Source organism: Canis aureus, chromosome 26, assembly GCF_053574225.1.
Source record: "Canis aureus isolate CA01 chromosome 26, VMU_Caureus_v.1.0, whole genome shotgun sequence".
Classification (NCBI taxonomy): Eukaryota; Metazoa; Chordata; class Mammalia; order Carnivora; family Canidae; genus Canis; species Canis aureus.
Window position 1 is genome coordinate 4,811,342 of NC_135636.1, and position 72,089 is coordinate 4,883,430.

The 72,089-nt window shown below is 42.5% G+C and overlaps 1 long non-coding RNA gene and 1 pseudogene across 1 annotated transcript; one reads left to right on the plus strand and one right to left on the minus strand.

The window, feature by feature from the left end:
• Positions 1–29,195: 29,195 nt before the first annotated feature.
• On the plus strand, positions 29,196–33,625 carry LOC144298897 (mitochondrial pyruvate carrier 1 pseudogene; annotated as a pseudogene).
• A 1,390-nt stretch (positions 33,626–35,015) lies between these two features.
• LOC144297802 (uncharacterized) lies at positions 35,016–40,638 on the minus strand. Its single transcript, XR_013364661.1, has 2 exons — positions 40,002–40,638; positions 35,016–35,872 (listed from the first exon to the last, which is right to left on the minus strand). It is a non-coding gene; the product is annotated as an uncharacterized LOC144297802 (long non-coding RNA).
• Between the last annotated feature and the right edge of the window lie 31,451 nt (positions 40,639–72,089).

Here is a 72,089-nt window from a genome sequence, read left to right on the forward strand (position 1 = left end):
CAGGTGAGGTCCATGTTGGAAAGAGAGTCACGAGGTCCAGGAGAGGTCCAGGTGGGGTCCAGAATCACCAGATCCAGGTGAAGTCCAGGTGGGGACCAGAGTCACCAGATCCAGGTGAAGCCCAGGTGGGGACCAGAGTCACTAGGTCCAGATGAGGCCCAGGTGAGGACCAGAGTTACCAGGTACGCGTGAGGCCCCGGTGGGAATCAGAGGCAACAGGTCCATGTGAGGCTGGCTTTGGGACCATGGTCAACAGGTCTACTTGAGGCCCAGGTTTGGAACACAGTAAGCAGTTCCAGGTCAGTCCCCATTGGTGACAGGAGTCACCACGTCCAGGTGTGACCCAGGTCTGACCAGGATCACCAGGTCCAGGGAAGGCCCTTGAAAGAACCAGAGTCAACAGTTCGAGGTCAGGCGCAGGTGGCAACCAGGGTCAGCAGTTCCAAGTCAGGCCAAAGTGGATTTCACTGTAACTAGGGCACGGTGAGACCCAGAGTGGGACCAGAGTCACCTGGCCCAGGTGAGGTCCAGTTGTGTAACACAGTCACCGGGTCCCAATTTTGCACAGTTGAGGACCATGGTCAACAGGGCCAGGTGAGGCCCAGATGGGGACCGGAGTCCACAAATCCAGGTTAAGCCCAGGTGGGGACCACAGTCACCAGATCCAGGGTAGTCTCAGGTGCAGACCAGAATCACCAGGTCCATGTGAGGTGCAGGTGGCAACCACACTCACCCGGTCCCGGTGAGGCCCCGGCGGGGACCAGAGACACGAGGTACATGAGAAGCTAGAAACACTGCAGCCACCAGGTCCACATGATGTCCATGTGGGAACGAAAATCACCAGTTACAGGTGAGGACCAGGTGGGGATCCGACTCACCATGTCCAGGTGAGACCCAGGTGGGAACCAGTGTCACCATGTCCAGGTGTGCCCCAGGTGAAGACCAGAGTTACTAGGTCCGGCTGGATGAGTGTTAGTGAACAGTGTAACCATATCCTGATGCTACCCAGGTGGGTACCAGAGACACCAGGTCCTGGTGAGGCCCAAGTGTAATCGGAGACATGAGGTCCAGGTGAGGTCCCGATGGGAACCACAGTCACCAGGTCAGGTGAGGCCATGCTTAGGATCAGAGTCACCAGGTACAGGTGAGGCCCAGGTGGAGCCAGAATCACCTGGTACAGAAGAGGCCACAGTCAGGACCAGAGTTACCATAATCGGGACAGACCCAGTGGGGAATAGAGTAACCATGTCCCGATAATGCCCAGGTAGAACCAGAGTGACCAGGTCCAGATGAGGCGCAGGTGGGGAGCATGTTCACTAGGTCCCGGTGAGGCCCAGTTGAGGACCAGAGTCACCAGGTCTAGTTGAGGCCTAGAGGCGTACCAGTTTCACCTGGTCTACGTGACATCCAGATGGGGACCAGAGTCACCATGTCAGGCTAAGGCCCAGAGGGGATCCAGAGTCATCATGTCCAGGTGAGGCTCAGGTGTGGAACAGAGTATCCAGGTCATAATGGTCCACAGGTGAGGACCAGAGTCACCAGATCTGGGTGAGCCCCAGTTAGGAACAGAGTCACTAGTTCCAGGTGAGGGCCAAGAAGGAGTACACAGCAATCAGGTCCAGGTCGGAACAAAGTCACCTGGACTGGATGAGGCCCAATGGGGACCAGAATCACAACCTCCAGGTGATTCCCAGGTAATGACCAGAGTTACCAGTTCCGGGTGAGGACAAGGGAAGGACCAGATTCACCAGGTCCACGTGAGGCCCACGTTGGGACCTGTGTCACCAGGCATGGGTGAGTCTCAGGTGACAACCCCACTCACTAGGTCCAAGTGAGGCCAACCTACATGCCATGCCGAGGAACCATGTCCCGATGATGCCCAGGTGGGGTCTAGAGTTATCAGGTCCAGGTGAGGCACACCTGCAGGCCATGCAGTGGAACCATGTCCCGGTAATGCCGAGGTAGGGATCAGAATCACCATGTCCAAATGAGGCCCAGATGGAGCATATTCACTAGGTCTAGGTGAGGCCCAGTTGAGGACCAGAGTCACCAGATCTGGTTCAGCCCTATAAGGGTACCAGAATCACCTGGTCCACGTGACATCCAGATGGGGACCAGAGTCACCAGGTCAGGGTGAGGCCCAGAGGGGTTCCAGAGTCATCATGTCCAAGTGAGGCTCAGGTGTGGAACAGAGTCACCAGGTACCAATGATGCCCAGTTGAGGACCAGATTCACCAGGTCTGGGTGACGCGCAGATAGGATCAGAGTCTCCAGTTCCAGGTGAGGCCAAGAAGGAGTCCACAGCAATCAGGTCCAGGTGGGGAACAAAGTCACCAGGACTGGGTGAGGCCCAGATGGGGACCAGAATCACCAGGTCCAGGTGAGGCCCAGGTGGTGACCAGACTCCCCGGGTCTAGGAGACGACCAGGTAAGGACCAGATCACCAGGTAGAAGAGGCCCACGTGGGGACCTGACTCACCATTATGGGTGAGGCCCAGGTGGCAACCCCACTCACCAGGTCCAGGTGAGGCCAACCTGCAGGCCAGAGTCACCAGATCCAAGTGAGGCCCTAGTGGGTACCGGAGTCACCAGGAAAATGTGAGTCTACAAGAACACCACAGTCACCAGGTGCAGGTGTGGTTCATCTGGGAACGAGAGTCACCAGGTCCAGGTGAGACCCAGGTGGGGACCACAGTCACCAGGTCCAGATTGAGGCCTAGGTGGGGGGACGAGAGTCATCAGGACCAGTTGAGGCCAAAGTGTGGAGCAAAGTTATCACGTCCAGGTGAGGCCCGGGCGGGGAACAGAGTAACCATGTCCCATTGATGCCAGGTGGGAAAAGAGTCACAAGGTCCAGACGAGGCCTAAGTGAGGAGTAGATTCACCAGGTCCTGTTGAGTCCCAGCTGAGGACTAGTGTCCCCAGCTCCGGGTGATCCCAGAGGGGGACCAGAGTCACCCGGTTCTGGTGATATCCAGGTGGGGACCAGAATCACCACGTCAGGGTGAGGCCCAGAGGGGGACGAGAATCACTAGGTCCAGGTGAGGCCCCGATGTGGAACTGAGAAAACAGGTCCCATGATGCACATATGAGGACCTGAGTCACCAGGCCCAGGTGACGTCCCTGTGGGAACCAATCACCTCCTCCAGGTGAGCCCCAGGTGGGACCAGTCACCAGGTCCAGGTGAGGCCCAGGTATATAAGAGTGTATCCAGGTCCCAATGATGCCCAGGTAAGGACCAGAGTCAACAGGTCCATGAAAGGCCCAAATATGGATCAGAGTCATTGTGTTCCAGTTGAGGGCAGATGGAGACCACAGGAACCAGGTCCAGGAGAGCCCCATATGGGAACCAGAGCCACCAGATCCAGGTGAGGTCCAGGTGGGACCACAGTCACAAAGTCCAGGTGAGGCGCAGGTGGCACAGGATTCACCAAATCCAGGTGAGCCCCAGGTGGCACCCAGTCACCAGATCCAGGTGCGGACCAGCTAAGGACCAGATTCACCAGGCTCAAGTGAAGCCTAAGGGGTGACCAGAGTCAGACGGTAAGGGTGAGTCCCAGAGGGGGAACCAGAGTAACCAGTTTAGTTTGATGCCCAGAATGGGATCAGAGGTCCCTTGTCAGTGTGAGGCCCCGGTGTGGAATAGGCATCCCAATGATGAGGCCCCGGTGTGGAATAGGCATCCCAATGATGAGGCCCCGGTGTGGAATAGGCATCCCAATGATGCCTGGGTGTGGACCAGAGTCACAAGCGCCATGCAGGCCCAGATGGGGAACAGAATCACTAGGTCCTGGTGAGGCATCGAATAAGACCACAGTCCCCAGTATCTGGTGAGCCCCTTGTGGGAACCAGAGCCACTCTATGCAGCTGACCCAGGTCCATGTGAGGCCCACGTGAGGACCAGATTCATCAGGTCGAATTGAGGCATAGCTGGGGACAAGAGCCACCAGGTCTGGGTGCGGCCTAGGTGGGGCAAGATTCAGCAGTTCTGAGTTAGGTCAAAGTGCGGACGAGAGACACCAGGTCCAGGTGAGGCCAAACTGAGGCGCAGAGTCACCAGATCCAGGTGAGGTCCATGTTGGAAAGAGAGTCACCAGATCCAGGACAGGCCCAGGTGGGGACCAGAGTCACCAGATCCAGGTGAAGTCCAGGTGGGGACCAGAGTCACCAGATCCAGGTGAAGCCCAGGTGGGGACCAGAGTCACTAGGTCCAGATGAGGCCTAGGTGAGGGCCTGAGTTACCAGGTACACGTGAGGCCCCGGTGGGGATCAGAGGCAACAGGTCCATGTGAGGCCGGCTTGGGGACCATGGTCAACAGGTCTACATGAGGCCCAGGTGTGGAACACAGTAAGCAGGTCCAGGTGAGACCCCGGTGGTGACAAGAGTCACCAAGTCCAGATGTAGCCCAGGTGGGGACCTGTGTCACCAGGTATGGGTGAGGCCCAGGTGGCAACCCCACTCACCAGGTCCAGGTGAGGCCAACCTGTAGGCAAAGTAGAGGAACCGTGTTCCCATGTTGCCCAGGTAGGGACCAGAGTTACCAGGTCCAGGTCAGGCCAACCTGCAGGCCATGCAGAGGAACCATGTCCCGATGATGCCCACGTAGGGACTAGAGTTACCAGGTCCAGGTGAGGCCAACCTGCAGGCCATGCAGTGGAACCATGTCCTGATGATGCTTAGGAAGGGACAATATTTACCAGGTCCAGGTGAGGCCAACCTGCAAGTCATGCAGTGGAACCATGTCCCGATGATGCCCAGGTAGGGACCAGAGTCACCTGGTCCTAATGAGGCCAGATGGAGCATATTCACTAGGTCCAGGTGAGGCGCAGTTGAGGACCAGAGTCACCAGATCTTGTTGAGTCCTAGAGGGGTACCAGAATCACCTGGTCCAGGTGACATCCAGATGGGGACCAGAGTCACCAGGTCAGGATGAGGCCCAGAGAGGTTCCAGAGTCATCATGTCCAGGTGAGGCTCAGGTGTGGAACAGAGTCACCAGGTACCAAAGATGCCCAGGTGAGGACCAGAGTCACAATGTCTGGGTATTGCGCAGATAGGATCAGAGTCACCAGTTCCAGGTGAGGCCAAGAAAGGGTCCACAGAAATCAGATCCAGGTGGGGAACAAAGTCACCAGGACTGGGTGAGGCCCAGATGGGGACCAGATTCACCAGGTCCAGGTGAGGCCCAGGTGGTGATCAGAGACCCCGGGGCTGGTAGACGACCAGGTAAGGACCAGATTAACCAGGTCCAAGAGACCCAATCGGGGACCTGTGTCCCCAGGTACGGGTGAGGCACAGGTGGCAACCACACTCACCAGGTCCAGGAGAAGCCATCCTTCGCGCCATGCAGAGGAACCGTGTCCCGATGATGTACATGTAGGAACCAGAGTAACCAGGTCCAGGTGATGCCAACCTGCAGGCCATGCAGTGGAACCATGTCCTGATGATGCCCGATTTGATCGATTATTTTTGATTCGATTTAATTCGATTATTTTCAATACGATTCGTTTTGATTCGATTAAATTATTTTCGATTCGATTCGATTTTTTTCGATTTGATTTGATTCGATTCAATTATTTTTGATTCGATTCGATTCAATTCGATTATTTTTGAGTCGATTCGATTCGATTATTTTCGATTCGAATAGATGATTTTCGATTAGATTTGTTTCTTTTCGATTCGATTATTTTCAATTCAAATAGATTCGATTCTTTTCGATTTGATTCTTTTTGATTTGATTCGATTATTTTGATTAGATCGAGTCTTTTCGATTCGATTCGATTATTTTCGATTAGAATATTTTCTATTCTATTCTATTCGATTCAATTCTATTCCATTACTTTCTATTCAATTCGTTTTGACTCTTTTTGATTCGATTATATCCCATTCGATCATTTATTTTCGATTCAATTCGAGTCGATTCGATTATTTTCGTTTTGATTCGATTCGATCAATTATTTTCGTTTCAATTCGATTCGATTCGATTATTTTTGATTCGATTCGATTGGATTATATTTGATTATATTTGATTCGATTAGATTTGATTCGATTCGATTATTTTCAATTCAATTCGATTCGATTTGATGCAAATCGATTATTTTCGATTTGATTAGTTTCGATTCTATTCGATTAGATTATTTTCGACTCGATTTGCGATTCGATTATTTTCGATTCGATTCGATTCGATAATTTTCGATTCTATTCCGTTCGATTCATATATTTTCGATTCGATTCAATTCGATTCTATTATTTTTTATTCAAATCGAATCGTTTCTTTTCGATTCCATTATTTTCGATTCGATTCAATTATTTCCGATTTGATTCGATAATTCTGGATTTGATTCGATTTGATTATTTTCGATTTGAGTCGATTATTTTCGATTCGATTCGATTCATTTAAATTATTTTCTATTCGATTCGATTCGACTTGATTCTATTAGATTATTTTAAATTCGATTTGATTCGATTACTTTCGATTCAATTCATGTATTTTCGATTCGGTTAGATTTGATTCGATTATTTTCAATTCGATCGATTATTTTTGATTCCATTCGATTCGTTTCAATTCAATTCGTTTCGATTCGATTCGATTATTTTTAATTCGATTCCATTCGATGATTTTCGATTCGATTCAATTCGTTTCAATTATTTTCGATTAGATTCGATTTGATTCGATTATTTTCATTTCAATTCAATTCGATTATTTTCGATTCAATTTGATTCGATCCGATTCAATTATTTTCTATTTGATTTGATTCTTTTCGATTCAATTCGATCCTTTTCTATTTGAATCGATTCGCTTCTTTTCGATTCCATTAATTTCGATTCCATTCGTTTATTTCGATTCGATTCTATTCGATTCGTTTCGATTCTATTCAATTCCATTTGATTATTTTCGATTCCATTCTATTCAATTTGATTCGATTATTTTCGATTCAATTCGATTTGAATCTTTTCGATTCGATTCGATTCCATTCGATTCAATTCGATTCGATTAGATTCGATTATTTTCGATTCGATTCGATTTGATTTGATTCAATTCAATTATTTTCGAATCAATTCGATTCATTTCAATTATTTTGGATTCGATTTGATTCAATTCGATTTGATTATTTTCGATTCAATTCGATTCGATTATTTTCGATCGATTTGATTAGATTATTTTCGTTTCTATTTGATAATTTTAAATTCGATTCAGTTCAATTTGATTCAATTCGATTATTTTCAATTCGATTCGTTTTGATTCAATCTTTTCGACTCGATTCGATTCTTTTCGATTCGATTCGATTCTATTCGTTTCCATTATTTCGATTCGATTCGATGTGAATCGATTATTTTTGAATTGAATCATTTCAATTCGATTCCATTCGATTCGAATATTTTCGATTCGATTTGAGTTGAATAATTTTGATTCGATTTGATTATTTTCGATTCGATTCGATTCGATTATTTTCGATTGGATTGGATTGGATTGGATTCGATTATTTTCGATTTGATTCGTTTATTTTCGATTCGATTCGATTCTTTTCGATTTGTTTTGATTATTTTCCATTCAAATCGATTCAATTCTTTTCAATTCGATTATTTTAGATTCGATTCGATTATTTTCGATTCGATTCAATATTTTCGACTCAATTCGATTATTTTCGATTTGATTCGATTCGATGTGAATCGATTACTTTTTATTTGATTCGATTCGATTTATTTTTGCTTCAATTTGTTTCAATTCGATTATTTTCGATTCGATTCGATTTATTTCAATTCGTTTAGATTCGATTCGATTAATTTCAATCCGATTAATTTTGATTCGATTAAATTAGATTATTTTCGATTCGATTCATTTCGATTCGATTCAATTCGATTATTTTCAATTCAATTCGTTTCGATTCAATTATTTTTGTTTTGATTCGTTTCGATTTAATTCGATTATTTTCTATTCGATTCGAGTCGATTCGATTATTTTCAATTTGATTCATTTCGATTCGATTATTTTTGATTCAATTCGTTTCGATTCGATTCAATTATTATCGATTAGATTCGTTTCAATTCGATTATATTTGATTCAATTCGATTCAATTAATTTCGATTTGATTCTTTTTGATCCGATTATTTTCTATTTGATTCGTTTCAATTCTATTCGATTCAACTCGTTTCGATTCAGTTCGATTCATTTAATTTCGATTCGATTTGATTTGAATATTTGAGGTTGATTCGTTCCAATTCGATTCGATTCGATTATTTTCAATTCCATTCGTTTCTATTAGATTCAATTAGATTATTTTCTATTCGATTCGATTATTTTCTATTAGATTCGTTTTGATTCGATTCGATTAGATTATTTTCGATTCAATTCAATTCGATTCCTTTCGATTCGATTCTTTTCGATTCGATTCTTTTCAATACGTCGATTCGATTCTTTTCTATTTGATTCTTTTCGATTCGATTCTATTCTTTTCAATTCAATTCTTTTAGATTCAATTCGATTCTTTTTGATTCGATTCGATTCTTTCGATTCGATTCTTTTCGATTTGATTCTTTTCGATTCGATTCGATTCTTATCGATTGGATTCTTTTCGATTCGATTCGATTCGATTTTTTCAACTCAATTCGATTTTTTCGATTCGATTCAATTCTTTTCGATTCGATTCGATTCTTTTCTCTTCAATTCAATTCGATTCGATTCTTTTCGATTCGATTCGTTTTTTTCGATCGATTCGATTCTTTTCGATCAACCCCTTGATTCGATTAGATTCTTTTCTATTTGATTCGATTCGATTCTTTTTGATTCGATTTGTTTCGATTCTTTTCGATTCGATTTGATTTGATTCTTTTCGGTGGGATTCGATTCCATTCGGTTGGATTCAATTCAAATCGATTTGATTCTTTTCGATCTAGAAGATTCGATTATTTTTGTTTCTATTCGATTGGATTCTTTTCGATTCTCTTCATTTCTTTTCGATTCGATTATATTCGATTCTTTGTGATTCGACTTGATTCTATTCATTTCAATTCTTTTTTTTTTAAATTTTTATTTATTTATGATAGTCACACACAGAGAGAGAGAGAGGCAGAGACACAGGCAGAGGGAGAAGCAGGCTCCATGCACTGGGAGCCCAACGTGGGATTCGATCCCAGGTCTCCAGGATCGCGCCCTGGGCCAAAGGCAGGCGCTAAACCGCTGCGCCACCCAGGGATCCCCATTTCAATTCTTTTTGATTGGATTCTTTTCAATTCGATCCTTTCGATTCGATTCGTTTCGATTGGATTATTTCTGATTCGATTCAATTCGAATCTTTTCGATTCGATTAGATTCTTTTCTATTTGATTCGGTTCGATTCTTTTCGATTCGATTCTATTCTTATTGATTCATTTCTTTTCGATTCAATTGGATTCAATTTTTTCAATTCGATTCGATTCTTTTCGATTCGATTCTACTTGATTCAATTCGATTCTTTTCGATTCGATTCTTTTCTATTCCATTCAATTCTTTTCGATACGTTTCGATTCTTTTCGATTCAATTTGATTCAATTTGATACGATTCTTTTTGATTCGACTTGATTCTTTTCAATTCGATTCGATTCTTTTCAATTTGATTTGATTCAATTATTTTCTATTCAATTCGTTTTGATTCTATTATTTTCGATTCAATTCAATTCGAATCGATTTGATTCTTTCGATTCTCGTCGTTTTGAATCAATTCAAATCGATTAGTTTCTATTTGATTCGATTCGATTATTTTCTATTCGATTCATTTCGATTCGATTATTTTGGATTCTTTTCATTTCGATTCGATTCGATTCTTTTTGTTTCGATTCGAATCGATTTTTTTCTATTCAATTCATTTCGATTCGATTCGATTCGATTATTTTCGATTCGATTCGAATCGAATCGATTCGATTATTTCGATTCTCTTTGTTAAGAATCGATTCGAATCGATTCTTTTCTATTTGATTCGTTTCGATTATTTTTTTAAAAACATTTTATTTATTTATTCATGAGAGACACAGAATGAGAGAGAGAGAGAGAGAGGCAGAGACACAGGCAGAGGGAGAAACAGGCTCCATGGAGGGAGCCTGACAGGAGACTCGATCCTGGGTCTCCAGGATCAGGACATGGGCTGAAAGTGGCGCTAAACCGCTAGGCCACCCGGGCTGCCCAATTCGATTATTTTCTATTCGATTCGTTTCGATTTGATTATTTGAAATTCGATTCGTTTCGATTCGATTCGATTATTTTACCTTCGATTCGATTCGAATCGATTATTTTCGATTTGATTCATTTCCATTCGATTCGATTAGATTATTTTCTTTTTTTTTTTTAGTTTTTTAATTTTTTTAATTTATTTTCTTATTGGTGTTCAATTTACTAACATACAGAATAACACCCAGTGCCCGTCACCCATTCACTCCCACCCCCCGCCCTCCTCCCTTTCCAACACCCCTAGTTCGTTTCCCAGAGTTAGCAGTCTTTACGTTCTGTCTCCCTTTCTGATATTTCCCACACATTTCTTCTCCCTTCCCTTATTTTCCCTTTCACTATTATTTATATTCCCCAAATGAATGAGAACATATAATGTTTGTCCTTCTCCGACTGACTTACTTCACTCAGCATAATACCCTCCAGTTCCATCCACGTTGAAGCAAATGGTGGGTATTTGTCATTTCTAATGGCTGAGTAATATTCCATTGTATACATAAACCACATCTTCTTTATCCATTCATCTTTCGTTGGACACTGAGGCTCCTTCCACAGTTTGGCTATCGTGGCCATTGCTGCTATAAACATCGGGGCAGGTGTCCCGGCGTTTCATTGCATTTGTATCTTTGGGGTAAATCCCAACAGTGCAATTGCTGGGTCGTAGGGCAGGTATATTTTTAACTGTTTGAGGAACGTCCACACAGTTTTCCAGAGTGGCTGCACCAGTTCACAGTCCCACCAACAGTGTAAGAGGGTTCCCTTTTCTCCGCATCCTCTCCAACATTTGTTGTTTCCTGCCTTGTTAATTTTCCCCATTCTCACTGGTGTGAGGTGGTATCTCATTGTAGTTTTCATTTGTATTTCCCTGATGGCAAGTGATGCAGAGCATTTTCTCATATGCATGTTGGCCATGTCTATGTCTTCCTCTGTGAGATTTCTGTTCATGTCTTTTGCCCATTTCATGATTGGATTGTTTGTTTCTTTGGTGTTGAGTTTAATAAGTTCTTTATAGATCTTGGACACTAGCCCTTTATCCGATATGTCATTTGCAAATGTCTTCTCCCATTCTGTAGGTTGTTTTTTAGTTTTGTTGACTGTATCCTTTGCTGTGCAAAAGCTTCTTATCTTGATGAAGTCCCAATAGTTCATTTTTGCTTTTGTTTCTTTTGCCTTCGTGGATGTATCTTGCAAGAAGTTACTATGGCCGAGTTCAAAAAGGGTGTTGCCTGTGTTCTTCTCTAGGATTTTGATGGAATCTTGTCTCACATTTAAATCTTTCATCCATTTTGAGTTTATCTTTGTGTATGGTGAAAGAGAGTGGTCTAGTTTCATTCTTCTGCATGTGGATGTCCAATTTTCCCAGCACCATTTATTGAAAAGACTGTCTTTCTTCCAATGGATAGTCTTTCCTCCTTTATCGAATATTAGTTGACCATAAAGTTCAGGGTCCACTTCTGGATTCTCTATTCTGTTCCACTGATCTATGTGTCTGTTTTTGTGCCAGTACCACACTGTCTTGATGACCACAGCTTTGTAGTACAACCTGAAATCTGGCATTGTGATGCCCCCAGATATGGTTTTCTTTTTTAAAATTCCCCTGGCTATTCGGGGTCTTTCCTGATTCCACACAAATCTTAAAATAATTTGTTCTAACTCTCTGAAGAAAGTCCATGGTATTTTGATAGGGATTGCATTAAACGTGTATATTGCCCTGGGTAACATTGACATTTTCACAATATTAATTCTGCCAATCCATGAGCATGGAATATTTTTCCATCTCTTTGTGTCTTCCTCAATTTCTTTCAGAAGTGTTCTATAGTTTTGAGGGTATAGATCCTTTATATCTTTGGTGAGGTTTATTCCTAGGTATCTTATGCTTTTGGGTGCAATTGTAAATGGGATTGACTCCTTAATTTCTCTTTCTTCAGTCTCATTGTTAGTGTATAGAAATGCCACTGACTTCTGTGCATTGATTTTGTATCCTGCCACGCTACCGAATTGCTGTATGAGTTCTAGCAATCTTGGGGTGGAGACTTTTGGGTTTTCTACGTAGAGTATCATGTCATTGGCGAAGAGGGAGAGTTTGACTTCTTCTTTGCCAATTTGAATGCCTTTAATGTCTTTTTGTTGTCTGATTGCTGAGGCTAGGACTTCCAATACTATGTTGAACAGCAGTGGTGAGAGTGGACATCCCTGTCTTGTTCCTGATCTTAGGGGAAAGGCTCCTAGTGCTTCCCCATTGAGAATGATATTTGCTGTGGGCTTTTCATAGATGGCTTTTAAGATGTCGAGGAATGTTCCCTCTATCCCTACACTCTGAAGAGTTTTGATCAGGAATGGATGCTGTATTTTGTCAAATGCTTTCTCTGCATCCAATGAGAGGATCATATGGTTCTTGGTTTTTCTCTTGCTGATATGATGAATTACATTGATTGTTTTACGGGTGTTGAACCAGCCTTGTGTCCCAGGGATAAATCCTACTTGGTCATGGTGAATAATTTTCTTAATGTACTGTTGGATCCTATTGGCCGGTATCTTGTTGAGAATTTTTGCATCCATGTTCATTAGGGATATTGGTCTGTAATTCTCCTTTTTGGTGGGGTCTTTGTCTGGCTTTGGAATTAAGGTGATGCTGGCCTCATAGAACGAATTTGGAAGTACTCCATCTCTTTCTATCTTTCCAAACAGCTTTAAGAGAATAGGTATGGTTTCTTCTTTAAACGTTTGATAAAATTCCCCTGGGAAGCCATCTGGCCCTGGACTCTTGTGTCTTGGGAGGTTTTTGATGACTGCTTCAATTTCCTCCCTGGTTATTGGCCTGTTCAGGTTTTCTATTTCTTCCTGTTCCAGTTTTGGTAGTGTGGCTTTCCAGGAATGCGTCCATTTCTTCTAGATTGCCTAATTTATTGGCGTACAGCTGTTCATAATATGTTTTTAAAATCGTTTGTATTTCCTTGGTGTTGGTAGTGATCTCTCCTTTCTCATTCATGATTTTATTAATTTGAGTCTTCTCTCTCTTCTTTTTAATAAGGCTGGCTAATGGTTTATCTATCTTATTAATTCTTTCAAAGAACGAACTCCTGGTTCTGTTGATCTGTTCCACAGTTCTTCTGGTCTCGATTTCGTTGAGTTCTGCTCGAATCTTTATTAACTCCCTTCTTCTCTTGGGTGTAGGATCTATTTGCTGTTTTTTCTCTAGCTCCTTTATGTGTAAGGTTAGCTTTTGTATTTGAGTTCTTTCCAGTTTTTGAATGGATGCTTATATTGCGATGTATTTCCCCCTTAGGACTGCTTTTGCTGCATCCCAAAGATTTTGAACGGTTGTATCTTCATTCTCATTAGTTTCCATGAATCTTTTTAATTCTTCCTTAATTTCCTGGTTGACCCTTTTATCTTTTAGCAGGATGGTCCTTAACCTCCATGTGTTTGAGGTCCTTCCAAACTTCTTGTTGTGATTTAGTTCTAATTTCAAGGCATTATGGTCCGAGAATATGCAGGGGACCATCCCAATCTTTTGGTATCGGTTCAGACCCGATTTGTGACCCAATATGTGGTCTATTCTGGAGAAAGTTCCATGTGCGCTTGAGAAGAATGTGTATTCAGTTGAGTTTGGATGTAAAGTTCTGTAGATATCTGTGAAATCCATCTGGTCCAGTGTATCATTTAAAGCTCTCGTTTCTTTGGAGATGTTTTGCTTAGAAGACCTATCGAGTATAGAAAGAGCTAGATGGAAGTCACCAAGTATAAGTGTATTATTATCTAAGTATTTCTTCACTTTGGTTAATAATTGATTTATATATTTGGCAGCTCCCACATTCGGAGCATATATATTGAGGATTGTTAAGTCCTCTTGTTGAATAGATCCTTTAAGTATGATATAGTGTCCCTCTTCATCTCTCACTACAGTCTTTGGGGTAAATTTTAGTTTATCTGATATAAGGATGGCTACCCCTGCTTTCTTTTGAGGACCATTCGAATGGTAAATGGTTCTCCAACCTTTTATTTTCAGGCTGTAGGTGTCCTTCTGTCTAAAGTGAGTCTCTTGTAGACAGCAAATAGATGGGTCCTGCTTTTTTATCCAGTCTGAAACCCTGCGCCTTTTGATGGGGTCATTAAGCCCGTTCACATTCAGAGTTACTATTGAGAGATGAGTTTAGTGTCATCATGATATCTATTCAGTCTTTGTTTTTGTGGACTGTTCCACTGAACTTCTTCTTAAAGGGGAATTTTAAGAGTCCCCCTTAAAATTTCTTGCAGAGCTGGTTTGGAGGTCACATATTCTTTTAGTTGCTGCCTGTCTTGGAAGCTCTTTATCTCTCCTTCCATTTTGAATGAGAGCCTTGCTGGATAAAGTATTCTTGGTTGCATGTTCTTCTCATTTAGGACCCTGAATATATCCTGCCAGCCCTTTCTGGCCTGCCAGGTCTCTGTGGAGAGGTCTGCTGTTACCCTAATACTCCTCCCCATAAAAGTCAGGGATTTCTTGTCTCTTGCTGCTTTAAGGATCTTCTCCTTATCTTTGGAATTTGCAAGCTTCACAATTAAATGTCGAGGTGTTGAACGGTTTTTATTGATTTTAGGGGGGGGATCTCTCTATTTCCTGGATCTGAATGCCTGTTTCCCTTCCCAGATTAGGAAAGTTTTCAGCTAGAATTTGTTCAAATACATATTCTGGCCCTCTGTCCCTTTAGGCGCCCTCGGGAACCCCAATTAAACGTACGTTTTTCTTCCTCAGGCTGTCGTTTATTTCCCTTAATCTATCTTCATGGTCTTTTAATTGTTTGTCTCTTTTTTCCTCAGTTTCCCTCTTTGCTATCAACTTGTCTTCTATGTCACTCACTCGTTCTTCCACCTCGTTAACCCTCGTCGTTAGGACTTCTAGTTTGGATTGCATCTCATTCAATTGATTTTTAATTTCTGCCTGATTAGCTCTAAATTCTACTGTCATGAAGTCTCTTGAGTCCTTTATACTTTTTTCTAGAGCCACCAGTAGCTGTATAATAGTGCTTCTGAATTGGCTTTCTGACATTGAATTGTAATCCAGATTTTGTAACTCTGTGGGAGAGAGGACTGTTTCTGATTCTTTCTTTTGAGGTGAGGTTTTCCTTCTAGTCATTTTGCCCAGTGCAGAGTGGCCAAAAGCAAATTGTATTGGGAAAAAGAGAAAAAGAGAGGAGAGAAAGAAGGAAAGAAAAGAGAAAGAGAAAAAAAAAAGGGAAGAAAAAGAGAAAAAAAACGAAAAAAAAAAAGAAGAAAAAGAGAAAGAAAAAGAAAGGAGAAAAAAGGGGGTGGGGGAAGGAAACAAATCAAAAAGCAAAAAAAAAAAAAATAATAACCACAGGGGAGTATCTTCTGATTCTGTGTTCTTTAAGTCCTTCGGCTTCTCCTGGAAGTTGTCCGTCTAGCTGGTGTTCTGGGGGAGGGGCCTGTTGTGCTGGTTTTCAGGTGTTAGCAGTTGGGGGAGCTGCTGTGCCCCTGCCTGGTGCAGGGCTCAGTGGGGGTTGTTTACCCCGTGAGGCCGCAGGAGGAACAGCCCCAGTGGCGGGGCAGCTCTGGAAACCTGGATTCAGCTCCAGCAGGAACTCCGTCTGCAGGGCCTGGAGGCTCCGGGGCGGGGCCGCTGCTCTGCTCAGCTGGGGCAGGAGCGTCCTTGCAGTCCTGGGCCCTCCCGGCCTCTGCCTGTCCCGGGTGAGGCGGGATCCTGGGCTGTGTCCCGGCGCCCTGTGCTCCGGGGCCTGCGCTGTTGGATTTGCGCTCCCGGGCAGCGCAGCCCCCTCCGCGGAGCCGCCCCCGAGCCCCCCCCGAGCTGCTCCGGGTCCCGCCGTGCGCGCTGCAGCCCTTGGGGAGCTCGGCGCACTCTCCTGGGCGCGCAGTTGCTCTGTTACTGTCCCAGGGAGCCCGAGGGCATCCTCGCCCTCCTGGGTCCTGCTCCAACTCCCCGCGAGCCCCTTTCCGCCCGGGAAGGTCGGTGCAGCTCCTGCTCCTCCGGGACGGGGCTCTCCTGTCCTGGGGACACTCGCCCCGGCCTCAGCCCGGCTCCTCGCGGGGCCCCTCCCCCTTGGAGGCCTTTGTTTCTTTATTTCTTTTTCCCCGTCTTCCTACCTTGATAGATGCGCGAACTCTTCTCCGATTAGATTATTTTCGATACGATTTGGTTCGAATTGATTAGATTATTTCGATTCTCTTCGTTTCGAATTGATTCGATTCGATTTTTTCTATTTGATTCGATTCGATTATTTTCTATTCGATTCGTTTCGATTCGATTATTTTCGATCTGATTCGTTTTGATTCGATTTGATTCGTTTATTTTTGATTCGATTCATTTCGAATAATTTCCATTCGATTCGTTTCGATTCGATTCGATTCGATTAATTTCGATTTGATTCGATTTGACACTGAACCAGATGGATTTAACAGATATTTAGAGAACTTCCCATCCAAGTGCGCATGGTACTTTCTCCAGATTAGACAACATACTGGGTCACAAATCAGGTCTTAAAAGACACCCAAAGATTGGGATAGTCCCCTGCATATTTTCAGACCATAATGCTTTGAAATAAGAACTAAATCACAAGAAGAAGTTTAGAAGGATTTCAAACACATGGAGGTTATGGAACATCCTGCTAAAAGATGAAAGGGCCAAGTAGGAAATTAGAGAAGAATTATAAAGTTTCATGGGCACTAATGAGAATGAATATACAACCGTTCAAAATCCTTGGGATACAGCACAAGCAGTCCTGAGGGAGAAATACATTGCATTATGAGTATCCATCCAAATACTGGAAAGGACTCAAATACAAAAGCAAACCTTGCACCTAAAGGAGCTGGAGAAAAAACAGCAAATAGATCCTACACACAGAAGAAGAAGAGAGTTAATAAAGATTGGAGCAGAACTCAATATAATAGAGACCAGAAGAAGTGTGGAACAGATGAACAAAGCCAGGAGTTGGTTCTTTGAAAGAATTAATAAGATAGATAAATCATTAGTCAGCCTTTTAAAAAAGAAGACATAATAGACTCAAATTAATAAAATCATGAATGAGAAAGGAGAGATAACTACCAACAACAAGGAAATACAAATGATTTTAAAACATATTATGAACAGCTAAACACCAATAAATTAGGCAATCTAGAAGAAATTGACGCATTTCTACAAAGCCACAAACAATCAAAACTGGAACTGGAAGAAATACAAAACCTGAACAGGCCAATAACCAGAAAAGAAATTGAAGCAGTCATCAAAAACCTCCAAAGACACAAAAGTCCAGGGCCAGATGGCTTCCCAGGGGAATTCTATCAAACGTTTAAAGAAGAAACCATTCCTATTCTACTAAATCTGTTCAGAAAGATAGAAAGAGGTGGAGTAATTTCAAATCCGTTCTATGAGGCCAGCATCACCTTAATTCCAAAACCAGACAAAGACCCCACCAAAAAGGAGAATTATAGACCAATATCCCTGATGAACATGCATGCAAAAATTCTCCACAAGATATTAGCCAATAGGGTACTAAAATTCATTAAGAAGATTATTCACCATGAATAATCATGTAGGATTATTCAAGTAGGATAAATCAAGTAGGATTTATCCCCGGGATGCAAGGCTGGTTCAACACTCATAAAATAATCAATGTCATTCATCACATAAGCAATAGAAAAACGAGAACCATATGATCCTCTCAATAGATACAGAGAAAGCATTTGACAAAATGCAGCATCCATTCCTGATCAAAACTCTCCAGAGTGTAGGGATAGAGGGAACATTCCTCAACATCTTAAAAGCCCTCTACAAAAAGACCATAGCAAATATCATTCTCAATGGGGAAACACTGGAAGCCTTTCCCCTAAGATCAGGAACAAGACAGGGATGTCCACTCTCACCACAGCTATTCAACATCGTACCAGAAGTCCTAGCCTCAGCAGTCAGACAACAAAAATAAATAAATGTATTCAAATTGGCAAAGAAGAAATCAAACTCTCTCTCTTTGCCAATGACATGATACTCTGTAGAAAACCCAAAAGACTCCACCCCAAGATTGATAGAACTCATACAGCAATTTGGCCACATGGCAGGATACAAAATCAATGCCCAGAAGTCACTGGCATTTCTATACACTAACAATGAGACTGAGGAAAGGGAAATTAAGGAGTCAATCCATTTACCATTGCATCCAAAAGCATAAGATACCTAGGAATAAACCTAATCAACAAGGTAAAGGATCTATTCCCTAAAAACTACAGAAGACTTCTGAAGGAAATTGAGGAAGACACAGATGGAAAAATATTTCATGCTCATGGATTGGAAGAATTCATTTTGTGAACATATCAATGATACCCAGGGCAATTTACATGTTTAATGCAACACTGATCAAAATATGATGGACTTTCTTCAGAGACTTGGAACAGATTATTTTAAGATTTCTATAGGATCAGAAAAGACCCTGAATAGTCAGGGGAATTAAAAAAAAAAGAAAACCATAGCGGAGGGCATCACAATGCCAGATTTCAGGTTGTACTACAAAGCTATGGTCATCAAGACAGTGTGGTACTGGCACAAAAACAGACACATGGATCAATGGAACCGAATAGAGAATCCAGAAGTGGACCCTCAACTTTATGGTCAACGAATATTCGACAAAGGAGGAAAGACTATCCACTGGAAAAAGTCTCTCCAATAAATGATGCTGGAAAAATTGGACATCCAGATGCAGAAGAATGAGATTAGACCACTCTCCTGTACCATACACAAAGATACCTGAAAATGGATGAAAGATCTTAAGTGAGACAAGATTCCATCAAAGTCCTAGAGGAGAACACAAGCAACACCCTTTTTCAACCTGGCCACAGTATCGTCTTGCAAGATTCATACATGAAAGCAAGAGAAACCAAAGCAAGAATGAACTATTGTGTCTTCATCAAGATAAGAAGCTTTTGCACAGCAAAAGATTCTGTCAACAAAACCCAAGGACAACCTACAGAATGGGAGAAGATATTTGCAAATGACCTATCAGATAAAGGGCTAGTATCCAAGATCTATAAAGAACTTATTCAACTAAACAGCAAAGAAATAAACAATCCAATCATTAAATGGTGAAAAGACATGAACAGAAATCTCACAGAGGAAGACATAGACATGACCAACAAGCACATGAGGAAATGCTCAGCATCACTTGCCATCAGGGAAATACATATCAAAACCACAATGAGATACCACCTCAAACAAATGAGAATGGGGAAAATTAGCAAAGCAGGAAACCACAAATGTTGGAGAGGATGTGGAGAAAGGGGAACAATCCTACACTGCTGGTGGAATGTGAACTGGTGCAGCCACTGTGGATAACTGTGTGGAGGTTCCTCAAAGAGTTAAAAATAGATCTGCCCTATGACCCAGCAATTGCACTGCTTGGGTTTTACCCCAAATATACAGATGCAATGAAATGCTGAGACACCAACACCGATGTTTGTAGCAGCAAAGTCCACAACAGCCAAACAGTTGAAGGAGCCTCAGTGTCCATTGAAAGATGAATGGATAAAGAAGATGTGGTTTATGTATACAATAGAATATTACTCAGCCATTAGAAACAACAAATACCCACCATTTGCTTCGACATGGATTGGACTGTAGGGTATTATGCTGAGGGAAAAAAGTCAATCTGAGATGGGCAATCATTATATGGTCTCAATCATTTGGGGAGTATAAAAAACAGTGAATGGGAATAAAGGGAAAAGGAGAGAAAATGAGTGAAAATATAAGTTGAGGATGACAGAATCTGAGAGACTCCTAACTCTGGGAAAGGAACAATGGGCAGTGGGAAGGGAGGTGTTGGGTCATTGGGGTGACTGGATGACAGGCGCTGAGGGGGGCACGTGAAGGGATGAGACCTGGGTGATATGGTATATGTTGGCAAATTGAACTCTTCTCATTTAGGACCCTGAATATATCCTTCCAGCCCTTTCTGGTCTTCCAGGGCTCTGTGAAGAGATCTGCTGTTAACCTAATACTTCTCCCCATAAGTGTTATCACTTGTCTCTTAGTGTTTTGAGGATCTTCTCTTTATCTTTGGAATTTGCAAGTTTCACCATGAAATGTCGGGGTGTTGAACGGCTTCTATTGATTTTTGTGGGGGGGGGATCTCTCTATCTCGAGGATGTGGATGCCTGTTTCCTTCCCCAAGTTAGGGAAGTTCTCAGCTAAGATTTGTTCAAATACACTTTCTGGTCCTCTGTTCCTTTCAGCAGCCTCTGGAACCCCCTTTCAACGTAGATTTTTCCTTCTGAGGCTGTCATTTATTTCCCTTAACCTTTCTTCATGGTCTTTTTATTTCTCTTTTTTCCTCAGCATCCTTCCTTGCCATCAACATGTCTTCTATGTCACTCATCATTCTTCTACCTCATTAACCTCATCGTTAGGACCTCCAGTGTGGATTGCATCTCATTTAATTGATTTTAATTTTGGCTTGATTAGATCGAAATTCTGCAGTCATGAGTCTCTTGAATCTTTCATTCTTTTTTCCAGAGCCATCAGTAGCTTTATAATTGTGCTTCTGTATTGGCATTCTGACATCGAATTGTCACCCAAATTCTGTAACTCTGTGGGAGAGAGGACTGTTAGTGATTGTTTCTTTTGTGGTGACTTCTTCCTTCTAGTCATTTTGCTCAGTGCAGAGTGGCTAAAAACAAGTCGTACTGGAAAAAGGAAGGAAATAAAGAAAAAAGGGGGGAAACAAAAAACAAAAACAAACAAATCAACAAAAAAACAAGAAAATTTTCAAAGCTTAAAAAAATATAACAAGGAGGGGTCTCCTCTGATTCTATATACTGTAAGTCCCTCAACTTCCCCCTGGAGCTTTCCAGCGCTGCTTGGTTAAGAATTTGCTCTTCCCCTTTCCTTCCAGCTGGTCTTGTGAGGGAGGGTCCTGCTCTGCTGATAGTCAGGTGTGAGCACCAGGGGAGCTGCCCCACCCCCTGCTGGGGGCTCGGCTCCCTGGGAGCTGTTTATCCTGTGAGGCCCATGTTCCCTGGCCGTCCCACTCCGACCCAGGCGCAAGGTGACTTGGGAGGAACAACAACACTGGCAGCGGCCAGCTCTCCAATCCGAAAGTCAGCTCCCACATTAAGTCCTGCAGTTCCCAGTCCGCAAGAGCCTGGCAGCACTGGGTGTTGGTGGCACTGACCTGCACAGCTCAGGTGTGCCCGGTGGCAGGAGCGTCCTCGCTGTCCTGTGTCCTCCCGCCCCTGATTGCCCAAGGGGATCGCCAGATCCTGGGCTTTGTCACCCGGGGCCCTGGGCTCCCGGGCCTGCGCTGCTGAAATCACTCTCCCTTCCTGCGGGCCACGCATTCCCCTCCTTGCCGAGCTGCTGCCAGAGCCACCACCTGAGCTGCTCCCGGGATCCGATGGGTGTGCGCTCCAGACCTTTTCAGAGCTCCGCCCATGGTGTGTGGCGCTCTCTCCCCACTTCCTCTGTTAGTGACCCCGGGACCCTGGGGGCTCCACTGCCCCTCCTGGGATCCTGCCCGAGTTCCCTGTGAGCGCCTTTCCATCTGGAAATGGTAAAGTTCCTGATTCTCCCGGTCTGGGCTTTCCTGTCCTGGAGTGTCTACTGCCTGGCCTTAGCGCGGCTCTTCGTGGGGGTTCTCCCCTCCCACTCTGGAGCCTTGTTATTTATTTTTTCGTCTTCCTATCTTGATAGAAGCGCAAACTCTTCTCACTGTAACCTTCCAGCTGTTCTCTCTTTAAATCCCAGGCCGAATTCGTAGGTTTTCAGGATGATTTGAAAGTCATCTAAGTAAGTTGTTGGGGATAGGGGATTTCGGAATCCTACTCTTCTGCCATCTTGCTGACAGTCTTGGCTCTTATTATCTTGATTTCCTATTTTCCCATTCTATTTACACAAATATGTTATTTTATCTTATTTCTATTTTACTTGTTAAAAATTTGAATTCAATTTGCCAGCATATAATAAACCATTAGTTTCAGATGTAGCGATCCATAAATTATCATTTGTGTGTAACACCCAGTGCTCATCACACCAGTGCCCTCCTTGATGCCCCTTACCCAGGTCCTGATCCCCCATCCACTTCCCCTCTAGCGACCCTCAGTTTATTTCACAGAGTTAAGAATCTGTCATGGTTTTTCTCTCTCTCTGATGACTTCCCATTCAGTTTTCCCTCCCTTCCCCTATGATTCTATGCAATGTTTCTTATGTTTCACATATGAATCAAACCATATGATAATTGTCTTTCACTGACTGACTTATTTCACTCTCTGACTAATACCCTCCAGTTCCATCCATGTCGATAGAAGTGGTAAAGATTCGTCCTTTCTAAAGGCTCGGTAATATCCCATTGTAACTATAGCCCACATCTTCTTTATCCATTCATCTGGCGATGGATATGTGGACTCGTTCCACATTTTGACCATTGTGGACACTGCTGCTGTGAACATTGGGGTGCAGGTGACCCTTCTTTTCACTACCTCTGTATCTTTGTGGTAAATACGCGGTAGCACATTTGCTAGGTCATAGGGTAGCTCTGTTTTTAAGTTCTTGAGGATCCTGCTCCCTTTTCCAGAGTGGCTGCTCCACTTTGCATTCTCACCAACAGTGCAAGACGGTACCCTTTTCTCCACAACCTGGCCAAAGTTTGTTGTTTTTCTGTCTTGTTCATTTTAGCCTTTCTGCCAGATGTGAGGTGGTATCTCATTGTGAGTTTTGTTTTGTTTTGTAATTTCCTGATAATGAGTGATGTGGAGCATTTTTTTCATGTGTGTCTGTTGGCCACGTGTTGTCTTCTTTGGAGAAATGTCTGTTCATCTCTTCTGCCCATTTCTTCACTGGATTACTGGTTTTGGGTCTTGAGTTCCATAAGTGTTTTACAGATCTTGGATATTAGCCTTTTATCTCCTATGTCATTTGCAAATGCCTTCTCCCATTTTGTAGGTTGCTTCTTAGTTTTATGGACTGTTTCCTTTGCTTTTTATCTTGATGAAGTCCCAATAGTTCAGTTTTGCTTTTGTTTCCCTTGCCTTTACAGACATGTCTTGCATAAGTTGCTATGGCCAAGGTCAAAGAGGTTGTTGCCTGTGTTTTCCTCTAGGATTGTGATGGATTGCTATTTCACCTTTAGGTCTTTCATCCATTTTGAGTTTATCTTTGTGTGTGGTGTAAGAGAATGGTCCAGTTGCATTCTTCTGCATGTGGCTGTCCAATTTGTTGAAGAGACCATCCTTTTTCCAGCGGATATTCTTTTCTGCTTTGTCGAAGATTAGTTGACCATAGAGTTGAGGGTCCATTTCTGGGTTCCCTCTTCCATTCCTTGATCAATGTGTCTGTTTTTGTGCCAGTACAATAACATTTTGATGATGACAGCTTTGTCTATGACATGCAGAAAAAACCTTAGACAAAATACAGCCTGAAGTCCAGACATTGTGATATAAACTGCTTTTGATTTCTTTTTGAACATTCCTATGGCAAATTGGGGTCTCCTCTGGTTCCATGCAAAACTTAGAAATATTTGTTTCTGAACTGTGAAAAATGTCAAGGGTATTTTGATAGGGACTACTTCAAAAGTGTACATTGTCCTGGGTTGCATGGACATTTTCACAATATTGATACTTCAAATCCATGAATATGGAATGTTAATGAATCTCTTTGCTCTTCCACAATTTCTTTTTAGGTGTTCTATAGTTTTTAGTTACAGATCCTTTACCTCTTTCATTACGTTAATTCCTAGGTATTTTATGGTTTCCGGTGCAATTGTAAATAGGATCAGCCCTTAATTTCTCTTTCGTCTATATCATTTTTGTGTCTAGAAATAAAGCAGATTTCTCTACATTGATTTTTTTATCCTGCCACACTGCTGAAATACAATATGAGTCCTAGCAAAGTTGCAAACTCTTGTGTTTTCCAAATAAAGTATCATGTCATCTGAGGAAAGTGAGATGTTGACTTCTTCCTTGCCAGTTTGAATGCCTTTATAATTGTTCGCATTTATTTGGAGTTGGTTGTGATCTGCCAATTTCATTTATGATTTTATTTGTTGGGATTCTTTATCTTTTCTTTGAGAAGTCCTTTGAGAGCTTTCTCAATCTCATGAATTCTTCCTAAGTAGAGGCCAGCTTGCCCTAGTGCTGAGATATGCTGTGAGTCTAGGGGTCCAATGGCACATGGTGAGCCTGCTATCCAGGGGCCTGCTTGGCCTAGCCATGTCTGGGTTGTGTAACCACAAGTCCAAAATCACAAGGTGAGCCCACTTACCAGTGGCCTAAGTGAGTAAAGCTGAGCTGTGATGTTGGTCTCCAGGTCCAAGCAACATGCTGATCCCACTGTGCAGGTGCCTCATTTCCCCAATGATGAGCTGGGATGCAGGGCTCATTATTTGGAGGCATTCTGCAAACCCAGTGTTCCCTGGACCCCCTTGCCTTCTTCTGGGCTCAGCTGGAGACTGGTGGTATGAGGGTTCCTGGTCCCTTCAGTGTTTGGGTGACCCACATGCCCTGGGGCACCTGGGATCAGCAGGTTCCCAATCTGAGGGCTCCTGGTAGGTGCTCTGTTCTGGGGACTGCATTTCTCCATGCCCTGCTGTGTTCGAGGATTTGTCCTTTGCAGGCTCCTGGTCAGCCAGGGATCTGGACGATCCGTTTCTCCACTACTGAGCTGGGGCAGGCAGCTCGTGGTCTGAGGGCCCGTGTTCCAATGACCCCCACCGTGTCCAGTGATGTGGTGACTCCTTGTCCCAGGACTTACTTGTTTCATAATACCCCTCTCTGCCAGGTGCATGGAGGCACTTCAGACATTGTACACATGGGAGTGGACTGGAAGATTAGGGCATTCATGAGCCCTGTGCTGATCTGGGTGGGTTGGAGAGCTCAAGAGAAGCAGTTAGTGCCCTGGGCTCCTCAGGACATAGACTCACAGCTTTCCGGTGCTGATCCCGGTGTTGTCCCCAGAGGTGTGGGAGGGGCTTTTCTCATCTGCCTGAGTATCCATGGTACCGATTCCCAGTGTCCCACTCCCACAGGCCACATGGGAATATGTCCGTGAGCAGCCAGGACAAACTCACAGTGGGAAAAGGGAACAGGAGTGGCCTGCAGTGGGTTCGAGGACTCTCAGGACCACAGAGGGGGATGAAGGGAGGTGCAAACATGCAGGTGGAACCCAAAGTTTTGACAAGAGGCCTGGGGCAGGTGATGGGACAGGGGGCTTGCCATGGGCAGGGCCAGAAAACAGGGAAGCAAACTAGAGGGAGAGCAGGGAGATCTGTGGATGAAGTACCATCTCTGTCATCATGGGGGCCTGTGTGATTGCCATGCTTTTATATCAGCCCAGGTGCATCAGAGTGCCCTTCTGTATGTCACCACCATGCCGCAGCCAATCAGGCAGGCTCTCAGTGTGTCCTGATTTAGGTGGCCAATCACCATGCAGCTTAGGTGGCCAATGTCAGATGGCTTTCTCAGTGACTCTCCTGATATCGTTGCCTAGAAACCACGTTAAAACGGAAAACAGAGGAGGTGGGGGCAAGATGGTGGAAGAGTAGGGTCCCCAAGTCACCTATCCTTACCCAATTACCTACATAACAACTATATCATCTTGAAAACCTAGGAATTTGGCCTGAGAATTAAGTAGAGAACAGCTGTAATGCTACAGTGAGAGAAGAGTTCACGCTTCTATGAAATACAACTTCTTTTTGGCCACTCTGCACTGAGTAAAATGACTAGAAGGAAAAACTCTCCTCAAAAGAAAGAATCAGAAATAGCCCTCTCTCCCAAAGACTTACAAAATTTGTATTACAACTCAGTGTTAGAAAGCCGAATCACAAGCATAATTATAAAGCTACTGGTGGATCTAGAAAAAACCCTAAAGGATTCAAGACACTTCATGACTGCAGAATTTAGATCTAATCAGGCCAAAATTAAAAATCAATTAAATGAGATGCAATCCAAACTAGAGGTCAGAACGATGAGAGTTAACGTGGTAGAATGAGTGAGTGACATAGAAGACAAGTTGATGTCAAGGAGGGAAACTGAGGAAACAAAGAGAAGAGAAAAATGACTAAAAGATCATGAGGATAGGCTAATGGAAATAAATGACAACCTCCGAAGGAAAATCTACATTTATCTGGGGTCCCGAGGGTGCCGAAGGGACACAGGCCCAGAATATGTATTTGAACAAATCAGAGCTGAAAACTTCCCTAATTTGTGGCAGGAAACAGGCATTCAGATCAGGAAATGGATAGATCCCCCCATGAAATCAATAAAAACCACTCTACACCTGGACATTTAATAGTGAAACTTGCAAATTCCAAAGATAAAGAGAAAATCCTTAAAGAAGCAAGAGAAAAGTAATCTCTAAATTTTATGGGGAGAAGGATTAGCATAACAGCAGACCCTTCCACAGATACCTGGCAGGCCAGAGAGGGCTGGCAGGATATAGTCAGGGTCTTAAATGAGAAGAACATGCAGCCAAGAATACTTTATCCAGCAAGGCTCTCATTCATAATAGAAGGAGAGATAAAGAGTTTCCAAGATAGGCAGAAACTGAAAGGATATGTGATCATGAAGCCAGCTCTGCAAGAAATACTAAGGGGGAATCTGTAATAGAGGAAGTCCAAGGTAACAATCCACAAAAACAGGGACGGAATAGGTATCATGATGACACTGAATACATATCTTTCAATAGGAACTTTGGATATGAATGGGTTTAGTGACCCCAGCAAAAGGTGCAGCTGCCGATTCAGACCGGATAAAAGAGCAAAACCCATCTCTTTGCTGTGTACAAGAGACTCATTTTAGACATTCCCACCAACAGTTCAGGAGGTTTCACCTTTCTCCACATCCTCTCCAACATTTGTGATTTCCTGCCTTGTTAATTTTCCCCATTCTCACATGTGTGAGGTGGTATCTCATTGTGGTTTTGATTTGTATTTCCCTCATGGCCAGGGATGCAGAGCATTTTCTCATGTGCTTGTTGGCCATGTCTATGTCTTCCTCTGTGACATTTCTGTTCATGTCTTTTGCACATTTCCTGTTTGGATCATTTGTTTCTTTGCTGCTGAGTTTAATAAGTTCTTTATAGATCTTGGATACTAGCCCTTTATCTGATACGTCATTTGCAAATGTCTTCTCCCATTCTGTAGGTTGTCTTTTAGTTTTGTTGACTGTATCCTTTGCTGTGCAAAAGCTTCTTATCTTGATGAAGTCGCAAAAGTTCATTTTTGCTTTTGTTTCTTTTGCCTTCATGGATGTATCTTGTAAGAAGTTACTCTGGCCGATTTCTAAAAGGGTGTTGCCTGTGTTCTCCTCTAGGATTTGATGGAATCTTGTCTCACATTTAGATTTTTCATCCATTTTGAGTTTATCTTTGTGTATGGTGCAAGAGAGTGGTCTAGTTTCATTCTTCTGCATGTGGATGTGTAATTTCCCCAGCTCCATTTATTGAAGATACTTTCTTCCAGTGGATAGTCTTTCCTCCTTTATCGAATATTAGTTGTCCATAAAGATGAGGGTCCACTTCTGGATTCTCAATTCTTTCCATTGATCTATGTGTCTGTTTTTTTGCCCCCCCCATCTTTTTTTCTTTTATTCTATTCTTTTTTCCTTCTTTTCTTTTTTTTAAATTCTTTTTTCTTTTTGTTTTTCTTTTCTTCTTTCTCTTCTCTATTTTTCTCCTTTTCCCAATACAACTAGTTTTTGGCCATTTTGCACTGAGTAAAATGACTAGAAGGAAAAACTAACCTCAAAAACAGAATCAGAAACAGGTCTCTCTCACACAGATTTACAAAATTTGAATTACAATTCAATGTCAGAAATCCAATTCAGAAGCACAATTATAAAGCTCTTGAAAAATGCATGAAGGATTCAAGAGACTTCATGACTACAGAACTTAGATCTAATCAGGCCAAAATTAAAAATCAATTAAACGAGTGAGTGACATAGAAGACAAGTTGATGAGAAGGAGGGAAACTGAGGAAAAAAGAGAAAATGAAAAAAGATCATGAGGATAGGTTAAGGGAAAAAATAACAGCCTCAGAAACAAAAATCTACATTTACCTGGTGTTACCGAGGGTACCAAAAGGGACAGAGGGCTAGAATATGTATTTGAAGAAATCATAGCTGAAAACTTTCCTAAATTGGGGAGGGAAACAGGCATTCAGATACAGGAAATAGATTTTTCCCACCCAATATCAATGATCTATATTCTGCAGGCATGAAGTCTCTTGAATCCTTCATACTTTTTTCCAAAGCCACCAGTAGCATTATTTTTCTGCTTCTGCATCGGCGTTCTGATATCGAAGTTTTACCCAATTTCTGTAATTCTGTGGGAGAGAGGACTATTTCTGATTTTTTCTTTGGAGTGAGTTTTTCCTTCAAGGGACTTTGCTCAGTGCATGGTGGCTAAAAACAAGTTGTACTGGGAAAGGAAGGAAAAAAAGAAACATTTCAAAATTTAAAAAAAAAATAACAAGGAGGTGTAGCCTCTGATTCTATATAGTTTAAGTCCCTCGAATTCCCCTGGAGCTTTCCAGTGCTGCTTTGTCAAGAACTTGCTCTTCCTGTTTCCTTCCAGGTGATCTTCTGGGGGAGGGGCCTTCTTTTCTGATTGTCAGGTGTGTGCCCCGAGGGAGCTGCCCCGGCCCCTGCCAGGGGCATGGCTACCTGGGAGCTGTTTATCCTGTGAGACCCATGCTCCCTGGTGGCCCCGCTCCATCCCAGGCACAATGTGACATAAGGGAGGAACAATAACACTGGCGGTGGCCAGCTCTTCAGCCCTAGAGTCAGCTCCCGCAGTAACTCCTGCAGACCCCAGTCCGTGGGAGCCTGGATGCTGCGGGCATGGGGGGCACTGACCTGCACAGCTCGGGGGTGCCCCGCGGCAGGAGTGTCCTCGCGGTCCTGTGTCCTCCCGGCCCCCACATGTCCCAAGGGGATCGCCGGATCCTTGCTGTGTCCCCCAGCACCCTGGGGTCCGGGGCCTGTGCCTCTGGAATTGCTCTCCCAGGGCCATGCATTCCCCTCCTAGCCGAGCCGCTGCCAGAGCCGCCACCTCCGCTGTTCCGGGGCCCACTGGGTACGCGCTCCAGCCGTTGCTGGAGCTCCGTCCATGGTCTGTGGCGGCTCTCCCCATTTCCTATGTTAGTGACCCCGGGAACCTGGGGGCTCCACTGCCCATCCTGGGATCCTGCCTGAGTTCCCTGTGAGTGCCTTTCCATCCAGGAATGTTGGTCAAGTTCCTGATTCTCCCGGTCTGGGCTTTCCCGTCCTGGAGTCTCTCCTGCCTGGCCTTAGCCTGGCTCCTTGTGGAGGCTCTCTCCCATTGGAGTGTACTCATTTATTTTTCCGTGTTTCTACCTTGATAGAAGCGCAAACGCTTCTCACTTTAGCCTTCCAGGTATTCTCTCTTTAAATCAGAGGACGAATTCATCGGGTTTCAGGATGATTTGAAAGTTATCTAGGTAAGTTGATGAGGACAGGTGATTTCGGGATCCTACACTTCCCCCATCTTGTCGACAGCCATGTCTCTCATTATTTTGACTTCCTATTTTCCCATTGAATTTACACACATATTTTATTTTATCTTACTTTCATTTTACTCTTTAAAAATTTGAACTCAATCACCCATTAGAAATGACAAATACCCATCGTTTGCTTTGACGTGGTTGTAACTGGAGGGTATTATGCCGAGTGAAATAAGTCAATCGGAGAAGGACAAATATTATATGGTCTCCTTCATTTGGGGACTATAAAACATAGTGAAAGGAAATAAAGCGGAAATGAGATAAAATCAGTCTGAAAAATCAGAAAGGGAAACAGAATGAGAGACTCCAAACTCTGGGAAATGAACTAGAGGTGGTAGAAAGGGAGGTGGGCATGGCTTGGGGGTCACTGGGTGACAGGCACTGAGAAGGGCACTTGAAGGGATGAGCACTGGGTGTTATTCTATATGTTGGCAAATTGAACACCAATAAAAAATAAATTTAAGAAAAATTAAAAATAAAAGATTCAGCTGTAGTGCTATCTAGGTGGCAATTCCTTGCAGGGTAGGACAAGGTTCCCCAGAGGGCTATATATCTTCTAAATCAGCTTCTAATGTATGATGCTGTTTCTCACATAGCTCACATTTACAGGTGCAGGAATCAAGGACTGGAACTGGGAGTTGTACTACTCACTATAACCCGTCATGATCTACTTGCAAAATGTTTCTTTCTTTCCCACGATTTATTATTCTGCTGGCCTAGAGGTCTCAGGTTCAAAGAGAGACACAAAAACAATCCCACTGATCTGGAAATTGAAACTGGTGCCTGGCCACTTTGAGCTCTTCAGGCCCCTGAATCAATAGGCAAGGAAGGAAGTTACTATGCTGGCTGGGTGATTAATCCCAAATACCCGGTAGAAATTGGATGAACTCCATAATGGAGGTTAAGAAGAGCATGTGTGAAAATCAGAGGATCAGTAAAGACATCTTTTAATATTACCTTCATGTTTTCATTTTCATTTCCTTCCATGTATTTTTTAATTTACACTTTAATTTCTGATTAACCCATTCATTATAAGCAGTAGGATATTCTTTAACCCCCATGTATTAGTGGTATTTCCAGTTTTTTTCTTGTGGTTGACCTTAAGTTTCATGGCATTGTGGTTGGAAACTATGCATGGTATAGTCTTCATCTTTTTGTACTTGTTCAGGTCTGATTTGTGACCTGGTATGTGATCTATTCTGGAGAATGTTTCATATGCACTCAAAAAGACTGTCTTCTGCTGCTTTAGGATGAAATGTTCTGAATATATTTGTTAAGTACAAAAAAAAAGAAAAAAGAAGAGAATAGAAACGACAAAGAGATACTACTTGCTTCAATGTGGATGGAACTGGAGGGTATAATGCTGAGGGAAAATAGTCAATCAGAGATAGGCAATCATTATATGGTCTCATTCATTTGGCATAATAAAAAATAGTGAAAGGGAATAAAGGGAAACGGAGAGAAAATGAGTGAAAATATCAGTTGATGATGACAGAATATGAGAGACTCCTAACTCTGAGCAATGAAAAAGGGGTACTGGTAAGGGAGTTTCCTGGATGGTTGGGGTGACTGGATGACATGCGCTGAGGGGGGCACTTGACGTGATGACCATGGGAGATATGCTATATGTTGGCAATTCATTTAGGACCCTGAATATATCATGCCAGCCCTTTCTGGCCACCCAGGTCGCTGGGGAGAGGTCTGCTGTTAACCTACTACTTCTCCTCATAAAGTTTAGGGATCCTTTGTATCTTGTTGCTTTGAGGATCTTCTCTATCTTTGGAATTTGGAAGTTTCGTGATGAAATATCAGGGTGTTGAATGGTTTTTATTGCTTTTAGGGGAGGATCACTCCAGCTCCAGGATCTTCATGCCTGATTCCTTCCTCAAGTTAGGGAAGTTCTCTGCTATGATTTGTTCTCATACACTTTCTGGTCCTCTGTTCCTTTCGACACCCTCTGGAACCCCCTTTAAATGTAGATTTTTCCTTCTTAAGCTGTCATTTACATCCCTTAACCTTTCCTCATGGTCTTTTGTTTTTCTCTCTTTTCCTCTGCTTCCTTCCTTGCCATCAACCTGTCTTCTATGTTACTCACTCGTTCTTCCACCTCATCAACCCTGGTCTGTAGGACCTCTAGTTTGGATTTTTAAGTGATTTAAATGATTTTTAATTTCGGCCTGATTAGATCTAAATTTTGCAGTCATGAAGTCTCTTGAGTCCTTTATGCTTTTTTCTAGAGCCACCAGTAGCTTTATAATAGTGCTTCTGAATGGGCTTTCTGACATTGAATTGTAATCCAAATTTTGTAACTCTGTGGGAGCGAGGACTGTTTCTGGTTCTTTCTTTTGAGGTAAGGTTTTCCTTCTAGTCATTTTGCTCAGTGCAGAGTTGCCAAAAACAATTTCTATTGGGGAAAGGAGAAAAAGAGAGAAGAGAAGGAAGGAAAGAAAAAAAACTTAAAAAAGAAGAGAAAAAAGAGAAAAAAGTAAAAAAAGAGAAGAAAAGAGAAAAACAAAAATATGGGGGGGAGGAACAAACAGAAATCAAAAAACAAAAAACAAAAAAAAAATAAGGGGAGTACACTCTGATTCTGTATACAGTAAATTCCTCGACTTCCACTGGAACTTTCCAGCACTGGTTGATCAATAATTTTTTTTTTCCTGTCTGTCTAGCTGGTCTTCTGGGGTAGGGGCTTGCTGTTCTGATTTTCAGGTGTTAGCACTTTGGGGAGCTGCTCAGCCCCCTGCCTGGTTCAGGGCTCAGTGAAAGATGTTTAACCTGTTTATACAGTGAGGGCACTATGAGGCTTATTGGGGTTTTTTTATCCTGTGAGGCCCCAGTAGGAACAACAACAGTGGCGGCGGCCAGCTCTAGAGCCCTGGAATCAGCTCCTGCAGTAACTACGGAGCTCTCAGTCTGCAGGGGCCTGGATGCTCTGGGGGAGGGGCCGCTGATCTGCTCAACTTGGGGCAGGAGTGTCCTTGCTGTCCTGTCCCTCCTGGCCTCTGCCTGTCCCCGGGGGAGCGCCGGATCCTGGACTGTGTCCGCAGGCACCCTGTGCTCCCGGCCTGCGCTGTTGGATTCGCGCTCCCAGCTGCGCAGCCCCTTCTGCGTGGAGCCTCTGCTGTAGCCGCATCTGAGCTGCTCCTGGGGGCTGTGGAGACCCCCCGCTGCTCAAGCTGCCTCCGAGCTGCTCCCTTGGACGAGCAGCCCCCTGCCCCAGGTGCCTCCACCTGAGCTGCCTCTGAGTTGTTCACGGGTCCAGCCAGGCACGCTGCAGCCCTTTAGGGAGCTCAGCCGTGGGGTGTGGTGTGCTCTCCCTGGGGCGCAGGTGGTCTGTTAGTGTCCCTGGGAGTCTGAGGTCATCCCTGCCCTCCTGGGATCCTGCTCTAACTCCCTGAGAGCGCCTTCCTGTCCGGGAAGAATGGTGTAACTCCTGCTTCTCCAGGCTGGGCTCTCCTGTCCTGGGGACACTTTTCCAGAGTGGCTGCACCAGTTTGCACTCTCACCAACAATGCAAGAGGGTTCCCCTTTCTCCACATCCTCGCCAACATTTCTTGTTGGTGGCAGACTATGTCCGGAGCAAGGACTTTTGGGACTGCCTCATGAGTACGCATTTCTGGGGCCCTGTAGCCAACTGGGGTCTTCCCATTGCTGCCATCAATGACATGAAAAAGTCTCCAGAGATTATCAGTGGGCGGATGACATTTGCCCTCTGTTGTTACTCCTTGACATTCATGAGATTTGCCTACAAGGTCCAGCCTTGAACCTGGCTTCTGTTTGCATGCCATGCCACAAATGAAGTAGCCCAGCTCATTCAGGGAGGACGCCTTATCAAACATGAGATGAGTAAAAAGGCATCAGCATAACAGTGGAAAATGGGCAACCAGGTGTTTGAAGGGACAGCGTCTGCGCTGCTGCTGAGTCACAGATTCCATCCTCAGAATAGTCTTTCTAAGGAAAATAACCTGAATGCTATTTTTACTAACCAATTTTTCTAGAAATAGCTGAGAGTCCCTAAGCCAACTCTCTGCTGCCTTACACATACCAAGTATTTTACTTCTCTTCATAAAGAGTAGCTCAAAATATGCAATCAATTTAATAATTCCCAATGATGGTTTTATCTGCAGTAATATGTATATTACTTGCTAGAATTTACTTAATAAAAAATTGGATAAAAATTGTAATTATTAGCACTTAAATACTCAGAATCTTTAACTCTTTAATGACCATGAGACCACCGACAGCTGGCCATACTTACATTGTCATCACCAGTTTTTTTTAACCATTTAACTTTCTTTACTGAAAACCAATATTCAAGAAAGATGAACCCTCAATGCATCCTCTTATACTGACCAACGTAACTAAGTACAAATGAAGTCAATGGTGTACTCTGTTAGCATGCTGTGCTGTGTGTCAAGAAAACAAGCCCTCCCCCGCCTGAGCTCTGGCCCCCTGGCAAACACAGATAAATGATTGTGCACTGCGCTACGATACCGTTAGGTGAGAGCTTTGGTTCATGCAGTCGGCTGCCAGAGGTCGCACTGAAACCCTGGAGCCCCAGCACCCACAGTCACCGGCGGCCAGCGCGTGGCGTCAGCCGTGCTCCTTCCACAACACCAGATGAATACTGTGGTCGGGCATGCTGATGGCGAAGACCAGGCCCTTGTCATTGTGCCCATCCAGTCCATTGAGCCAGGACGCTTCGCCGCCAGGAAGCTCGAGCCTCTCTTTGATTTCCAGTACTCTGGCAGGGGCCAGCGGCCTTGTTCATTTTAGCCATTCTGACAGATGTGAGATGGTATCTCATTGTGGGTTTTGTTTAGTTTTGTATTTTCCTGATAATGAGTGGTGTGGAGCATTTTTTATCATGTGTCTGTTCTCCGCGTGTAGGATTTTTTGGAGAAATGTCTGTTCATGTCTTCCACCCATTCCTTCGCTGGATACTTGTTTTGAGTGTAGACTTCCATAGTTCTTTATAGATCTTAGATACTAGCCTTTTGTCTCATATGTCATTTGCAAATGCCTTCTCCCATTTTGTAGGTTGCTTCTTAGTTTTATGGACTTTTTCCTTTGCTTTTGAACTTGATGAAGTCCCAGTAGTTCAGTTTTTCTCTTGTTTCCCTTGCTTTTATAGACATGTCTTGCATAAGTCGCTATGGCCAAGATCAAAGAAGTTGTTGCCTGTGTTTTTCTCTAGGATTGTGATGGATTGCTATTTAACCTTTAGGTCTTTCATCCATTTTGAGTTTATCTTTGTGTGTGGTGTAAGAGAATGGTTCAGTTGAGTTCTTCTGCATGTGGCTGTCCAATTTGTTGAAGAGACTGTACTTTTTCCAGCGGATATTCTTTTCTGCTTTGTCGAAGATTAGTTGACCATAGAGTTGAGGGTCCATTTCTGAGTTCTCTAGTCCATTCCTTGATCAATGTGTCTGTTTTTGTGCCAGTATGATAACATTTTGATGATGACAGCTTTGTCTATGACATACAGAAAAAACCTTAGACAAAATACAGCCTGAAATCCAGACATTGTGATATAACCTGCTTTTGATTTCTTTTTCAACATTCCTATGGCTAATTGGGGTCTTTTCCAGTTCCATGCAAATCCTAGAGTTATTTATTTATGTTCTGTGAAAAATGTCAAGGGTATTTTGATAGGGACTACTTTGAAAGGGTACATTGCTTGGGTATCATGGACATTTTCACAATATTGATTCTTCAAATCTTTGAACATGCAGTGTTAATATATGTCTTTGCTCTTCCACAATTTCTTTCATAGGTATTCTGTAGTTTTTAGTTACAGATCCTTTACCTCTTTCATTATGTTTATTCCTAGGTATTTTATGTTTTATGGTGCAATTTTAAGTAGGATCAACCCTAAATTTCCCTTTTTTCAATATTTGTAGACAATCAGTTATAACTGATTTCTCTGCATTGATTTTTCATCCTGCCACATTGCTGAATTACAGTATGAGTCCTAGCAAAGTTGCAAACTCTTGGGATTTCCACATAAAGTATCATGTCATCTGAGAAAAGTGCGATTGTGACTTCACTCAGGCTCACATTGTGGCCTGGTTCAGGTGGCCAATCACCATGCAGTTCAGGTGGCCAATGTCAGACGGCTTTCTTAGTGACCCTCTTGATATCGTTGCCTGGAATCCATGCTTAAACGGAAAACAGAGGAGGTGGAGGCAAGATGGTGGAAGAGTAGGGTCCCCAAATTACCTGTCCATTCCCAATTACCCAATAAATTTCAAATCATCCTGAATACCTAGGAATTCAGCCTGAGATTTAAGGAGAGAGCAGCTGGAATGCTACAGTGAGAGAAGAGTTCACGCTTCTATCAAGTATAACATTTTTGGCCACTCTGCACTGAGCAAAATGACTAGAAGAAAAACCTTACATCAAAGGAAAGAATCAGAAACAGTCCCTCTCCCACAGAGTTACAAAATTTGGGTTACAATTCAATGTCAGAAAGCCAATTCAGAAGCACAAGTATAAAGCTACTGGTGGCTCTAGAAAAAAGCAAAAAGGATTCAAGAGACTTCGTGACTGCAGAATTTAGATCTAATCAGGCCGAAATTAAAAATCACTTAAATGAGTTGCAATCCATACTAGAGGTCCTAACGATGAGGGTTAATGAGGTAAAAGAACGAGTGAGTAACATAGAAGACAAGGCAAGGAGGGAAACTGAGGAAAAAAGACACAAACAACTAAAAGATCATGAGGATATCTTAAGGGAAATAAATGACAGCCTCAGAAGGAAAAAAATCTATGTTTACCTGGGGTTCCCGAGGGTGCCAAAAGGGACAGAGGTCCAGAATACGTATTTCAACAAATCAGAGCTGAAAGCATCCCTAATTTGGGGAGGGAAACAGGCATTCAGATCCAGAAATAGAGAAACCCCCCTTAAAATCAATAAAAACGACTCAACACCTCGACGTTTAATAGTGAAACTTGCAAATTCCAAAGATAAAGAGAAGATCTTTAAAGCAGCAAGAGACAAGAAACTTGTAACTTTTATGGGGAGAAGTATTAGCACAACAGCAGACCTCTCCACAGAGACCTGGCAGGCTACGAACGGCTGGCAGGATATATTCAGGGTACTAAATGAGAAGAACATGCAGCCAAGAATACTGTATCCAGCAAGGCTCTCATTCAGAACAGAAGGAGAGATAAAGAGCTTCCAAGATAGGCAGAAACCGAAAGAATATGTGATCATGAAGCCAGCTCTGCAAGAAACACTAAGGAGGAGTATGTAATAGAGGAAGTCCAGAGGAACAATCCACAACAGGGACTGAACAGGTATCATTGATGACACTAAATACATATCTTTACGTTGTAGCTCTGCATGTGAATGGGCCTAACGACCTCAGCAAAAGGTGCAGCTGCAGTTACAGACTGGATAAAAGAGGAAAACCCACCTATGTGCTGTATACAAGAGACTCATTTTACACATAAGGACACCTACAGCCTGAAAATAAAAGGTTGGAGAACTGCGTACCATTCCAATGGTCCTCAAAAGAAACAGGCGTAGCCATTCTTAGATCAGATAAACTAAAGTTTATCCCAAACCCTGTAATAAGAGATGAAGAGGGACACTATATCATACTTAAAGGATCTATCCAACAAGATGACCTAACAATCATCAATATGCATGCCCCGAATGCGGGAGCTGCCAAGTATAGCAATTAATAACCAAAGTTAAGACATGCTTAGATAATAATACACATATACGTGGTGACTTGAAAGTAGCACTTTCTACAATCGACAGGATTTCTAAGCACAACATCTCCAAAGAAACAAGAGCTTTAAATGATACACTGGACCAGATGGATTTCGCAGATATTGACAGAACTTTCTATGCAAACACAATTGTATACACATTCTTCTCAAGTGGACATGGAACTTTCTCCAGATTAGACAACATACTGGGACACTAATCAGGTCTTAACCGACACCCAAAGTTTGGGATCGTCCCCTGCATATTTTCAGACCATAATGCTTTGAAATTAGAACTAAATCACAAGAAGTAGTTTAGAAGGATTTTAATCACATGAAGGTTAAGAAACATCCTGCTAAAAGATGAAAAGGTCAAGCAAGAAATTAGAGAGGAATTATAAAGTTTCATGGAAAATAATGAGAATGAATATACAACCGTTCAAAATCTTTGGGATACACAACAAGCAGTCCTGAGGGAGAAATACATCACAATACAAGTATCCATCCAAAAACTGGAAAGAACTGAAATACAAAAGCGAACCTTGCACCTAAAGGAGCTGGAGAAAAAACAGCAAATAGATCCTATACCCAGCAGAAGAAGAGTATAATATAGATTCGAGCAGAACTCAATAAAGTAGAGTCCAGAATAACTGTGGAATGGATCAACAAAGTCAGGAGTTGGTTCTTTGAAAGAATTAATGATATAGATAAACCATTAGCTAACCTTATTAAAAAGAAGAGAGAGAGGACTCACTAAAATCATGAATGAGAAAGGAGAGATCACCACCAACACCACAAATGATGTTAAAAACTTATGAGCAAAAAAAAAAAAAAAAAAAAGTCTGGAAAACCACACACTACCAAAACTGCAACAGGAAGATGTGGTTTATGTATGCAATGGATAGTACTCAGCCATTAGAAACAACAAATACCCACCATGTGCTTCAATGTGGATGGAACCAGAGGGTATTTTGCTGAGTGAAATAAGTCAATCAGAGAAGGACAAACATTATATGGTCTCATTCATTTGGGGAATATAAAAAATAGTGGAAGGGAATAAAGGGGAAATGAGAAAAATAAGTGGGAAATATCAGAAAGGGAGAATAAGAAAGACTCCTAACTCCAGGAAACGAACTAGGGGTGGTGGAAGGGGACATGTGCAGGGGGTGGGGGTGACTGGGTGACGGGCACTGAGGTGGGCACTGATGGAATAGGCACTGGGTGCTATTCTATATGTTGGCAAATTGAAATAATGAATGAGAAAGGGGAGATCACTATCAACATCAAGGAAATACAAACAATTTAAAAACATATTATGAACAATTATACACCAATAAATTAGACAATCTATTAGAAATGGACACATTTCTGGAAAGCCACAAACTATCAAAACTGGAACAGGAAGAAATAAAAAACCTGAAGAGGCCAATAACCAGAAAAGAAATTGAAGGAGTCATAAAAAAACCCCCAAGACACAAAAGTCCAGGGCCAGATGGCTTCCCAGGGGAATTCTATCAAACGTTTAAAGAAGAAAACATACCTATTCTACTAAAGCTGTTTGGAAAGATAGAAAGAGATGGAGTACTTCCAACTTCGTTCTATGAGTCCAGCATCACCTTAATTCCAAAACCAGACAAAGACCCCACCAAAAAGAATGACAGACCAATATCCCTAATGAACGAGGATGCAAAAATTCTCCACAAGATATTAGCCAATAGGATACTAAAATACATTAAGAAGACTATTCACCATGACGAAGTAGGATTTTTCCCCGGGACACAAGGCTGGTTCAACACTTGTAAAACAATCAATGTGATTCATCATATCAGCAAGGGAAAAACCAAGAACCATATGATCCTCTCATTAGATGCAGAGAGAGCATTTGACAAAATACAGCATCCATTCCTGATCGAAACTCTTCAGAGTGTAGGGATAGAGGGAACATTCCTCAGCATCTTAAAAGTCATCTTTGAAAAGCCCACAGCAAATATCATTCTCAATGGGGAAGCACTGGGAGCCTTTCCCCTAAGATCAGGAACAAGACAGGGATGTCCACTCTCACCACAGCTATTCAACAGAGTACTAGAAGTCCTTGCCTCAGCAATCAGACAACAAAAAGAAATAAAAGGCATTCAGATTGGCAAAGAAGAAGTCACACTCTCCCTCTTCACCAATGACATGATACTCTAGATGGAAAACCCAAAAGACTCCACCCCAAGATTGGTAGAACTCATACAGCAGTGTGACAGGATACAAAATCAATGCCCAGAATTTGGTGGGGACAGGTAATTTTGGGATTCTACTCTTCTGCCATCTTGCAGACAGCCTTGTCTCTGTCTTTTGATTACCTTATTCCCTTTCTATTTACGCAAATATTTTATTTTATATTATTTTTGTTTTACTTTTTAAAAATTTGAATTCAATCTGCCAGCATATCATACACCAATAGTTTCAGATGTAGGATGATTTTGTCCCTACTGAGCTGGGGCAGGCAGCTCCTGGTCTGAGGGCCCGTGTTCCAATGCCCCCAACATGTCCAGTGATGTGGTGGCTCCTTCTCCCAGGACTTACTTGTTTCATGAAATCCCCTCTCTGCCGGGTGCCTGGAGGCACTGCAGACATTGTACACATGGGGGTGGACTGGAGGAAGACACTGCAGTCATTGTACACATGGGGGTGGACCAGAGGTGTAGGGCACTCATGTCTCCTGTGCTGAGCTGCGTTGGAGAACTCCAGAGAAGCAGGGAGTGCCCTGGGCTCCCGCAGGACATGGACTCGCAGCTTTCCTGTGTTGAGCCCTGGGTTGACCCCAGAGGTGTCGGAGAGATTTTCCCCCTCTGTCTGAGTATCCAGGGTACCGATTCACAGTGTCCCGCTCCCAGAGGCTACATGGGAATATGTCCGTGAGCAGCCAGGCCAACCTCACAGTGGGATATGGGACCAGGAGTCGCCTGCTGTGGGTTCGTGGACTCTCTGGACCGCAGAGGGGCATGAAGGGAGGTGCAAACATCCAGGTGGAGCCCAAAGAGTTGGAGAGAGGCCTGGGGCATGAGGGGTAAACAGGGGGCTTGCCATGGGCAGGGGCAGAAAACAGGGCAGAGAACCTTAGGGAGAGTAGCGAGATCTGTGCCTGAAGTGCCATCTCTGTTGTCATAGGGGAGTGCGTGGTTGCCATGCTTTTATAACAGCCAAGGTGCATCAGAGTGCCCTTCTGTGATGTCACCAACATGCCCGTCCAATCAGGCAGGCTCCTTGGGTGGCCTGGTTCAGGTGGCCAATCACCATGCAGCTCAGGTGGCCGATGTCAGATAGCTTTCTCAGTGACCCAGCTGATATCACTGCCTAGAAACCATGTTTAAATGGAAAACAGAGAAGGAGGGGACAAGATGGTCAAAGAGTAGTGTCCCCAGTCACCTGTCCACACCAAATTACCTAGATAACTTTCTTTTTTTATATAATTATTTTATATTGGTGTTCAATTTGCCAACATATAGAATAACCTCCAGTGCTCATCCCATCCAGTGCTCCCCTCAGTGCCCGCCACCCAGTCACCCCCACACCCATCCACCTCCCCTTCAACCACCCCTAGTTTGTTTCCCAATTAGGAAATCTCATGTTATGTCTCCCTTTCTGATAATTCCCACTCATTTTTCTCTATTCCCCTTTATTCCCTTTCACTACTTTCACTATTTTTTATATTCCCCAAATGAATGAGCCCATATGTTTGTCCTTCTCCAATTGTCTTATTTCATGCAGCATAATACCCTCCAGTTCCATCCAAGTTGAAGGAAATGGTGGGTATTTTTTATTTCATATGGCTAAGTAATATTCCATTGTATACATAAACCACATCTTCTTTATCCATTCATCTTTCATTGGATCAAGGCTCCTTCCACAGTTTGGCTATTGTGGACACTGCTGCTATAAACATCGGGTGCAGGTGTCCCGGCGTTTCACTGCATCTGTATCTTTGGGGTAAATACTCAGCAGTGCAATTGCTGGGTCGTAGGGCATGTCTATTTTTTACTCTTTGGGAACCTCCACACAGTTTTCCAGAGTGGCTGCACCAGTTCACATTCCCACCAACAGTGCATGAGGGTTCCCCTTTCTCCACATCCTCTCCAACATTTGTTGTTTCCTACTGTGTTAATTGTCCCCATTCTCACTGGTGTGAGGTGGTATCTCAATGTCAAATTGATTTGGATTTCCCTGACCCCAAGTGATGCAGAGCATTTTCTCATGCTTCTTGGCATGTCTATGTCTTCCTCTGTGAGATTTCTGTTCATATCTTTTGTCCATTTAACGTTTAGATTGTTTGTTTCCTTGCTGTTGATTATGATAAGTTCCTTATAGATCTTGGAAACTAACCCTTTATCTGATATGTCATTTGCAAATATCTTCTCCCATTCTGTAGGTTGTCTTTTAGCTGTGTTGACTTGTATCTTATGCTGTGCAAAAGCCTTTATTTTGAGGCAGTCCCAATAGTTCATTTTTGCTTTTGTTTCTCTTGCCTTTGTGGATGTATCTTGCAAGAAGTTACTGTGGCTACAAAAAGGGTGTTGCCTGTGTTCTCCTCTAGGATTTGGATGGATTCTTGTCTCACATTTAGATCTTTCATCCATTTTGAGTTTCTCTTTGTGTATGGTGCAAGAGAGTGCTCTAGTTTCATTCTTCTGCATGTGGATGTCCAATTTTCTCAGCATCATTCATTGAAGGAACTGTCTTTTCCAGGGGACAGTCTTTCCTCCTTTGTCAAATATTAGTTGAACATAAAGTTGAGGGTCCAATTCTGGATTCTCTATTCTGTTCCGTTGATCTATGTGTCTGTATTTGCCAGTACCACATGGTCTTGATGACCACAACTTGGGAGTACAACCTGAAATCTGGCATTGTGATGCCCCCAGATATGGTTTTCTTTTTTAAAATTCCCCTGGCTATTCGGGGTCTTTCCTGATTCCACACAAATCTTAAAATAATTTGTTCTAACTCTCTGAAGAAAGTCCATGGTATTTTGATAGGGATTGCATTAAACGTGTAAATTGCCCTGGGTAACATCGGCATTTTCACAATATTAATTCTGCCAATCCATGAGCATGGAATATTTTTCCATCTCTTTGTGTCTTCCTCAATTTCTTTCAGAAGTGTTCTATAGTTTTTAGGGTATAGATCCTTTACCTCTTTGGTTAGGTTTATTCCTAGGTATCTTATGCTTTTGGGTGCAATTGTAAATGGGATTGAATCCTTAATTTTTCTTTCTTCAGTCTCATTGTTAGTGTAGAGAAATGCCACTGATTTCTGGGCATTGATTTTGTATCCTGCCACGCTACCAAATTGTTGTATGACTTCTAGCAATCTTGGGGTGGAGGTTTTTGGGTTTTCTATGTAGAGTATCATGTCATCGGCGAAGAGGGAGAGTTTGACTTCTTCTTTGCCAATTTGAATGCCTTTAATGTCTTTTTGTTGTCTTATTGCTGAGGCTAGGACTTCCAGTACTATGTTGAATACCAGTGGTGAGAGTGGACATCCCTGTCTTGTTCCTTATCTTAAGGGAAAGGCTCCCAGTGCTTCCCCATTGAGAATGATATTTGCTGTGGGCTTTTCAAAGATGACTTTTAAGATGTTGAGGAATGTTCCCTCTATCCCTATGCTCTGAAGAGTTTTGATAAGGAATGGATGCTGTATTTTGTCAAATGCTCTCTCTGCATCTAATGAGAGGATCATATGGTTCTTGGTTTTTCTCTTGCTGATATGATGAATCACATTGATTGTTTTACGAGTGTTGAACCAGTCTTGCATCCCGGGGATAAATCCTACTTGGTCATGGTGAATAGTTTTCTTAATGCATTGTTGGATCCTATTGGTAGTATCTTCTTGAGAATTTTTGCATCCATGTTCATCAGAGATATTGGTCTATAATTCTCCTTTTTGGTGGGGTCTTTCTCTGGTTTTGGAATTAAGGTGATGCTGGCTTCATAGAACGAAGTTGGAAGTACTCCAACTCTTTATATCTTTCCAAACAGCTGTAGTAGAATAGGTATGCGTTCTTCTTGAAATGTTTGATTGAATTCCCTTGGGAATCCATCTGGCCCTGGACTTTTGTGTCTTGGGAGGTTTTTGATGACTGCTTCAATTTCCTCCTTTGTTATTGGCCTGTTCAGGTTTTCTATTTCTTCCTGTTCCAGTTTTGGTAGTTTGTGGCTCTCCAGAAATGCTTCCATTTCTTCTAGATTGCCAAATTTATTGGTGTATAGCTGTTCATAATATGTTTTTAAAATCGTTTGTATTTCCTTGGTGTTGGTAGTGATCTCTCCTTTCTCATTCATGATTTTATTAATTTGAATATCCTCTCTCTTCTTTTTAATAAGGCTGGCTAATGGTTTATCTATCTTATTAATTCTTTCAAAGAACCAACTTCTGATTTGTTGATCTGTTCCACAGTTCTTCTGGTCTCGATTTCATTGAGTTCTGCTCGAATCTTTATTAACTCCCTTCTTCTCTTGGGTGTAGGATCTATTTGCTGTTTTTTCTCTAGCTCCTTTAGGTGTAAGGTTAGCTTTTGTATTTGAGTTCTTTCCAGTTTTTGAATGGATGCTTCTTTTGTGATATATTTCTCCCTAAGGAAGTCTTTTGCTGTATCCCAAAGATTTTGAATGGTTGTATCTTCATTCTCATTAGTTTCCATGAATTTTTTTAAATTCTTCCATAATTTCCTGGTTGACCTTTTCATCTTTTAGCAGGATGGTCCTTAACCCCCACGTGTTTGAAGTCCTTCCAAACGTCTTGTTGTGATTTCATTCTAATTTCAAGGCATTATGGTCTGAGAATATGCAGGGGACGATCCCAATCTTTTGCTATAGGTTCAAACCTGATTTGTGACCCAGTATGCAGTCTATTCAGGAGAAAGTTCCATGTGCACTTGAGAAGAATGTGTATTCAGTTGAGTTTGGATGTAAAGTTCTGTAGATATCTGTGAAATCCATCTGGTCCAGTGTATCATTTAAAGCTCTCGTTTCTTTGGAGACGTTGTGTTTAGAAGACCTATCGAGTGTAGAAAGCACTAGATTGAAGTCACCAAGTATAAGTGTATTATTATCTAAGTATGTCTTAACTTGGTTATTAATTGATTGATATATTTTACAGCTCCCATATTCAGAGCACATATATTGATGACTATTAAGTCCTCTTGTTGGATAGATCCTTTAAGTATAATATAGTGTCCCTCTTCATCTCTCACTACAGTCTTCGGGATAAATTTATTTATCTGATATAAGCATGGCTGCACCTGGTTTCTTTTGAGGACCATTTGAATGGTAAATGGTTCTCCAACCTTTTATTTTCAGGCTCTAGGTGTCCTTTTGTCTAAAATGAGTCTTTTGTAGACAGCAAATAGATGGGTCCTGCTTTTTTATCCAGTCTGACACCCTGCTCCTTTTGAGGGGGTCATTAAGCCCATTCACTTTCAGAGTTACTATTGAAAGACATGAGTTTAGTGTCATCATGATATCTATTCAGTCCTTGTTTTTGTGGATTGTTCCACTGAACTTCTTCTTAAAGGGGGAATTTTAAGAGTCCCCCTTAAAATTTCTTGCAGAGCTGGTTTGGAGGTCACATATTCTTTCAGTTGCTGCCTGTCTTGGAAGCTCTTTATCTCTCCTTCCATTTTGAATGAGAGCCTTGGTGGATAAAGTATTCTTGGTTGCATGTTCTCTCATTTAGGACCCTGAATATATTCTGCCAGCCCCTTCTGGTCTTCCAGGTCTCTGTGCAGAAGTCTGCTGTTACCATAATTCTCCTCCCCATAAAAGTCAGGGATTTCTTGTCTCTTGCTGCTTTAAGGATCTTCTCTTTATCTTTGGAATATGCAAGCTTAACTGTTAAATGTAGATATGTTGAACGGTTTTATTGATATTGGGTGGGGGATCTCTCTATTTCCTGGATCTGAATGCCTGTGTCCCTTCCCAAATTAGGAAAGTTTTCACCTATGATTTGTTCAAATATATATTCTTGACCTCTGTCCCTTTTGGCGCCCTAGGGAATCCCAATTAAACATATGTTTTTCTTCCTCAGGCTGTCTTTTATTTTACTTAATCTATCCTCATGGTCTTTTAATTGTTTGTCTCTTTTTTCCTCAGTTTCCCTCTTTGCCATCAACTTGTCTTCTATGTCAATCACTTGTTCTTCCACCTCGTTAACCCTCATCTTTAGGACTTGTAGTTTGGATTACATCTCATTCAATTGATTTTTTATTTCTGCCTGATTAGACCTAAATTCTAGATCAGTCATGATGTCTCCTGAGTCCTTTATGTTTTTTTCTAGAGCAACCAGTAGCTTTATAAGAGTTCTTCTGAATTGGCTTTCTGACATTGAATTGTAATACAAATTTTGTAACTGTATGGGAGAGAGGACTGTTTCTGGTTCTTTCTTTCTTTCTTTCTTTTTTTATAAAGATTTTATTTATTTATTTATTCATAGAGACACAGAGAGAGAATGAGAGGCAGAGACACAGGCAGAGGTAGAAGCAGGCTCCATGCAGAGAGCCCGACATGGGACTCGATCCAGGGGCCTGATGTGGGACTCTATCCAGGGTCTCCAAGATCATGCCCTGGGCTGCAGGCGGCACTAAACCACTGCACCACCGGGGCTGCCTCTGGTACTTTCTTATGGTGAGTTTTTCCTTCTAGTCATTTTTCTTAGTGCAGAGTGGCTAAAAACAAGTTGTATTGTGAAAAGGAGAAAAAGGAAGAAGAGAAAGAAGGAAAGAAAAGGAGAAAAAGAAAAATGAAAAAAAGAAGAAAAGAAAAAAACAGGGGGGTGAGCAAACAGAAATAAAAAAAAACAAAAACAAAAAAAGGGGAGGGAGTATCCTCTTATTCTGTATACTGTAATTCCTTCGACTTTCCCCTGGAACTTGCCGGTGCTGCTTGGTCAATAATTTGTTTTTCTCCTCTCCGTCTAGCTGGTCTTCTGGGGGAGGGGCCTGCTGTGCTGATTTTAAGGTGTTAGCACTTGGGGGAGCTGCTCAGCCCCCTGCCTGGTGCAGGGCTTAGTGAAAGATGTTTAAGCTGTTTATCCAGTGAGGCCACTGTGAGGCTCAGTGGGGTTGTTTATCCTGTGGGGGCCCAGGAGGAACAACAGTGGCAGCAGCCAGCTCTGGAGCCCTGCATTCAGCTCCTGCAATAACTATGGAGCTCTCAGTCTACAGGGACCTGGATGCTCCGGGGATGGGGCCGCTGATCTGCTCAGCTTGGGGCAGGAGTGTCCCTGCTGTTCTGTGCCCTCCTTGCTTCTGCCTGTCCCGAAGGGAGCGCCAGATCCTGGGCTGTGCCTTACTGTAGTCTTCCAGCTGTTCTCTCTTTAAATCTCAGGCCAAATTCGTAGGTTTTCAGGATGGTTTGAAAGTTATCTAGGTAGATTGGTAGGGACTGGAGATTTTGTGTTCCTATTCTTCTGGCATCTTGCTGACAGCCTTGTCTCTCATTATTTTGGTTTCCTATTTTCCCATTCTATTTACACAAATATGTTATTTTATCATATTTTTATTTTACTTTTTAAAAATTTGAATTCATTTTGCCAGCATATAATAAACCATTAGTTTCAGATGTAGTGATCAATAATTTACCATTTGTGGGTAAATCCCAGTGCTCATCACAAAACGTGCCCTTCTTAATGCCCCCCTCTCACCTCCCCTCTAGCGACCCTCAGTTTATTTCGCAGAGTTAAGTGTCTCTCATGGGTTTTCTGTCTCTCTCTCATAACTTCCCATTCAATTTTCCCTCCTTTCCCCTGTAATTGTGTGCAATGTTTCTTATATTTCACATATGAATCAAACCATATGATAATTGTCTTTCAGTGACTGAGTTATTTCACTCACGGACTAATAGCCTCTAGTTCCATCCGTGTCGATAGAAGTGATAAAAATTCATCCTTTCTAAAGGCCGAGTAATATCCCATTGGATCTATAGACCATATCTTCTTTATCCATTCATCTGGCGATGGATATCTGAGCTCCTTCCACATTTTGACCATTGTGGGCATTGCTGCTGTGAACACTGGTGTTCGGGTGCCCCTTCTTTTCACTACCTCTGTATCTTGGTGGTAAATACCCAGTAGTGCAACTGCTGGGTCATAGGGTATCTCTGCTTTTAAGTTCTTGAGGAACCTGCACACTTTTCAAGAGTGCCTGCATGACTTTGCATTCCCACCAACAGTGCAAGAGGGTTCCCCTTTCTCCAAATCCTGGTCAACGTTTGTTGTTTCCTGTCTTGTTCATTTTAGCCACTCTGACACATGTGAGGTGGTATCTCATTGTGGGTTTGTTTTGATTTGTATTTTCCTGATAATGAAAAATTTGGAGCATTATTTCTTTTGTTTGTTGGCCACGTGTAGGTCTTCTTTGGAGAAATGTCTGGTCATGTCTCTGCCCATTTCTTCACTTGATTACTTGTTTTCGGTGTTGAGTTCTTGATATAGATCTTTGATACTAACCTTTTATCTATTCTGTCATTTTCAAATGCCTTCTCCCATTTTGTAGGTTGCTTCTTAGTTTTATGGACTGCTACCTTTGCTTTTTATCTTAATGATGTCCCAATACTTCAGTTTTGCTTTTGTTTCCCTTGCTTTTACAGACATGTCTTGCATAAGTTGCTATGGCCAAGGTCAAAGAGGTTGTTGCCTGTGGTTTCCTGTAGGATTGTGATGGATTGCTATTTCACCTTTAGGTCTTTCATCCATTTTGAGTTTATCTTTGTGTGTGGTGTAAGAGAATGGTCCAGGTGCGTTCTTCTGCATGTGGCTCTCCAATTTGTTGAAGAGACTGTCGTTTTTCCAGCGGATATTCTTTTCTGCTTTGTCAAAGATTACTTGACCATAGAGTTGAGGGTCCATTTCTGGGTTCTCTATTCTGTTCCTTGAACAACGTGTCTGTTTCAGTACCAGTACGATAACATTTTGATGATGACAGCTTTGTCTATAACATGCAGAAAAAGCCTTAGACAAAATACAGCCTGAAGTCCAGAGATTGTGATATAACCAACTTTTGATTTCTTTTTCAACATTCCATGGCTAATTGGGGTCTTTTCCGGTTCCATCCAAATCTTAGAAATATTCGTTTCTGCTCTGTGGAAAAAGTCTATGGTATTTTGATAGGAACTACTTCAAAAGTGAACATGGCCCTGGGTAGCATGGACATTTTCACAATATTGATTGTTCAAATACATGAACATGGAATGTTAATGCATCTGTTTGCTCTTCCACAATTTCTTTCATAGGTGTTTTGTAGTTTTTAGTTACAGATCCTTTACTTCTTTCATTATGTTTATTCCTAGGTATTTTATGATTTCTGGTGCAATTTTAAGTAGGATCAACCCTTAAATTCTCTTTCTTCTCTATCATATTTAGTGTCTATAAATACAACTGATTTCTGTTCATTGATTTTTTTATCCTGCCACATTGCTGATTTACTGTACATGTCCTAGCAAATTTGGAAACTATTGTGTTTTCCACATAATATGTCATGTCATCTGAGACAAGTGGGATTTTGACTTCTTCTTTGCCAGTTTGAATGGCTTTTATTTCTTTTTATTTTCTGATTGATGAGGCTAGTGATTCTATTACTCTGTTGAAGAATGGTGGTGAGAGTGGGCATTCTTGTTGTGTTCCTCACCTTAGCGGAAAGGCTGTCAGTTTTTCCCATTGTGAATGATATTACCATGGGTTTCGTAGATGGCTTTTATGCTGTTAGGTCTATTCCCCCAATCACTACCCTGTGGAGACTTTTAATCAAGAAAAGGATGCTGCATTTTGTCTAAGGTTTTTTTCTCCATCAATTGAGAAGATCATAAGAGTCAGGCCTTTTCCTTTATTAATGTGATCTATCACCCTGATTGACTTACAAATGTAGAACCACCCTTGCAGTCCAGGGTTCAATCCCACATGGTCATGGTGAATAATCCTTTTGATGTACTGTTGGATTCCCTTAGTTAGTATATTGGTGATAATTTTGGCATCCATGTTCATCAGGTATATTGGTCTGTAGTTCTCCTGTTTGGTGGGATCTTTGTCTTTGGAATCAAGGTAATGCTGACTTCATAGAATGAGTTTGGAAGTTTTCCTTGCATTTCCTTGCTCTATTTGAAAGAGCTTCAATAGCTTAAGTATTATTTCTTATTCAAACGTTTGGTTGAATTCTCTGGGAGGCATTCAGCCCTGGACTATTGGTTTCTGGGAAGATATTGATGACTGCTTCAATTACTTTACTAGTTATGGATCTGTTCAGGTTTTCAATTTCTTCCTGTATCCATTCTCATAGTTTATAAACTTCCAGAAAAGCATCCATTTTTTTCCAGATTGCCTAATTTGGGGGCAATTAATTGCTCACAAGATTCTTTATAATTGTTTGCATTTATTTGGAGTTGGTTGTGATCCACCTCTTTCATTTATAATTTTATTTGTTTGGATTCTTTATCTTTTCCTTGATAAGTCCTACAAGAGTTTTCTCAATCTCATGAATTATTCCTATGCAGAGGCCAGCTTGCCCTAGTGCTGAGATATGCTGTTAGTCCAGGGGTCCAATGGCACATAGTGATCCAGGGGCCTGATTCACCTAGCCATTTCTGGGATGTGTAAACCCAAGTCCAAATCACAAGGGGAGCCCACTTACCAGGGACCTAAGTGAGTACAGCTGAGCTGTGATGTTGGTCTCCAGGTCCAAGGCATATGCTGATCCCACTGTGCAGGTGCCTCCTTTCCCAGTGATGATCTGGGATGCAGGGATCATGATTTGGAGACACTCAGCAAACCCAGTGTTCCCATGGCCCCCTTGCCTTATACTTCACTCAGCTAGAGAGCTGGTGCTATGAGATTTTGTTGTCCATCCGTGTCTGGGTGACTCAGATATCCGGGAGCTTGTGGGTTCAGAGGGTTCCCAGTCTGAGTGCTCCTGGTAGGTGCCCTGTTCTGTGGACTGAATTTCTCAGTGTCCTGCTGTGTTCGTGGGTTTGTGGTCTGTGGCTCCTGGTCAGCCAGGGATCTGGAGGATCCATTTGACCACTACTGAGCTGGGGCATGGAGCTCGTGGTCTGAGGGCCTGTGTTCCAATGTCCCCCACCATTTCCAGTGATGTGGTGACACCTTCTCCCAGGACTTACTTGTTTCTTAAAATCCCCTCTCTGCCAGGTGCTTGAGGCACTACAGACATTGTACACATGGGGGTGGAGTGGAGGTTTAGGGCATTAATGTGCCCTGTGCTGAGCTGGGTTGGAGAGATCCAGAGAAGCAGTGAGTGCCATGGGTTCCCTCAGGATGGGGGCTCACAGATTTCCTCTGTTGAGCCCAGTGTTGACCCCAGAGGTGTGGGAGAGGCTTGTCCCCTCTGCCTGAGTATTGATTCCCAGTGTCCCACTCCCACAGGCCACATGGGAATATGTCCATGAACAGCCAAGCCAACCTCACAGTTGCACATGGAACCAGGAGTCGCCTGCTGTGGGTTTGTGGACTCTCAAGAACACAGAGGGGGATGAAGAGATATTCAGGGGGAGCCCAAAGAGTTGACGAGAGGCCTGGGTCAGAAGGGGTGCAAAAAGGGCTTGCCATGAGCAGGAGCAGAAAACAGGGCAGAGAACCTGAGGGAGAGAAGGGAGATCTGTGGCTGAAGTGCCTTCTCTGTCATCACAGGGGCCTGTGGGGTTGCATGCTTTTATCAACCCAGGTGCATCAGAATGCCTTTCTGTGATGTCACCGCCATGCTGTGACCCATCATGCAGGCTCTCGGGTTGGCCTGTTTCAAGTGGCCAATCACCATGCAGCTCAGGTGGCCAATGTCAGATGACTTTCTCATTGACCCTCCTGATATCGTTGCCTAGAAACCATGCTTAAACAGAAAAGAGAGTAGGAGGGGGCAAGATGATGGAAGACCAGGGTACCCAAGTCAAATGTCCCCACCCAATTACCTGGATAACTTTCAAATCATCCTGAAAACCTAGGAATTTGGCCTGAGACTTATAGAGAGAACAGCAGGAATGCTACACTCAGAGAAGAGTTCACGCTTCTATCAAGTACAACTTGTTTTTGGCCACTCTGCACTGAGCAAAATGACTAGAAGGAAAACCTCTCCTCAAAAGAAAGAATCAGAAACAGTCCTCTCTCCCATAGTGTTACAAAATTTGGGTTACATTTCAATGTCAGAAAGCCAATTCAGAAGCACTATTCTAAAGCTACTGGTGGCTCTCGAAAAAAGCATGAAGGATTCAAGAGACTTCATGACTGGAGAATTTAGATCTAATCAAGCCAAAATTAAAAATCAATTAAATGAGATGCAATCCAAACCAGATGAGGGTTAACAGGGTAGAAGAACGAATGAGTGACATATAAGACCTGTTGATGGCAAGGAGGGAAACTGATAAAGAGAAAAATGACTAAAAGATCATGAGGATACATTAGTGGAAATAAATGACAGCCTCAGAAGGGAAAATCTAGGTTTACCTGGGGCTCCCGAGTGTGCCAAAAGGGACAGTGGTCCAGAAGATGTATTTGAACAAATCATAGCTGAAAACTTCCCTAATTTGGAGAGGGAAACAGGCACTTAGATCCAGGAAATAGAGAGACCCCCCCCAAAATAAATAAAAACCACCCAACACCTTGACATTTAATAGTGAAACTTGCAAATTCCCCACATAATCAGAAGATCCTTAAAGCAGCAAGAGACAAGAAATCTCTAAATTTTGTGGGGAGAAGTATTAGCATGACAGCAGACTTCTCCACAGAGACCTGGCAGGCCAGAAAGGGCTGGCAGGATATAGTCATGGTCTTAAATAAGAAGAACATGCAGCCAAGAATAATGTATCTAGCAAGGCTCTCATTCAGAATAGAAGGAGAGATAAAGAGCTTCCAAGATAGGCAGAAACTGAAAGAATATGTGACCACGAAGCCAGCTCTGGTAGAAATACTGAGAGGAATTCTGTAATAGAGGAAGTTGAAGGGAACAATCCACAAAAACAGAGATTGAGTAGGTTTTTCTAAGCAAAACATCTCCAAAGAAACAAGAGCTTTAAATGTTACACTGGACCACATGGATTTCACAGATATTTACAGAACTTTCCATCCAAACACCATTGAATCCACATTCTTCTCAAGTGCACATGGAACTTTCTCCAGATTAGACAACATACTGGATCACAAATCTGGTATAAACCAACACCCAAAGATTGGTATTGTCCCCTGCATATTTTCAGATCATAATGCTTTGAAATTAGAACTAAATCACAAGAAGTTTGGAAGGATTTCAAACACGTGGAGGTTAAGGACCATCCTGCTAAAAGATGAAAGGGTCAACCAGGAAATTAAGTAAGAATTGAAAGGATTCATGGAAACTAATGAGAATGAAGATACAAACATTCAAAATCTTTGGGATACAGCAAAAGCAGTCTTCAGGGGGAAATACATCGCAATACGCCGGGACACCTGCACCCTGATGTTTATAGCAGCAATGTCCACAATAGCTAAACTGTGGAAGGAGCCTCGGTGTCCATCGAAAGATGAATGAATAAAGAAGACGTGGTTTATGTATGCAATGGAATATCACTCAGCCATTAGAAATGACAAATACCCACCATTTCCTTTGATGTGGATGGAACTGGAGGGTATTATGCTGAGTGAAGTAAGTCAATCAGAGAAGGACAAACATTATATATTCTCATTCATTTGGGGAATACAAATAATAATGAAAGGGAATAGAAGGGAACGGAGAAGAAATGGGTAGGAAACATCAGAAAGGGAGACAGAACATAAAGACTCCTAAATCTGGGAAACGAACTAGGAGTGGTAGAAGGGGAGGAGGGCAGGGTGACGGGCACTGAGGGGGGGCACTTGACAGGATGAGCACTGGGTGTTATTCTGTATGTTGGCAAATTGAACACCAATAAAAAATAAATTTATTATTCAAAAAAAACCCCCACAAAATCTTTGGGATACAGCAAAAGCAGTCCTGAGGGGGAAATACATTGCAATACAGGCATGCATCCATGCAAGTCTTGGAAAGAACTCAAATACAAAAGTGAAGCTTGCACCTGAAGGCCCTGGAGAAAAAAAAATAAACAGCAAATAGACCCTACATCTAGCAGAAGAAGAGAGTTAATAAAATTTCCGTCAGAGCTCAATGAAATAGAGCCCGGAAGAAATGTGGAAGAGATGAACAATGCCAGGAATTGGTTCTTTGAAAGATTTTATAAGGACACCGAGGCTCCTTCCACAGTTTGGCGTTTGTGGACATTGCATCTATAAACATCAGTGTGCAGGTGTCTGAGCATTACATTGCATCTGTATCTTTGGGGTAAATCACCGGCAGTGCAGCTGCTGGGTCATAGCAGAGATCTATTTTTCACTCTTTGGGGAACCTCCACACAGTTTTCCAGAGTGGCTGCACCAGTTCACATTCCCACCAACAGTGCAGGAGAGTTCCCCTTTCTCCTAATCCTCTCTAACATTTGTGGTTTCCTGCTTTGTTAATTTTCCCCATTCTAACTGGTGTGAATGGTTTCTCATTGTGGTTTTGATGTGTATTTCCCTGATGGCAAGTGATGCGGAGCATTTCCTCATGTGCTTGTTGGCCATGTCTATGTCTTCCTCTGTGAGATTTCTCTTCATGTCTTTTGCCCATTTCAGGATTGGATTGTTTATTTCTTTCGTGTTGAGTTTAATAAGTTCTTTATAAAACTTGGAAACTAGCCCTTTATCTTCGACAAATACCCACCATTTACTTCGACATGGATGGAACTGGAGGGTAGTATGCAGAGTGAAATAAGTCAATCAGAGAAGGACAAACATTGTATGGTCTGATTCATTTGGGGAATGTAAAAAAATAGTGAAAGGGAATAAAGGGGAAAGGAGAACAAATGAGTGGGAAATATCAGAAAGGGAGACAGAACATAAGAGAATCCTAACTCTGGGAAATGAACTAGGGGTGGTGGAAGGGGAAGTGGGTGGGATGTGAGGGTGACTGGGTGACAGGCACTGAGGGGGGCACTTGCTGGGATGAGCACTGGGTGTTATTCTATATGTTGGCAAATTGAACACCAATAAAAAATAAATTAATTATTTAATAAATAAATAAATAAAACTTCAAAGGTAAAAAAAAAGAAAGAATTAATAAGATTGATAAATCATTCACCTGCCTTATTAAAAGGTAGAGGGAAAGCAGTCAATTTATTAAAAACATGAAGGAGAAAGGAGAGATCACCAGCAACATCAAAAATTACAAACGGCTTAAAAACTTATTATGAGCATATATATGCCAATAAATTAGGCAATTTACAAGAAATGGACACATTTCTGGAAAACTGCAAACTACCAAAACTGGAACAGGAAGAAATAGAAAAGCTGAACAAGTTGCTTACCAGGAAGGAAATTGAAGCAGTCCTCAAAACCTTGGAAGGCACAAAAAACCAGGGCCAGAGGGCTTCCCAGGGACATTCTATCAAACGTTTCAAGAAGAAACCATACTGATTCTCCTAAAGATGTTCCGAAAGATAATAAGAGATGGAGCACTTCCAAACTCGTTCTATGAGGTCAACATCACTTTAATTTCAAAACCAGACGAGACCCCACCAAAATGGAGAATTACAGACCAATATTCCTGATGAACACGGATGCAAAAATTCTCAACAAGATACTAGCCAGGAGGATCGAACGATACATTAAGAAGATTACTCACCATGACCAAGTGGGATTTATCCCCGGGATTCAAGGCTGGTTCAACACTCATAAAACAAACAATTTAATTGATCGTATCAGCAAGAGAAAAAAATGAGAACCATCGGACCGTCTCAATAGATGCAGAGAACGCATTTGACAAGATACTTCATCCATTGCTGACCAAAACTCTTGAGAGTGTAGGGATAGAGGGAACATTCCTCAGCATCTTAAAAGCCATCTACGAAAAGCCCACAGGCAATATTCTCAATGGGGAAACACTGAGAGCCTTTCCCTTAGGATCAGGAACAAGACATGGATGACCAGTCTCACCACTGTTATGCAACAGAGTACTAGAAGTCCTAGCCTGAGCAATCAGGCAACAAAAAGAAATGAAGGGCATTCAAATTGACAAAAAACAAGTCAAACTCTCCCTCTTGGTAGATGACATCATACTGTACCTAGAAAACCCAGGAGACTCCACCCCAAGATTGTAAGAACTCATACAGCCATTTGGCAGTGTGGCAGGATAAAAAAAATCAATTCCCAGAAGTCAGTGGCATTTCTATACACTAACAGTGAGACTGAAGAAAGATAAATTAAGGAGTCAATCCCATTTACAGTTGCACCCAGAAGCATGAGATAGATAGGAATAAACCTAACCAAAGAGGTAAAGGATCTATACCTTAAAAACTACAGGACACTTCTGAAAGAAATTGAGGAAGACCCCAAGAGATGGAAAAATATTCCATGCTCATGGATTGGAAGAATTAATATTGTGAATATGTCAATGCTACCCAGGCAATTTACACATTTAATGCAATCCCGATCAAAATACCTTGGACTTTCTTCAGAGAGTTGGCACAAATCACTTACGATTTGTGTGGAATCACAAAACATCCCAAATATCAAGGGAATATTAAAAATGAAAAACAGAGCCGGGGGCATCACAATACCAGATATCACCTTTTACTACAAAGCGGTCGTCATCAAGACAGTGTGGTACCGGCACAAAAGTAGACACATAGATCAATGGAGCAGAATAAAGAATCCAGAAATGGACCTTCAACTCTATGGTCAACTGATATTTGATAAAGCAGTAAAGACTATCCACTGGAAAAAAGACAGTGTGTTCAAAAGTGGTGATGGGAAAATTGCACATCCACATGCAGAAGAAGGAAACTAGACCATTGTCTTACACCATGCCCAAAGATAAACTCAAAATGGATGAAAGATCTAAATGTGAGACTAGAAGCCATCATGGATTCCAAAGAAACACCATTTTTGACCTTGGTCACAGCAGCTTCTTGTAAGATACATCTGGAAAGGCAAGGGTAACAAAAGAAAAAAGGAACTAATTCCCAATAGTTCAAGATAAAAAGCTCCTGCACATCAAAAGAAACTGTCAACAAAACTAAAATACAAACTACAGAATGGGAGAATATATTTGCAAATAACGTATCAAATAAAGGGCTAGTATCCAAGATCTCTAAAGAACTTATTAAACTCTAGAGCAAAGAAACAAACAGTCCAATCATGAAATGGTCAAAAGACATGAACAGAAATTTCACAGAGGGAGACATAGACATGCCCAACAAGCACATGATAAAATGCTCTGCTTCACTTGCCATCAGGGATATACACATCAAAACCACCATGAAATACCACCTCACCCCAGGGAAAATGGTGAAAAATAATAAGACAGGAAAAAACAAATGTTGGAGAGGATGTGGAGAAAGGTGAACCCTCTTGCACTGTTGGAGGAAATGTGAACTGGTGCAGCCACTCTGGAAAACTTTGTGGAGGATTGTCAAAGAAAGTTAAAAATAGAACTGCCCTATGAACAAGCAATTGAACTTCTGGGGATTTACACCAAAGATACAGATGCAGAGAAACACCTGAACACCTGCCCTCCAATGTTTATAGCAGCAATGTCCACAATAGCCAAACTGTGGAAGGAGCCTCTGTGTCCATCGAAAGATGAATGGATAAAGAAGCTGTGGTCTAGGTATACAATGGAATATTACTCTGCCTTTAGAAACGACAAATACCCAACTTTGGTTTCCTTTTTTTTAAGATTTTATTTTATTTACTCATGAGAGATACAGAGCAAGAGAAAGAGGCAGAGACACAGGCAGAAGGAGAAGCAGGTTCCATGCAGGGAGCCCGAAATTGGACTCGATCCCGGGTCTTCAAGATCACGCCATGGGCTGCAGGCGGCGCTAAACCCATGCACCACCGGGCCTGCCCCCACCTTTGGTTTTGACATGGATGGAACTGGAGGGTGTTATGTTGAGTGAAATAAGTCAATCAGAGAAGGACAAACATTATATGGTCTCCTTCATTTTAGGAATATAAAACATAATGAAAGGGCATAAAGGGGAACATAGAAATTATGAGTGGGAAATACCAGAAAGGGAGTCAGAACATGAGAGACTCCTAACTCTGGGAAATGAACTAGGGGTGGTAAAAAGGGAGGTGGGCGGGGTGGGGGGAGGAACAGGGAGACAGGCACTTAGGGGACACATGATGGGATGACCACTGGATGTTATTCTATATGTTGGCAAATTGAACACCAATAAAAGTAAATTTAAAAAAAAAATTTAAAAAAGAAGATTCAGCTGTAGTGCCAGCTATGTGGCAATTCCTTGCAGGCTATGAGAAGGTTCTCCATAGGGCTATATATGTTCCAAATCTGCTCCTAATATATGATGCTGTTTCTCCCATAGTGCGCATTCACAGCTGCAGAAGTCAAGGCCTGGAACTGGGAGTGGTACTACTCACTACAACGCTTCATGATCTATTTGCAAAATGTTGACTCTCTGTTCCCACGATTTTATATTCTGCTGGCCTAGAGGTCTCAGTTACAAAGAGAGACACAAAAACAATCCCACTGATCTGGAAATTGAAACTGCTGCCTGGCCACTTTGAGCAATTCATGCCTCTGAATCAACAGGCAAGGAAGGAAGTTACTATGCTGGCTGGGGGATTAATCCCAAATACCTGGGAGAAATTGGATGAGCTCCACAATGGAGGTTAAGAAGAGCATGTGTGAAAATCAGAGGATCACTTAAGACATCTTTTTTTTTTTTTTAATTTTTATTTATTTATGATAGTTACAGAGAGAGAGAGAGGCAGAGACACAGGCAGAGGGAGAAGCAGGCTCCATGCACCGGGAGCCCGATGTGGGATTCGATCCTGGGTCTCCAGGATCACGCCCTGGGCCAAAGGCAGGCGCCAAACCGCTGTGCCACCCAGGGATCCCAAGACATCTTTTAATATTACCTTCATGTTTTCATTTTCATTTCCTTCCATGTATTTTTAAGTTAATACTTTAATTTCCTGGTTAACCCATGCATTATTAGCAGGAGGATATTCTTTAACCCTCATGTATTTGTAGTATTTCCATTTTTTTTTTTTTTTTTGTGGATGACCTTAAATTTCATACCATTGTCGTTGGAAAATATGCATGGTATAATCTTAATCTTTTTGTACTTGTTAAGGGCTGATTTGTGACGGGGTATGTGGTCTATTCTGGAGAATGTTCAATATGCACTCAAAAAGACTGTGTCTTCTGCTGTTTTAAGAAGAAATGTTCTGAATATATTTGTTAAGTTAAAAAAGAAAAAAGAAAGAAGAGAAATGACAAATACCGTCCATTTCCTTCTATGTGGATTGAACTGGAGGGTATTATGCTGAGGGAAATAAGTCAATCGGAGAACGGCAATCATTACATGGTCTCATTCATTTAGAGAATATAAAAAATAGTGAACAGGAATAAAGGAAAAAGGAGAGAAAATGAGTGGAAATATCAGTTGACGATGACAGACTATGAAAGACGCCTAACTCTGGGAAAGTATCAAGGTGTAGTGGAATGGGAGGTACTTTGGGGGTTGCAGTGACTGGATGACCGGCGCTGAGGGGGGCACTTGACCGGATGAGCTCTGGGTGATACGCTATATGTTTGCTATGTGTAGGGATTTACACATCAAAACCACAATGACATACATCTTCACCCCAGTGAGAAAGGTGAAAATTAACAAGACAGGAAACAAATGTTGCAGAGGATGTGGAGAAAGGGGAACCCTCTTGCACTGTTGGATGGAATGTGAACTAGTGCAGCCACTCTGGAAAACTGTGTGGAGGTTTATCAAAGAATGTTAAAAATGGAACTGCCCCATGACCCAGCAATTGCACTGCTGGGAATTTTAAAATTTATTTTCTACTGGTATTCAATTTGCCAACATATAGAATAACATCCAGTGCTCATCCCATCAAATGCCCCCCCCCAGTGCCCATCACCCAGTTACCACCCCCCACTCACCTCCCATTGCCCACCCCTAGTTCGTTTCCCAGAGTTAGGAGTCTCTTATGTTCTGTCTCAGTTTCTGATATTTCCCACTCATTTTTTCTCCTTTCCCCTTTATTCACTTTCACTATTTTTTCTATACCTCAAATGGAGGAGACCATATAACATAGGTCGTTCTCTGACTGCCTTATTCACTCGGAATAACACCTTCCAGTTCCATCCACATCGAAGGAAATGGTGGGCATTTGTCATTTCTAATGACTGAGTAGTATTCCATTGTATACATAAACCGTATCTTCTTTATCCATTCATCTCTCGTTGGACACCAAGGCTCCTTCCACACCTTAGCTACTGTGGACATTGCTGCTATAAACATTGGGGTGCATGTGTCCTGGCATTTCATTGCATCTGTATTTTGGGGGTAAATCCCAGGCAGTGCAATTGCTGGGTCGTAGGGCAGATCTATTTTTAATTCTTTGAGGAACCTCCACACAGATTTCCAGAGTGGCTGCACCAGTTCACATTCCCACCAACAGTGCAAGAGGGTTCCCCTTTCTCCGCATCCTCTCCAACATTTGTGGCTTCCTGCCTTGTTAATTTTCCCCATTCTCACACGTGTGAGGTGGTATCTCATTGTGATTTTGATTTGTATTTCCCTCATGGCCAGGGATGCGGAGCATTTTCTCATGTGCTTGTTGGCCATGTCTATGTCTTCCTCTGTGAGATTTCTGTTCATGCCTTTTGGCCATTTCCTGTTTGCATTGTTTGTTTCTTTGCTGCTGAGTTTAATAAGTTTTTTATAGATCTTGGATGCTAGCCCTAGAAACAATTTTAAACAAAAAACAGAGTAGGAGGGGGCAAAATGGTGGAAGACTAGGGTCCCCAAGTCCCCTGTCCCCACCAAATTACCTAAATAACTTTCAAATCATCCTGAAAACCTACAAATTCAGCCTGAGATTTAAAGAGAGAACAGCTGGAATGCTACAGTGAGAAGAGTTCACGCTTCTATCTCGGTAGGAAGAGGGGGCAGGGAAGAAAGAAAGAAACAAAAGGCATCCAAGTGGGAGGGGCCCCATGAAGACCTGGGCTAAGGCCAGGGCGAGTGTCCCCAGGACAGGAAAGCCCCGTCCTGGGGAAGCAGGGGTTTCACCAATCTTCCCAGGAGTTGGAGCAGGATCCCAGGAGGGGCGGGGATGCCCTCAGCATCCCTTTATCCCGTCCCACCTGGGACTACAACTCAGCTGAAGGTAAGGAGAGACTCCGGGTCTACCACCAGACTCTAATGGCAGGTCTCAAGGCTGCTGCAGGCAAGCCTACCAATCTGGCCAAGGTCTATGATGTAAGACAGGGTAAGGATGAGAGTCCAGCAGCCTTCTTAGAGAGAGTCATAGAGGCTTTTAGGCAGTACACCCCTATGAACCCAGAAGCCCTGGAAACAAAGGCCGCAATTATCATGGCTTTTGTTAACCAGGCCACTCCGGATATTAAAAAGAAATTGCAAAGTGTAGAGAGACTGGGAGAGAAGAGCTTGCAGGACTTAGTGATAGTAGCAGAATGAGTCTATAATAATAGAGAAAGTCTGGAAGAACAACAAACTAAACTAAGTGACTGGCAGACCCGAAACCTGACCAAGATCCTGCTGGCCACAACCCATGGATGACCCAGAGGAAAGACGAAGGCACCTCAAGAAGCTGGCTTCAGGGACAAGTAAGGAGGATGGCCCTGGTCCCCATCGGGAGCGCCCTAAGCTGAACAAAAACCAATGTGCTTATTGCAAAGAAGAGGGCCACTGGGTGAAAAGCTGCCCTAACAAAAGATCTAAGGCCCCTGCCAAGGTCTTGAAAATGGAGGACTTGGCCGATTAGGGGAGTTGGGGTTTGGCACCCCTCCCCGAGCCCAGGATAACTCTTAAAGTGGAGGGGCAACTAGTGGACATTTGAATTCCTAGTGGACACTGGGGCACAACATTCGGCTTTATTACAACCCCAAGGGAAATTGGCAAACAAAACTTCATGGGTGAAGTGGGATTCTGGACCAAAATCCCCGTTCAAAGAAAACAAACAAAAAAGTGGAACCTTTTCTGTCATAACTACCCAAGGACTACTAAAAGGAAAAATTGTGTTACCTTTTTAAAATTTCCTGTTAAGTTCCCCTTCCATAATTTTTATGTTCTTGTGAGGGAAAAAAGTAAAACCTGTTTAATCTTATTTGACTTTATGACATTGCTTTCAATAAGCAAATGTTAAATGTGTTAAGACTTAACTTGTGTACTAGTGTTGTAATTTTTCAAGTTAAAAGTGTCCCTAAAGGCCACTTCCTATATCTTATTTTTCCCAGTAAATGAGGCAAAGCAATTCTAAGACCTTCCACAAACATCTAGCCTTCTAAAATGGAGAGGTGAATCCTTCTGCCTATACAAACAAGCTAGCTATTAGAGGGTGGTCGGGGTATGCCACTCTTAGGATTTCAGAGTGTCTTCAAACTGAAATCTCAATGTTCTCAGTAATGAAAAACATGAGATCAGATGCTTATGTAAGGAAAGTGCTATTCACCCAGTAAATCCAAAAAAGCAAATGGATAATGCTGGCCATATTTTGCTTTTCTGACATTTCCTTGGGAATCTACAAGAACCTCCCCTATCCCCTCACCCAATAAGACCATTTAAGTGTGTGTTAAGCAACTACAGAATACTGAATAAAAAGTTTGGCCAAAACCAACCATGAAGCTGCAAAAAAAAAAAAAAAACAAAAAACCAAAAAAACAAAAAAACACCAATGTTTTTGGGGACCTGCCCGGTCCCCAAAACAACACCGGGTGTTGTTGGCACCAAACAATACTCATGGACTACCCGAAGAACTGTGGATTTTGGCACGGGCCGGGTATCCCACTCCTTCATGGTCATCCCTGAGTGTCCCTACCCGTTGTTAGGTTGGGATTTGCTCACCAATATGGGGGCACAAATTTGCTTCCACCCCGAAAGGGCAAAAGTCCTAAACAAGAAGGGGCACCCTATTCAGGTGCTTGTCCTGAGTTTAGAAGATGAATATCGTCTCTATCGTCCCCACTAAATGCCCTCAACCCCAATGACTGACATTGACCATTGGCTTCAGGAATTCCCCAAGCATGGGCAGAAACCGGGCCGGCACCCACCGGCCATATACATAGAACTAAAGCCGGGGGCAGACCCTGTCAGGGTCCACCAATACCCCATGCCTCTCGACTCCCTAACCCAGACTGGGACCCCCCTCTGCACGACTATCAAGAAATTTGGGCACAGGTGTACGGAATCAGCGCTGATCTCCAGGACCAGCCACTGCCGAACGCCGATGCCACCTGGTACACGGACGGCAGCAGTTTTGTCCGAGAAGGAGTCCGATTTGCGGGGGCAGCCATACCATAACCACGGAGACAGAGACCGTCTGGGCGGAGCCATTGACAGCCTAAATGTTGGCTCAATGGGCAGAACTGATCCCATAGGCCAAGGCACTGACCATGGAGGAAGGTAAACGAATAAACATCTACACCGACAGCAGGTACGCCTTTGCCACCGCTCCCATTCACAGAGCCCTTTACAGAGAGGGAGAGAGCTTCTGACAGCAGAGACAAAGACTGTTAAAAACAAAACGGAGATTCTTGAACTCCTGAGGACCCTCTGGCTGCCCAAGGCCCTAGCCATCATCCACTGTCCGGGGCACCAAAAGGCAGACACACCAGTAGCCAGGGGAAACCGGCTAGCCGATTTAAAAGCAAAGGAGGCGTCCCTTTTGGTGACCCAGGTCTTAGCAACCACGCTACCTGATCCGGGGGAACGGAACCTGCCGGACACCCCCAACTATAGTGATGCTGACTTACACTGGATCAAACACTTGCCTATGACCCAGTGATTGTGTGGCTGGTGGAGGGCCACAGACTCCAGCATCTTGCCAGAGGAACTGGGACGGCGAGTCCTATCCAAAACGCATCGGAGTACTCACACGGGAACAAGGAAGATGGAAGACCTCATACGACATGCAAAGATCACTATTAAAGACTCTCGAGCAAAGATCGAACAGATTGTGGTGAGCTGCTGCGCATGCCAGTTAACTAATGGCACCGCCCATGGATCTAACCCAGGCACCTGGCTCTGGGGGGACCGCCCAGGAGCCTACTGGGAAGTGGACTTCACTGAGGTAAAACCTGGAAAATACGGATACAGGTATTTATTAGTGTTTGTAGATACTTTTTCAGGATGGAGAGTGGCATTTCACACCAAACATGAAACGGCACAGACCGTGACCAAGAAACTGCTGGAAGACATCTTACCGAGGTATGGTTTTCCTGTTAAGATTGGATCAGACAACAGCCCAGGATTCATCTCTAAGGTAACACGGGGAGTGGCCCTAGTACTTGGGGCAGATTGGAAATGACATTGTGCATATAGGCCCCAGAGCTCAGGACAGGTAGAGAGGTTGAACAGAACATTAAAGGAGACCTTAACTAAATTAGCCCTGGAGACTGGTGGGGACTGGTTGACTCTCCTCCCCTTCACCCTATATAGGGTGAGGAACTAACTCCCCATATAAGATGGGACTGACTCCCTACGAGATCATGTTCGGTCTTCCTCCACCCGTTATCCCCAATTTAAAACCTGAGGGGCTTGCTGAATTTGATGATCACCAACTTCTTTTCTACTTCCAAATGTTACAATGAACCCATGAGCAGGTGTGGCCTAAGCTGAGGGCCCTCTATGAGACTCGGCCACCCCCAGACCCCCATTGATATCGGCCAGGTGACTGGGTGTACGTGCAGAGATACCAACACCGGACACTTCAACCTCGCTGGAAGGGACCTTACATCATGATCCTGACCACTCTCACCGCTCTCAAGGTCGACGGGATTACTCCCTGGGTCCACTAGGCCCACGTCCGGCCAGCTGACCCACACGCCGTTCTCAAGGACTTTGTTCCAGAATGGAAAAGCCAACCGGACAAGGACAATCCCGTAAAGCTAAGACTGTGCCATTCTCACTTATTTCCCACCTCCAAGACTCCCTAGTCTGAGGTTGTCTTTCAAAATAGAAGGGGATTAGACTTAGTCTTCTTACAACAAAGAGTGTGTGTGTGTGGGGGGGGGGGTGGTTATGTGCTGCCTTAAACGTAAGATGTTGCTTCTTCCCTGGAATGTAAATGGGAGCGAGAATAGCAACAAGGTTGGTTAGAATCCTGGTTTAATCATTCCCCCTGGCTCACTCTGAGAGCAACCTGGACCCATGATTGGGTCCTTCCTTAGGCTCCTCTGAGAGGGGGAAATGTGGAGGCTGAGAAAATTAAGGCCATTCCACTTTGAGTTCAGCGTTATCACAAGTGCAGCCATCCCAGGCCCCTGTGAATAAGAGCTGAACTTTACCTTACTTCAGTTACAGGAAGAAAACAGCTTACAGTTTAACGTCCTAGAAAGCCCCTATTAGAAAGAGAACAGAGCCCAAGACAAGGGCAGGAAGCCCCTATTAGAATAAGAACAGAGCTCAATGCCCTTGAAAGTCCCATATCAAAATGTAAACAGAACTTGAGAAATTCCTCTAGCCCTTCTGAAGATCCCCTAGACCAGCCTATAAAAACTAATCTGAAACCCACCTCGGGGTCCAAGTCCCTGCTCTGCTGTGTCGGGTATTCCTGGACCCAAGCTCGAGCTTGTAAATAAACCCTCCTGTGTTTGCATCAGTGTTGGCTCCTCCGTGGTTTCTCGGATTCGCGATCTTGGGCACAACAAATTTAGATCTAATCAGGCCAAAATTAAAAATCAATTAAATGAGACGCAATCCAAACTAGAGGTCCTAACGATGAGGGTTAACGAGGTACAAGAACAGTGAGTGACATAGAGCACAAGTTGACGGCAAGGAGGGTAACTGGGAAAAAAGAGAAAACGACTAAAAGGTCATGAGGATAGGGTAAGGGAAAAAATAACAGCCTCAGAAAGAAAAATCTACGTTTATCTAGTGTTACCGAGGGTACCAAAAGGGACAGAGGTCCAGAATATGTATTTGAACAAATCATAGCTGAAAACTTCCCTAATTTGGGGAGGGAAACATGCATTCAGATCCAGGAAATAGATAGATCCAACCCCAATATCAATAAAAACCGCTCTACACCTGGACATTTAATAGTGAAACTTGTAAATTTAATAGATAAAGAGAATTTCCTTAAAGCAGCAAGAGAAAAGTAATCTCTAAATTTTATGGGGAGAAGTATTAGCATAACAGTAGACCCCTCCAAGGGTCCTGGCAGGCCAGAAAGGGCTTGCAGGATATATTCAGGGTCCTAAATGAGAAGAACATGCAGCCAAGAATACTGTATCCAGCAAGGCTCTCATTCAGAATAGAAGGAGAGATAAAGAGCTTCCAAGATAGGCAGAAACTGAAAGAATATGTGACCACGAAGCCAGCTGTGCAAGAAGTACTAAGAGGAATTCTGTAATAGAGGAAGTTCAAGGGAACAATCCACAAAAACAGGGACTGAATAGGTATGCTGACACTAAATACATATCTTTCAATAGTAACTCTGCGTATTAAAGTATCTTGCTCTTAGACTACATTAATATTTGAATGATAAAAATACATAAATCATTTTTATTCCAAATTAATATTCCTTAAGTTAAACCATATCCATACTCAACAAATTTATAACAACATGCTACTATAATGTGCTAATGTAACCATTTCTTATGGGCCACTGAATGATAAATACATTCAAAAAAGAAAGCAAGGGCACTTTAAAAGATGAAAGACTTGCAAATTTCTGTTTGAAAACGTTAAGCATATTACTTTAAGATATGCTCGTCTTCTAAAACATGTAAAAGAGTTCAACTGTATGAATCACTTAATATACTATGCAAGGTAATCAAAAGAAGCCCCAGACTGATACAAGAAAGTTATTAATATATATTTATAAGTATTATGTTTACATTTGTCATTTATTAGGTAATGTAATAAGTTATGTTTCTATGATGCTGTATTTGTTTTAAAGTGGATAGCTTTCAACTCTCAGATAACAAGAAAAACAGGTAGAAAAACATACTGTTTTATACAATCATAAATCAAGTCAGAGATATTCTACTTGTAAATCTTTCTTTCTTATTTGTATTTCTATAGCCTATGGCTAAATGGATTTTTCACTTTTGGTTTAGACAATGTGGAAATAGGTCAGGTAACAGGACTTTCCCTTGTTAGATCTCCCATGTACGTCTGTACATAGGCTCAGAATCAGATCATACACACACTTTCTGGAATAAAAAAATATGGATCCACTGAAGGATTCATAACTATTAGACCTGAGCTTCACCCAGAACATCTGTGCCCTCCTGGGAAAGTGTCCTTGACATAGTTCTGGTCCTAGTGCTTTCTTGCAAGCTGCAATTAAGAGGGCTGTCTTACTTCTACTAAAAATGTACACTCCAAAACTTGGCCTGTGGCAGCCTGAGGGGTGATAACAGAGGATGAGAAGCAGACAGTGTACCTTGCTTGGAAGTGTGGCTTCTGCTTATTTGCTTACCCCAAGTCCTGGAACTTGCCAGCACCAGTCTTTAAATTCTGTTATTTTGGGGCACCTGGGTGGCTCAGTGTTTGAGCATATATCTGCCTTTGGCTCAGGTTGTGATCCCAGGGTCCAGGGATGGAGTCCCACATCAAGCTCCCTGCAGGGAGCCTATTTCTCCCTTTGCCTATGTCTCTGTCTCTCTCTCTGTATGTTTCTTATGAATAAATAAATAAAAACCTTAAAAAATGCCACAATTTGAAGTACCAAGCTCTTCTACAAAACAGTATATGAAAACTGGAAATTGCAGAAAGTATGTTTCTGGCACTTACATGAAAGAAACTTACAGAAATGTCCTTGAGGGAGAAAAAATTATCAGGGATATTAAATAATGAATAAACAGAAATGGGGATGAAACCTTATATTCATGGCTCTACATGAAGATAAAACTGAAATGCATCTATATATTAATATAAAGCAATAACATAAAAAATAAACTGTTTAATATGATGGACTACAGGTATTAGGTATACAGTAGAAGATGTAGCTCCTGATACTGTCCTCTAAGATTAGTTTAAACATTGAACTGTACAGAAATTTGGGTGAGGGATGTAATGTATGAGATTGTAGTTGATTTCTGTTTGCTCTGGAGGCTGAGGGAATGGAAAGAAATTAACGTAAATGATATATCAGAGGAGATTCTGGGTTCCTGGCTGCATGTAAGGTATGTAAAAAGGAGGAATCTCAACTACTCTTAAATTTTGAGAAACTTTTTTAATACGTTTAAATCCTGGGCAAAAGGAGTGCTTTTGTTGTAGAGTTACCAACAGTAAGAAGATCAGAGTGAGTCATGGCATAGGCTGAATGTTAGTTGATCCATTTAGGGCAACCCTTTCCCAACTGTGTTTTATAAAAGGCCAAAGCACAAAACAAAACAAGTGTTCTATTGGTTCATCCTGGTGTAAAGTTGACTATCAAATTATTTATTAACATTTATCTGATTTAGTGAATGAGCCTATTCAAGAAAGTCTAGTATTGGAAAAGTATTTTTGTAGAAAGGCCATTCACTGACCTTTACCATTTTTGAGAAGTTTCCATTGACATACTTCAACTATTTGGGGACAGCAAGTTGACCCTCGACAGAATTTCTTACCATGAAATTAAACATATTATCCCCCAAAATGTGATTTGTGTGGTGAAGTTAAAATCTGGAATTTATTTATGCTCCAGGATTTCACCCAGTTGCTCCAACAACAAGTTTTCACTCAGACTACCTCTAGTGTTTTGGGAAGGCTGATGACTTCTAATACATGGGGTGACTCAAGGGATATGTCCCTTTACTGTACTCTGCTTTAATTGAGGAAGGAACCTACCAAACATTTAAACTGCCAAGAGTTTCCTAGGAGACCACCTTTCCTTCTGATATTGCGTCTAAATTGTCTGATTTGCATACAGCTTCCAAAGTAATATACAGTTTTATGGATTTAAAAAAGATATTCTTTCCTTTGGGTAAGAAAACAAAATACTTTGTTATTTATGTTTTCCATTTTATACCATCAAAGGCAAAGCAACACACTGGCAAGCATATCTACAGTTATTTATAGATCATCTAGAAATAATATTAGGAATTCATGCTTCTGAAATGGAAATAAATACCCTATAAACTTAATGGAAATGTGATTACCCAGTAAAAGTTATAATACATCGGAAATATAACACTGGGCAACTATATTAAACACTAATCTCAAGATATATTGTATGAAATTGAAGCGAATTGACTCTGAGTGTAGTTGCCCTTTAAACCTCTGTGTTAGCTTGCAGAAAGTCCTGGAGACATAGTGTCTGTGATCCGATGTTTCCAGAGAGCTAATTTTCTGGGTAACAAATAGACTCTGGAGAAAAAATAAAATAAAAATGGGGAGGGGCTCACTTAGAAATCTGTGAATAATTACTAAGAAAGGTTAAAATTAGGCATGGACAAAATAGAATTTATCTCTAGAGAGAATAAAAACCAATGATGATTGGTTTATATAACTATAGAGGGTTAAGACTAACAGGATGCTCCTTCTTTTTTATAGTCTTTTCCTCTTGACTAATAATACCACCCTGGACTTTCTAAGAGACTGATGTGTTGCCTAAAAAGAATGCTGAAATGGAGTCTCATTCCTGTCCCTTACTAGCTGTGTGGCAGATAGGTTTCAATCACTTCATCTCTGAACTGTAAATTAATAATGATAATAAAAAAATAACAACAACCACCACCATACAGGGTCATTGGGGGAATTAAGAAAGAATATATACTATGAACTGAATTTTATCTCCCCTCCTCCCCTCCCTAATGAATATGTTGAAGCCCTAACCCCCAATGTCACTATATCTGGAGACAGGGCCTTTATGGAGGTAATGTTTAAATGTGATCATAAGGGTAAGACTCTGATCTTGATAGGATTAGTCCTTATAGGAAGAGACACCAGAGACCTTGCTCTCTCTCTGCCATATGAGGACAAGTGAGAAGACAGCCATCAGCAAGCCGGGAAGATACCATCCTGCTGGACCTTGATCCTGGACTTCCAGCCTCCAGAACAGAGAAAATAAGTTTCTGCTGCTCACAGCACCGGTCTGCGGCCTGAGCTGAGTAATACAATAAGTTAGGGTATCAAGGGTAGGGTCCATGTTAGACTTGCTCATATTTTTTAAAAGATTTTTTCTATCCATTCATTTGAGAGAGAGCAAGGAAGAGCACAAGAAAGGGGGGAGGTTCAGAGGGAGAGGGAGACACAGACTCCATGGACTCAGGGCTCGATCCCAGGACCCAGAGATCGTGTCTGAACCAAAGGGAGATGTTTAACTGACCGAGTCACCCAGGCATTCCTAGATTTGCTCATTTTGTAATCCCAGGGCATTTTCAGTGCCTATTACAGAGTAGGTGCTCAAAAAGTCTTTACTGAATAAACAAATCTATAATCGAATCCAAAATACAAAAGTTAGTCAACAGATAAGCATCTGAATTCTCTTTGAGTAGAACTGGTTTCAGATGCATTCTCTGGCTTGTTTATTAGATTGTATATGGGCAGCATGGACATTCAGTGTAGAGCCAATCCCAGGTTCTTCTTCCCTTTCTATCTGCCCCTTTACGTTTTTCCTCCATTTGACTATGTAGGTGTTCAGAGAATGCAGCTTGGGATCCAGACTGCCTGGGCCCAAGTCCTGGCTCTACCTCTCGTGGCCTTAGGCAAGGTGGTTAACTACCCCATGTGCCAATAACAGCATGTGTAAAAATGGAGATAATTATAGTACCTATGAGGAGGTTGCTGTGGGAATTAAACTGATACATGTCATGCTTAGAAAACAAATAGTGAGCTCTCATCACTCATAGTTATCAATTATTCTTAAACCTACTTTAACCAGAGATCTAATATCTCCTTCCTTTTGTACCTTCAACCTCTATACTGGCTCCTTCCCAGCAACATTTATATATGAACAAATCTCCCGATTTAGAAGATAAAAAATTCTCCCTTGACCCTTTACCTCTCTTTGCCTACAGGCCAGTCCTTTCCCTCTACTTTTATATTTTTTTAAAGATTTATTTATTTGAGAGAGAGAGAAAGACATGTGGATGGGGGGGGGAAGAAGGGGCAGAGGACAGGGGAGTGGGACAGACTTCCACTCAGCAGGGAGTCCTCTGTGATGTTCCACATGGGGCTCAATCTCCCCATCCTCCCCTCCCAGGAGATCATGACTTGAGCCAAAACCAGGAGCCAGAGGCTTAGTGGACAGAGCCACCCAGGTGCCCCCACAGCCACTTTTCAGACCAGTCACATATGCCACCATCATCATTTTCCCAAGTTGCAACCCTCAGTATATTTCAGTTTCACATCTCAGATCCTTGCCTACGCTTCCTCTTCCTGAATATCTTGGAATACAATGGTCATTGATTCTGTTCTTAATTTGCTTTCATTTCAAGTTGAATTTAATGATACTGAACACATCCTCCTTCTCTCTCTTCTGTTGTCTGCCAAACCACATTCTCTGGACCACCTGCTTATCTGACCATTTATCCCTGCATCTCTTGCAGACTTCCTCTTATCACTTGCTCTGGGAGGTCCTCAAGGCTCTGAGTCTACAGTCACTTCTCAGCCAACTGCATCTGCTTCTCTCCTTCTCCTTGCATCTAATCACCACACACTGTCTGCTGGGTCTCTTACGTGTCTCTCAGATGTAATATGCTAGTCCATTTCCACCATCAATCCTGGCCCAGCCCAGCATCCATCTCTCACTTTTTTTTAAAGATTCATTCATTCATTCATTCATTCATTCATTCATTCATGAGAAACATACAGAGAGAGGCAGAGACACAGGCAGAGGGGGAAATAGGCTCCCTGCAGCGAACCCGATGTGGGACTTGATCCAGGGACCCCGGGATCACAACCTGAGCCAAAGGCAGATGCTCAACCACTGAGCCACCCAGGTGCCCCTCTCACTTTTTTTGTATAATAGCCCCATAGCTGGCTTTTTCTATTTCTCATCTTGTCCTCTCTCGGTTTCCTTTCAAAAATGCAAAGAGGATCAGTCCTTTGTCTGTTTGAACTCTCTAAGTAACTTGTCAACACCCTTAGGAAATGGTTCTCCTACTCTAATGTGCCAGGAAGGCTGCAGGACCTGCTCACTCACCCTTCTATACTACTCTCTCTTAATCTACACTCCATGGGCTTTGAGTTACTCAGTGTCTGATACTCACTCTTGCCAGGACCTTTAGCATCCTGGACCCTCTTTGTAGAATTTTGCCACCATGTTCTTCAGTCTAGGTGGCGGTCTGTTATTTCTCCTCCAATAGCACCTTTCTCTGACATAAAATTTTGTTTTAAAATCTGTATCTTTGCTCCATGAGAAGAAGAATTATCTATGTCTCCTTTGGCTTTTAACACATAATACACATTTAAATATTTGTTGAACAGGTGAGTGAATAAACCCTCCTCAATTTTCCTTATGCTCATTTTTAATCCTTTGGTTCAAATGTTTTGCTCTGTATGACGGTAAATTTTATGTCTTAACTGGATGGAGCCAAGGATGCCTGAATATTTCATCAAATGTTCTGAATATTTCAGTGAAGATATTTCTGGCTGACATATAGTATATAAACATATATATTTAAAGATTTTA